Genomic DNA, 72,089 nt, shown 5'->3' on the forward strand with positions numbered 1-72,089 from the left:
TAGATGCATCCAGCAGATGGTCACATATGTGTTTATTATCAAGTCAAAATCTTGTATTTGCAAGATTACTTGCTCAAATAATCAAGTTAAGAGTATAATTTCCTTATTATACAATTAAGACCATTCTTCTTGATAATGTTGGTGAATTTACATCTCAAGCTTTTGATAATTATTGTATGTCAATTGGGATAATTGTTGAACATCCTGTAGCTCATGTTCATACACAAAATGGTTTAACATAATTATTCATGAAAAGTTTGTAAATTGCTAGTCCATTGCTTATGAGAGCTAAGCTTCCTACATCTGTGTGGAGACATATTATTTTGTATGCAGCATCACTTGTACACATTAGGTATCTTATCATAAGTACTCTTCATTACTATTAGCTTATGGTTATGAGCCAAATATTTTCAATCTGAGAATTTTTTAGAATTTTTGGATGTGCAGTATATGTTCCAATTGCTCCACCACAACGTACTAAGATGGGTCCTCAAAAGAGGTTAGGAATATATATTGGATATGATTCCTCATCAATGATTAAATATCATGAACCCCCGAAAGTGATGTATTTATTGCATGATTTGTTGATTGTTATTTTAATGAGATAAAATTTCCAACATTAGGGGGAGAAATCAAGAAGTTGGAAAAAAATCACATGGAATGCATCATTATTGTCTCACTTAGATCCCCATATAAATCAATGTGAATTTGAAGTTCATAAAATAATTAATTTGTAAAATATAGCAAATCAGTTGCCAGATGCTAAATCACATATACCACCTGCAAATATTCCATCGAAAATTGATATCCCGACACAACAAGTTTTCACTAAGGAGTCCAGAACATGCCAAAAGCGTGGTAGATCAGTGGGTTTCAAAGTTAAAAATCCTCGAAAAAGAAAATTAATTAATAGTAAAACAAACTTGGTTAAGGATGTAAATACCCATGAAGAAATCCTTGACATGACCAGTGAGGAAAGTGAAATACCTAAAGATAGTAATGAGATTTTAATAAACTATATCATGACAGAAAAAAAATGGAACCGAACTCATTTAATTATTGATAACATTTTTGCGTAAAACGTTACTCTTGATATTAAATAGATTTTGAACCAAAATCTGTTGAAGAATGTTGACATAGAAAAGATTGGCTTCAGTGAGAAGAAGTAATCGAGGCAGAATTAAACTCACTTTCAAAATGTCAGGTTTTGGACCATCGGTGTCAAACCTGTAGGATACAAATGGGTATTTATGAGAAAGAGAAATGAAAATAATGTGATCACAAGATATAAAGCAAGACTAGTTGCACAAGGTTTCTCACAAAGATCTGGTATTTATTATGAGGAGACGTATCCTTTGGTGGTGGATGCAATTACATTAAGATATTTAATTGGTCCGACTGTATATGAAAATTTGGACATGCATTTTATGGATATAGTCACAACATATTTATATAGATCTCTTGATGATAATATTTATACGAGAATCACAAAAGAAGTTAAGGTACCTGAAACATATAAATCAAATTTCTGAGAATTGTATTCAATAGAGTTACAAAGATTGCTATATGGATTGAAACAATCAGAACGAATGTGGTACAATCGCCTGAGTGGATATTTATTGAAAGAAGGATATCAAAACAATCTAATATGTCCATTTGTTTTTATAAAGAAATCACAGTCAGGATTTGTTATTATAACTGTAAATGTTGATGATTTAAATATAATTGGAACTACTGAAGAACTTTCAAAGAAAATAGAATATCTTAAGAAAGAATTTGAGATGAAAGATTTCGAAAAAACAAAATTTTGCCTTGGCTTAAAAATTGAGCATTTAGCAGATGAGATATTTGTTCATCAGTCAACTTATATAGAATTTTTTTTGAAAAGTTTCTATATGGATAAAACACATCTATTAAACATTCCAATGGAAATTCGTTCATTAGATGTGAAGAAAGATATATTTCGACCTCGAAACGATAATGAAGAACTTCTTGATCTTGAAGTGTAAACCTCGAACCCTACTTTTCCTACTTAGATATGTTAATGTATGAAGGATTGTATCAGCAACAGTGGAAGCACAAGGATCATCTAAGCATTCAAATTCACTAATTTTGGCAAAATATAAAGCATGCTTTTGCAGAAACAAGTGAGTTTCAAGATATACCTCTTGTAGAACTTCTTCAAAGCTCCTTCTCCAACTGCTATCTTCTCCAAATCTTATTGTAGACCACCTCAAGATCTTCCCCACTATTCTCTTGGTACTCTAGATTGAGTTGTGAGACTCAAAACAAGCTTGAATCAAGGGTAGAAGAAGAAATGCTCACTGCAGAAAATCAGTTGAAGAACTCTTTTTTCAAACCAATTTTTCTCTAAAAAATCTATACAAATTACATGCCCGATTTTCATTCCAATCTTTTCATTATATTGCAGATCAACATGCAAAGAAAACAGTTGCATGAGTTATAGCTCATGCTTAGAGAAGACAAGGCAAAGATATTGCTTCTTGTGTGAGCTACTTCAAAAGATGGATAATGGAAAATCTTCATTTTCCATTTAAGTGTTTTGTTTTCTTTTCATTTTTCAATTTTATCTCAAAAAATCAAAATTTAATTTTATTAAATCTATTTTGATTTTAAAATGAAAAATTTAATTAATTTCATAAATTAATTATTAAATAAAACTTAATTAATTTAATATCAAATATTAAATTAATTTTAACACATATCCATCTTTATATATTTAAATCATATTTAAATATATAAATTCTCCTATTCTGTTTATTCTAAAATTAAACATATAATTACTAATTCCCTTTATTCTAATTTGAATGTTTCAAATTAACTTATCACGCTATTCTAGAGCTAGTCCGTTACGAGCTAGTAGGGGGACCTCGCGGACCTACAGATCATAGGCTCCAACGATTTTAGATTAATTGGCTAAACTCATTAGATTAAATTAATCCCCATTCGTTAACTAATGGGTCACTCCACTTGTTGCACTCGTAGATATATTATGTCCACATGATTTAACCATAATCAACGAGTCGACCCTTCACAGGTTGTTCGTAATAAAGGCTGGGTCTAACATCTGTTTTACCCAAAGATTACGTCTTATTTCTCAAGTCCCTACTGATTCTCTAATGAATAATTGGTTTGTGATCCAATCACTAGACCAAACTATCTCAGCCCAGTGAGAGGATGGAGGCCCCTTATTCAAGACCTGGATTCAGTACTTAAGAGAACGACCTTTCTCTTATCCCTAAATCGGGTAGGTGTGAACTCCGTCTTGCACCCAATGACCCCAACTATCTATCCGGTCTTACCCCTGAAATGGGAGTCTTATTGAGCCGACGCTGTTGAACCAACCCTTAACTATGTAAATCTAAGGGTGATCCCGAATAAACTGGAGTTCATAGTTAGCTCAGGATTAAGATCGAGTTATCTAGGTCAAATAGTCAGTCTTAAATAGTAAACAACATTATAAAATAAGAGTGACAGGTTTCATGGTTCAATCTTGCACAAAACTCATTTGCACAGGACACTTCACTCCTCATGTCTCAATATGCATGAATTAGGATCACTACGTATGTAGCACTTTATAACTCTTTGTAATAACTACAGAGTAGACCGCATCCAATAGTGTTACCAGAATAAGGTACCCAACCTTATTCATATACTATAGATCATTTTAACTATTTACTCGAACCTGATCCACTTGTATGTCTCCACATAAAGTTCAAGTACTCATATAATAGTCAAGGGACTTAGATTTATTGAATTTCTAAAAAACAATATATTCAACAATAACTTTATCGAATTCTCAGAATAAGTTCTAATGTTTACAAACCATGAGTTTTAGGACATAAAACCCAACATGGTCATGACTAGGATTGGACTGAAATCTACTGACAATTCCTACCGCATAGCATATATCGGGACGAGTACACAACATTGCATACATCAAACTCCCAATTGCAGATGCATATGGAATTTGATTCATCTCCTCAACCTCTCGAGGTGTCTTAGGACTCTGTTCCTTAGACAAGTGAATTCCATGCCTGAAAGGTAAAGATCATTTCTTGGAATTTTGCATTTTATACCTAGACAACATCTTGTCTATATAAGATGCTTGAGATAATGCTAATGTTCTATTTTTGCGATTCCAAACTATTTGGATTCTAAGAACAAACTGTGCTTTTCCCAAATCTTTCATTTGGAATTGTGAAACTTGCCATCTCTTAACGTCAGCTAGATATTCTACCTCATTCCCAATGAGTAGAATGTCATCAACATACAACACCAGAAAAGCGACAGTTTTATTGACGATCTTCTTGTATACACAGGATTCGTCAATATTTGTTCAAAGTCATAAGATTTGATTGCAACATCAAATCTCATATTCCAGGATCTAGAAGCTTGTTTTAATCCATAAATGGATCAATTAAGCTTGCAAACATTTTGCTCTTAACCTTGCTGCATAAACCCTTCTGGTTAAGACATATAGATACTCTCTTCAAGATACTATTCAAAAAAGTTGTCTTCACATCCATTTTTCATATTTCATAATCATAAAATGTAGCTATGAACAAGAGTATTCTAATAGACTTTATCATGGCAACTAGAGAGAAGATTTTTTCAAAATCTAATCTCTCTCTTTGGGTAAACTCTTTTGCTACAAGTCTAGCTTTGTAGGTATGTACCTTACCAGTTTGGTCTCGTTTTCTCTTATAGATCCACTTACAACCGATGGATTTTACCCCTTTAGGTTGATCTACAAGATTCCAGATAGAATTGAAATACATAGATTTCATTTCAAGGTCCATGGCTTTAATCCATTAGTCTTTGTCCACATCGTTCATTACTTGATTAAAAGACAATGGATCCTCTAAGCCATCATCTAGCATGATGAGTTGAGTTTCAGTTAAACCTATGTACCGGTCAAGCAGTTGCACAACCCTCTCACTATGACGAGACATTCTCAACTCTTGAGAATGATGTGGAGTCTTAGTTTCATCAACAACTCTTGTTGACGGGCCTGTTCTATCAACAACTCTTGTTGAAGGACATGTTCTATCAACAACTCTTGTTGATACGTTTGTTGTTTCTCTGGATATTTTTTCTATTATTAGCTTACTGTGAAGTTGATAATTCTTTACATAGTCTTCCTCCAGGAAAATAGCATTTTTCGACACAAATACCTTATCTTCCTAAGGATCATAAGAGAAACCACATTTTGTTTCTTTTGGGTAGCCTACAAATAGGCATACTTTTGAGCGGTGTTCCAACTTTTTAGGATTTTACACCAACATATGTGCTGGACGATCCCAAATCTTGAAATGATGTAAATTTTCTTTATGTCCCATCTAGAGCTCGTAAGACGTTTCAAAAACGTTTTTCGAGGGAATTATGTTCAAAATATACGCTGTAGTCTCAACTGCATGTCCCAAAAAGAATTTGGTAACTGAGCGTAACTCATCATGGAATGCTCATGCTTAGTATTCATTGACCATGTATCCTGCCCTTATTTCCCAAAGTATTGTCTGTCTCAACAAAACATTATTAGTGTCCATGTAATTCACCTCTTACTTGCCAAATTGCCTATAAATAGTGGCATTTAATGGATTTTGGAAGACACACATTGGACAAATTCCATAGAGAAAGTTGAGAAATTTCTTGTTTTATATTTTGCTAATTTATTTTATTTTGTTTTATTTATATATTATGTTTAATTTATTTTATTATTATACTATATTATATTGATTTTATATTTTATTGATATCTGTATTTCTGTTGTGCTGCTCAAGTTTACAATAATTTTATTAATTAGTATTTTCTTTTTTATTCCTATTTACTTATTTATTATTATTATTATTTTAAAAAAACTTGTGGTTAGTTGTGATAGTGCGCTTAATTGTGGTCAGTTATTTTATTAGTATTGTGGGCAAAACGAAGCTCAGCACGTTAAGGCTGCAAGGCCAGTCCAAGACGAGCCATCCAAGGTAGGCCTAGGTGACCACCCCCATTGTGGCTTGTTTTGGGCCTAGTCTTAGCGAGTCGAACTTGACCAAAACATAAGAGAATGGTATTGTAGAGCAACGTGTAAGGTTTGTTTGAAAGAATAATAATTCAAAAAAAAAGAAAAAAAAAAGAAAAGGTGATAGTTTTCTCAAATTTACTATAAATACACTCTCATTAATTTGCAACACTTCGATATTTACAAATGCTAAGCATGCTTGCTAAAACAAATCCAAAAGAAATATGCATGTTCAAAGACATGTTAGAGTAGGCTATTCTTAAAGATAAACAAAATAGTCTTTTATCCAATCCTAAATAAAATAAGGTATTTATATGAAAAATATCATCCTTATAAGGAATGTCAAATAAAAGATTACAATCCTTTGATAAGATTAAATAGGGTTGATGAGTTAGTTCCAAGTAAAAACACTAGATAGTTCACAAATGTTATTAATTATTTATATACTTTTGACCATTAAATGAATGCTAATCAAACGAGATAAGCCTACATCATAATGGGAGAGTTATGAGATGACTCAACATTTATTTAATTAAAGTCAAAATTGTCATATTAGATAACAAATGAAAGTTGAAGACTTATTATCCTCAAAGTATGAATAAGGGTGTTGACAATGATTAATAGGTCAAAGTCATGAAACTCGAGATAAAATCTATGTACTTTATCTTAGTCTGAATTTTTAGATTTTCTTAATGGGGGTAAAATCCATATGATATGAATAGATCTACAAAAGAGCCATGCATGTGTAGATAAGAAGATACATCTTCAAAGTAACATTCATGGTAAATGGTGAAACTCGAGAGAAATTAAATTTGTGCATCAATCTTCTCACTTGTTGTCATAATAGTATTTAGGCAACAAAATTTAATTCAATCTTGCACATAAGATATGTAAAAATAAATGTTTTCTTTTATAAAAAGAATCTTAAAATGCATCTATAAAAATAAATCAAAAGAGTTTATTTTCAAAGATCAAATGCAGAAGGTTGCAAAATTGCATATATACTTCATTTGAGAAATAAATTAGACAATTAGAATATTTGAATATAAGGTTTGATAAAAGTATCATAACCTGTGACTTAACAAAAAAAAAAAAAAGAAAAATAATTCATTGCTAAGTGAATATTTCTCATACTTAATGTTGGTGGCATATTACTCATCGTGAATAATGTAAAATTTCAATCTACTATCTAGCATAAAAGACGTTTAACTATCTTATCAATTTCAAATGAGTGATTTGGAATGACTTGGTATATTTTTAATTAAAATTGAGATTTTAAAGATAATGTTAAGTTTGATTCAAACATCTTACATTTACAAAATTATTGTCAAATATTATATGTGCATCTTTACTAAGAATGATAATGTATCATTCGGAATTAATTAAGTCTAAAGAAAATTATCCTAAGACGTCTCAAATGTTGAGGGTGTATGATTAATTATCTTTATCTGACTATAAATGAGACTTAATTTAAATTAAGTATACAATTGATTAATCATATCGATTAAACTAATGATATGATCATTGAATATAAAATTAATAATTTTTTCAAAGTATCTATGTCTTTTATTTTAGAAAACCTACCCAAAGTGTTTTGTTTACATTAGTCTTTTTTTTTTTTTTTTTTTTAACATATTTAAGTTGCTAAATTTAAAATAACAAAAATATGTAGAAATTAAAATATGTATTTCATTTTTCACAGTCATTTTTAGAAAAGATACCAAAATACTCTGTTTACGTTAGGGTTTTTTTATTTTTTTATTTTTTTTATTTTTACATATAAGTTAGCCAATTTAAAATAACAAAAAGATGTACAAATTAAATATATATATTTCATTTTTCACAGTCATTTTGTAAAAGAATACCCAAAATAAGTATTTTTTTTTTCATATTTAAGTTAGCCAATCTAAATTAACAAAAATATGAGAAACACAATTGTAAATTTGAATTTAGCTAAAATTGAAAAATATGAAAATTAATTTATTTTAAACTTAGTTATATTAAAACAATCAAGATGATAAATTTAAAATAATAAAATCTAACTATTGATTAAATACAAAAAGTATTTCCTAAATTTAAGATTTATAAATTTACATTTCATTTTCAGACTCCCTAAGCATTAGGAATATTCAAATGATTTGAAAACTCGAACAACTCAGACTACCAACCCAAATTTTAAAGGTTGAGTTGGTTTGAATTTTTTATACTTTTTGGATTGGGATAGATCTGAATTACATTTTTAAAAATTCGGGTTGACCCAACCCAACCTGAATTTTTAATACTATATATATATATTCAATGAAGTTTGTAATAAATATTTTGTATTTGATATATATTTGAGTTTTATGAAATTTTAATTATTAATATGTATTGTACATAAATTTAAATATTTTAAATTAATAAAAAAAGAAAAAAAAAATAATAATCCGACAACTCAATCAAATCCAACCAACCCGAAATTTAAGGATTGGATTGGGTTAGGTTAGATTGGAGATCCTATTTGGATCATTCGGGTAGCCAACTTGAACAACTCAAATTTTTGGGTTGGTCCAAAAAATCCCCTAAATCCATGTCAAGCTATGTAAAAGCCTACTAAGCGTGCACCCCAAATACAAGGTTCTAAAACCGATACTTCCCAAATTTATCCTCCAAATACAATTTTCTTAAAACTAGGCTAAACCCCTAGACTTAGCTTTTTCAAGTTTAAAATTTCAAATTTGCACGTGAAATGTGTCCTTAATAGTTTTAAGTAAAACTAATGATAAAAATATTTTAGAATTTTTTTTTGAAAGTTTTAAGAATATGTTCCAAAGTTTTGGAAAGTTTAAGAATATTTTGTTTACACAAAATACAAAGATTAAGGATTTTTTTTTTTTTAATGTAACCGATTTTTTTAATCTTAAATTTAGCTATTTATCTAATCAATTCCAGAAATTAAAGAATAGGTCCGCGATGGAATTCCAATAGGCCACACTATATTGTACGACATCGTTTCAATTAACCGCAGTGATTTGAAAATAGCCAGCTAAGGCCACCCAATATAGTAAAGAAAAACAATAGAAAGTGAAATTAATGAATATTTACCAATTCAACGGCTCCCATCTCCTAAATATATTATTCTCAACCATTTTCCAAAACGAGAAGCAATGTCATAAGTATAAAAAGGCTTTGTATGGCTTCTAGACATTTGCCCAACCACACCAATTACAATCCCAAAATCTCTCATTTGTCTTCTTTCTCTTCTTTCTTCTGCTCTTCCATTCTTTCTCTCCTTAACAAGAGGGAAAGAACTTCATTTCACTTTCTTTTTCTTCCTCGGTTGTTTTTCATATATATCATGGGTGCCTGCGCTACCAAGCCTAAGGTCAAAGCCGATGACATGCTTGTCATCCCCGCACCCGAACCTGTTGATCATGACATGGTGAAGAACACCGAGGAAGTTCAGGTCGTGGAAGAGGAAAAGAAGATCGATCAAAACGATGAAAAGAAGAAGGAAGACAATGAGAAAGTTGTCGTCCAGGAGGAGAAGCCCCCGTCTCTCGCCTCCTTGCTCGTTGAGGTTTACTCTTAATCTCTTTAATAGCTTGAAAATTTCATGATGTAATTTTAATAGCAGGAGATCTTGTGTTTGAAATTTTATGATGTAATTTCCTTTTTGAGTTATATTAACTAATTGGGTCTGAGCCCGAGTAATAAAAATGATAGAATAGCTGGGATGTCATATCGAAATAACTCTAAATATTATGCCTCATTTTACAGAATGAAGCTGCTCCGGTGGTGGAAGTTTCGAGTGAGACGACGGCCGAGGAGAAGCCGAAAGCAGAGCCACCGAAGGAAGCGGTGGCGCCAACAACTGCAGCAGCAGAAGAGAAGAAAAGCGAAGAGAAACCAAAAGAAAAGGAGGAGAAAAGCGTATGATTTGAAGAAGAAAGAAATGACGAAACGCTCTTTCACTTAGAAATCTAATTTTCGCTTCTGAAAAGCTATTCATTATTCAATATGCTGCGTAAAGATTGGTAATCTTTTCTAAGGTGTGGGGGGGTCTGTGTTTCCTTTATCGATATTCAATGATTTATTTTTTTATTTTTTACTTTGCTCTTAACTAATGAAATATTTAAGCTTCGTTTAGTGTTTCATTCATGGGTTTGCATTTTGGAAACTCCTTTTCATCACTCTCGTCCAAGTTAAATTAATGCTAAATTATAGAAAATATTCATGAACTCTAGCGAAAGGAATGAATGAACTGATAAGGTGAAGTGCACGATCGAAACATTATATATATACATTTAAGTAAGATAGGGTTCCTAGTACGATTGTTAGCTCCAAACATGTTGGAGTTTGACTTAGCTGGTCACTCAGGGGGTGTTGGTTCAGTATTTTTTAAGAAAATATTTATCAACTAATTTCAAACTTTAAATAATCATCTTAAATTAAAAAAAATTAAAAACACTATTGATAAACTTCAAAAGTTTGAATAATAACTCTGGATAACTTTAAAAAAATGTTGCATTATTATCCTTAATTTAATCTCTAAAAAAGGTTAAAAAAAATTCATTTACCTAGTATATAGATGAAAATGGTTATCTATACCTTCATCATCTCCCTCTTCCATTTCTTCTTTCTCATATGCTTCAATCTATTATTTAACACATTCCATTCCTCATTTTCTTAAACTATTCCCTCCAATTAAGGTATAATAGCCTAGCAAGAAGAAAAGGGATAATGGATCAATCACCAAAGGACTTTAGGGCTTTCTTCTAAGGAAAAAAAAAAAGGTGAGTATGTGCTTATATGTCATAAAAAGAGACCAAATGAAATTTTGGGTCATAATTATTTCCGGGACAACTAATAGTTATTAGTAAATGTATTATCAAATTTGTTCCAATCACTTCGTCAACCAAGGTTCATTGAGATAGGAGATGATATTCTTTCATTTTGTATTTGACTATCCATCATTTTGTTAATTTTTGAGAGAACATTTTGATTCTAGAACTTTGTGAGATTTGTAGGATTTTTGTTAGGGTTTTGGATTTTGTTTAGTTGTTAAGAAAAGTTTGTAAGAAAAAAATAAATGGATATATGAAAACAAATGGCTATATTAACAATAACTAATTAATGAGAACTTGAACGATCAAGTCCTGTGTCATTTCTTAGATTGATGACAAAATTACTAATGATCAAATTTGAGGCATAACTTAGGCTAATTACAAGTGACATGCCCCAAATTAAAATTGAAGATAAGAAATTGGTAGATCCCAATGATGTCACGTGTCTTCATTATGATCATTGAAAATACTACAAAAAGTTATCCCAATGGCATTTTGACCATTGGCATGATCGTCGGGAATGGACTGTCAGCATAAGCTTGCTTATGCCAACACCAAAAAATGCAATCTTCGGGGTAAAAAGTAATGGTCACAATAGAGTTTTCAAGCCCTATCTTGATGCCACCCATTTCGGCGTTGACATAGATGACGTATCCTAACTCTCCGTTCTACTGTATTTGAGTGTCGACATATGTGTCCTACTATATTTGAGAATCGACATATTGTTGGATTTTATGTCCTAAGACTCGTGGTTTGTAAACATTAAACTTATTCTGAAAAATTCAATAAATTGTTATTAAATATATGAATTGCTTATTTGGTTTTAGAAATAAATCCAATAAACTAAAGATCTATGACTATTATATGAGTACTTGAACTTTGTGTAGAGACATAAAAGTGGATCATGTTCAAGTAGATAGCAAAATGATCTATAGTATATGAATAAGGTTAGGTACTTTATTTTGGTAACACTATCGGAAGCGGCCCACTCTGTAGTTGTTACAAGGAGTTGTAAAGTACTACAGACGAAGTGATCTTGATTCGTACATGTCATGACATGAGGAGTGGGGGCGTCCTGTGTAATGAGTTTGCACAAGATTGGATAAAAAAATTAGTCATACTTTATAATGTTGTTTACTATTTAAGACTGACTATTTCACAACGATGACCTAGATAACTTAACCTGAATCTTGAGCTAAATTATGAACTCCTGTTTATTTGGGATTATCCTTAGATTTGCATGAGTGAGGGTTGGCTCAACAGCATCGACTCAATAAGTCTCCCATTTCAGGGGTAAGATCAGGTAGATAGCTGGGGACATAGAGTACAAGATGAAATTCACTCCTACCCGTTTTCAGAGATAGTAGAGAGGTTGTTCCCTTAAGTACTGACTCTGGGTCTTGAACAAGGGGCCCCACCCTCTCATTGGCTTGAGAGGGACTCAGTTTGATGATCAGATCATAAATCAATTGTTCATTAAGGATCGATGGGATTTAAAAAATAAGAGGTAATCTCGAGGGTAAAACAACCTTTTGACCCATCTGTTATCACGAACAACTTGTGAATGGTTAACTTACTAATTATGGTTATATTGAGTGGACACAATATATCTACAGTGAGGGAAGTGAAACTACGGGCTTTAATGGAGTGACTCAGTGGTTGACAAATGTGGGTTAATTCGACGTAAAGAGTTTAACCAATTAATCTCAGATCGTTGGAGCCCATGATCTGTAAGTTCTACTAGCTCGTAAATAGATTAGTCTTAGAGTAGCGTGATAAGTTGATTTGAAATGTTCAAATAAGAATTAATGTTCAAATAATTCAAGCATGAGTTGTGATTCATGCAAAGTTGTTAATTGCATGAAAGTCATACAATATAAGGCTGGAATTTTGAGTGGAAAAGAGAGAGTGCAATCGTTGCTGAAGCTGAGAATTTGTGCTGAAGAAGTGTTTTTCACACTGTGATAAACTAGTCATCTCCTCCTTATTCCCTTAATCCAAGCTTATTTTGAGTCCAACTCAATTCAAGGTACCAAGAGGATATTAGGGAAGTCCTTGTGGTGGTTCACAAGCAGAAAGAGGTTGCAACTGAAGATCATGAATCAAAGGTATTTCAAAGGTTAGTGTTGAAACTTTGTTTCTAGTTTATGAACATGCTTAGTTTGAAGCCAAAATTAATGAATTAAAATGCTTAATGATTCTGATTTTACTTCCGCTGTCTACTTCCTAAATCCAATACATATGTGTCCTACCCTTATGCTAAACCGATGTTGTCGGGATAAGGCTCATTGGCCGACGCTATATACCGTAGAAATGTGTCGGCAAATGTATCCCATCCCAACACCACCCGTTCGGGCATCAAGATAAGGCCTGAAAAATTCAACACTTTTATTCCGACGATTTTTAGCTTAAACCCTCAAGAGAAGGACTCTTGTAACACAAAATTAGTTTGGGTTAGGAGATTTGTGCAAACTTTTTTAAATAGCCTACTTTTCCCGATTGCATTCAATTTAGATAGTTTTTTTTTTTTTTTTTACTTTTTACTTTTTTGAATCCAAAATCCAAAATCCAAAATCCAAAATCGAATCTATTTTTTACTTTTTTGACGCAATAGTTGAAATTGTTTTAAACTTGTGAATTTAGTCACATAAACTACAATCGACAACTACTATATCAATCTGCACTACATCTAAATAATTTCCTATATAATTATATTAATGTCAAACAAAATACAATCAATAACTTAAAAAGTTAAATTAAAATTACTTAATATCTACACATAACAGAACAATATACATCAACAACTTAAACATCTAGATTCATCTATAATCTTTATTCGACCATCTAGATTCATATCTACTACTTCTTTACTTGAAGCTAAATTTTGGAATACCTAAAAAAAAAAAAAAAATTTTCAATACTATTAAATAATTAACATGAATACTTCAAACTTAACATCAAAACTTAAAGCTTAACTTAATATAAAATTAAACATCACTATGCGTTTACCCATATACCAAAATCAAACTCAATATAAAACTTAAACTTAAAATTAGAAATATTAATAACTTTACATTAACTTTAGGCACTCGACCTCGTACCCCCACTATGCACACACTTTATTCTTAAATTTAAATTTAGAAACTATAATCTAGGAATAAACTCAAACATACACATGCATTTAAATTCAACCTATGAAAGTAAACACACATTTTTCCATATCTCCCCTCTCCCGAAAAAAAGATTAGGGAAGAGAATAATCATGAATATATAAGTAAAGACAATTATAATCTTTGGTATGAGACTTTTTGGGGTAACACCAAAAGTAAAACTGTGAGTGTATTGTAGAAATATGTGGAGGTCCTTTGTCCTTGTCAACTATTTTTTCACTCACCTTAATTAACTATTCCACATTTACTCCTCACCCCAACACACTTTACCATATCCCACCCAACCACCCACGTCCTTATCAACTATTTCTTCACTCACCTTAATTAACTATTCCGCACTTACTCCCCATCCCAACACACAATTCACCATATCCCACCCAACCACCCCACCCCACACATCAACTTGAAGCTCAAACTTAAATTTAGAAAATATACTCTACCACATATGTCAAAACTCGAAATTTAACTTAAAAGACAAAAGTAACCTTCAATTTGTAAAAATTTTAAATCACTACTATAACTCCAGGATAACAATATATAATATTTTATGAAAACATATAAATACATTTATGTTATCATAATTGCAAGATAACATCATACATAGTCTCCTAATTAGTTTACCATCAAAGTTGAAAAACTTCCGGATAACAATATATTTATAAAAACATATAAATACATTTATGTTGTTACATAACTGCATGATAACATCATACATAGTCTCCTAATTAGTTTACCATCAAAGTTGAAGAGTTTATACCTATTTCAAATCATCTTCATGTGATTTCATGAGTTATAAGACCATGACTTTCAAGTCATCCAACTCAGCTTTCGTTTCCTCTCTTACAACTTTCCTTTCTCTGTCTGATTTTTCTAATTTTTCCTTCAAGGATTGTATCTCAATTGCTTGCTCCTCTATGATTCGTGAGGATGAAGTCAATGATATGTTCTCTCTTCTTGATTTATTAGGCTTCAGCCCCAACTAAGACCTTAAATCTGGCCCACTCATGTGTCCAACACTTACTCACATATTATTCTGCAGATATTGGTTCAAACCCTTCCTGGATGGAGGCCTAACTTAGCTCTACTATTCGACCCTGCAATAATAGTTAAAACAAATAATTGTATAATAACTTTTATATATAAAGTTACGTTAAAGGAATAAAAACTTACGTATGCATCATTAGTGGCCCGATTAACCCAAGAGTCGTCTTTATAATGCATATGCTTAAACAAGTCTATTAGTTTGATTACTTGATTTTCAGGTCCTTCGAATAACAAAATCACCAAGAAGGTATTAGTAATATTTTTTACAAATCAAAACATTAGAAGATAAATATTTACCATAGATTCTTGTATATGTATGAACGTCTTAGGTCCAACTGTATGACTAAGCTTTAGAGTCGACCTATTCTTTTGATTAGTTTCTGCCACTTTCTGATAAAATGAAAAGTTAATATATATTTTGTAGTAAACTAAAAGAAAACTAAAGTAAACACACAACTCTTATTTTTCATTCCAGGATTCAAATTTAGTGCATAAGAAGTGTCAATCTTCAATGACATTTGTAAGTCGAGCATGTGGGTATATTCGTGCCTCTTCAAACTAGATATTGTTTATAGTATTTGTACAACTCCGACCTATACTCTTTAAACGGATTTTTCATTTGTTGATTAATGAAATCAATGACAACTCGCCGGAGGGTCAACACAAAGGTAGAATATCAATACATTATCAATACGGAACGTATGTGAATAATAAATAAAAGGGTAAGACCATGATCTTACTTTAACAAAATTTGTTCTATAGGTAGTATAACTATATCCTTGAGTTCTAAATAATAATAGAGTAAGACACAACCTTCCCACCTTACAAAATCATGTTGGACTTGTAGTTCTCTCTATAGAAATAACAATGGAAAAAAGCTATACGATTTTTTCAAGTAAAAACTACATTAATAACACCAATCACTGTAAATCAGGCTCAAATAAAATGAGCACCTCCAATCTACAATGGCAGAAACGTCTCGCTCAGGGTTAATCTTATAGACTTCAACTGTAGTTCACTTTTCATAACAAATCTACCACATCAATAGCACAAAAAAAATTCAGCACATGTTAAAGGAACAATAGTCAAGTCTGAAAGGAATTTGGAGCCCCATTACCTATCAATTCTTACCAAAAGGTAATCTCGTGTATCAATGCTTACTTTCTGCATTTTAATTTCCTGCCATTTAGTTTTTCTATCAAAAACTCAAAACCCCTAGTTTTTATTGTTGTCCAATGATCAATTTAGTTTAGAGAGATTTTATCTTAAGCTCCTTATGATTCGACCCGGTCTTGCTACTGATACTACTTGTTAGTTGGAGTTTGGGATCGAGAATATAAATTTTATTTGATCGATAGAAGGCCTCGACAACCTTCCATCCATCAAGTGATTTGCTTCCGTTTTCCATTTAATATGATTAAACCAAAATATTGCAGCATTCATTATGATTTGAGGAATGCAAAAGCAAACATAACCTTGCAATAAACTTGATCTTAAATCACCAATTGACCCAAAAGTTTAAGCTAATGGATGAAGGTAAATTTAATTATATAATCTAATACCATCCTCAGTTGTGGGTTTGAAATATGAAGAAGAGTCAAACAAGTGAAAATTGTTGTAAGCGTTGATGAGCCCACTTAATTATTGTTCTCTTGAAATTCAATTTTCTTCTATTGATTTGATTTCTTTCCTTCACTTAATTACAAATGATGGAAATGAACCCTTTATATAGTACTCAAGAGATGTTTCTTAAATGACACAAAATAAATGAAGTACAAGTATATATACCATTCATGTACTTGAACAATTATATGTACCAAGAAATTAGAAATTCAAGTATTTGAAAATGTATCTAGAAATATATTATTCATTATATATCTAGCTTAATTTCTAATATCCTCCCTTAAGCTAGACTTCATGACTCTAAGCTTCTCTTTCATTTTCTAGAACAAGTCTTTCTTTAATGCTTTGGTGAATATGTCTGCAACTTGATCTTGTGTCTTGCAATACTTGATGCACACTTCTCCATCTTTGATCAATTCTCTGATGAAATAATACTTGATCTTTATACGTTTACTTATTCCATGATAGACGATATTTTTTGAAAGTGAAATAGATAATTTATTGTCATACAACATGACGGTCTCTTTCTCTTGGGGACTCTTTAATTCATGTAGTACCTTATTTAGACAAAGTGCTTGACAACTGGCTATAGACAAAGAAATGTATTCAGCTTTTGTTGTTGATAATGCTACAACATCCTGCTTCTTTGATGCCTATGAATCTGCTCCAGAAAAATTATTAAATACATACCCATAAGTACTATTGTAATCATCAATATTTCCTCCCTAGTCACTATCAATGTAGCCAAGAAGCACATTATCCATATTCTTCTTATAGTGGATTCCATGATCAATAGTTCCAATAATATTTCTAAGAACTCTCCCAATTTTTCAATGACTTCTCTTTGGTGATGCCATAAATCTACTTAATAAACTGACTCATAATATAAGATCATGTCTAGTTGTAGTTAAATACATTAAACTCCCAACGACACTTCTATAGATGGTGTCATCAAAAGCTTTGCTATCATCAATGTTTTCTTAGTTTTAAGCCTAGTTCCATAGGAGTATTGGCAGGATGAGCTTTCTCTATTTTAAACTTTACCAACAAATCTCTTGCATACTTCTTTTGGGAAATTGCAATCCCATCATCACCCTGCTTAATATCTTTTTCTTCTTTCATGTAGAAAGCATGTTCGTACGGACAACTTTTTTTTTTATCTGAGCTATACTAACTAACTTTTTAACTCAGTGATGTAGCAGCAAAAGTACTTGAATGAAAATAAAAGAAGAAGAAAAGAAAGAACAAACAACACAAAAATTACAGTGTTTCAATCTCAAGGTGAGATTTACATCCACTGTGAAAGGTCTCTCAATCTTCTTTACTAATATTGATAATAGGAATATAGAGGAATTTCTTTTGAAGAGGAAATACAAAGCTCGTTAACACAGCAACAAGAAGAAAAACTTAAATAGCCAGTGCTTCAGAGTTTGCATACTCATACTCGATCCTCGATAGTATCTTACTCGATGCTCGATTGCTCGCTTACTCGATTACTCGTTGCTCACTGTTTACCTGAAAGCTTCACGCTTACAAGTAGGGTTGGCAAAATTCCCCGTGGGGCCCTTCCCGATCGGGGAATCCCCGGTTTGACCAGGATGGGGTCAAATCGGGGAATTTTTTCGGGACCCCATCTGGGGACGGAGCGGGGACGGAGATGGTATCCCCGACCCCGACTCCGACCCCAATTTTATATAGTTATATTTTTAATATTTTATAAATATATATTTATAGTATATAAAATAACTTATTTATATGTTTGTTTATAATGTATACTATAGACTTATAATGTTGTGAGCCCAATATTGAATATATAATTCTAAATTTAAGCCCAAAAGTAAAGTCCAAACTTAAAATATTAAAAGAAAAAAAATGGGAAATCCCAGCAGGGATCTAATAGGGGATTCCCCGAGGGAATTAATAGAGGAATCCCCACGGGGAAACGGGAAATGGGGCCCTACGGGGACCCGTTTCCTCGATGGGGAATCCCCGCTCCCTTCCCACGGGGCGGGGGATGGAAGACCCTCCCTCGCCCCGCCTTGGCCCCGTTGCCAACCCTACTTACCCCGTTGCCAACCCTACTTACAAGCTTACTCGATTACTCGATGCACATTTACTTGCTTCCTCGATGCATGTTTACATGCTTCCTCGATGCTCCCCTGAATACTCGCTCAACTGGCCATTTAATTACATCAGAGGAAGCACTTCATCTGGGACCACTTTATGCACGATAAAATCACTGGAAGGAGAAACGAATTCAGGTGACATACCTTAACCAATTAACCAATCCCGTGTTGCCTTCTGTAACAGATTTAGTGGAGGAATATTATTCTTTCAGCTCATTCACAAACAGCTTGAAGATGGGCCTAAAAAACAACAATAACAATACAGTTTCCTTGCAGACTACAAGAGTATACCAAGTCCAATAAGAAGCCAAATTAATGTGCTGGAATAAGACAAGTCCACTAAATATAATAAAGGGCCAAAATGTATTAGGCTAGCAAAAACCACAACTTTTGAAGCTATCCTTCAAGAAAAAATTGTTGATACAACTGTATCAGGCTTTTGGTGCATGTTTTAGTCCATATAATACTTTCTTCAATCAACACACCTTATTTTCTTATTGAATCTTGACATAACCAGGGGATTGCTCAACATATATTTCGTCCTTTAAATACCCATCTAGAAAAGATGACTTGACATCCATTTGATGTAATTTCCAATCATTTTGTGTTGCAAGAAGCAATCAAACAATCTCTAAGAGAGTCACAGATGCAAAAACTTCTGTTCTACACCATAATTTTGTTTGTACCCTTTCATGATGAGCCCTGCCTTGTATTTCTCGACATCTCCATTTTGCTTCAGCTTTGTAAATACATCCATTCGACTCCAAAATCTTTTCTATTTTCTGGTAGTTTGATTAACTCACGTCTCATTTCTTTTGATTGCATCAATCTCTTGATCCATTACATCTTTTCATTTTTCATCTTGAATTGCTTCCTCAAAGTCTATAGGATCAACATCTGTAAATAAAACAAAATCGTCATGTTCATTGTCCAACATTCTTCTTGAAGTATTATATATATCATGAATACTTCTTGTCTTCCTTAGAGTAGTTTCTTCATCACTTGTGGAGTGTGAAGATGAAGATGAAGCCACTGGCTGAGTCTCTTCAAGCTTCAAGTCTCGAGCATCTTCTTTGTCACCCATGTCAACTAGTAATGGATCGTGGTCTTCATTTATTACATCCCATTTCCAAAATTCTACTTCATTAAACATGACATCTCGACTAATAATAACTTTCTTACTCACAAGGTTGTATAATATGTAAGCCTTGGAATTCTCACTATACCCAACAAAAATGCACTTTTCTGATTTATCAATTAGCTTACCTCTTTTCTCATCTGAAATATGAGATTAAGCAATGCACCCAAATACTCTTAGGTGACTAACACTTGGCTTTAGTTCACTCTATGCTTCTTGAGGAGTAATATCTTGCACACTTTTAGTTGAAGCTCGATCTAAAAGATAAACTGTACAAGATCTTGCATCTCCCCAAAATTGATCTGGAAGTTTCTTGGCCTTCAACATACTTCTTGGAAGCTCTATTATTATTCTATTTTTTCTCTATGCAACTCTATTTTGTTGAGGAGTTCTTCGAACCATCTTCTAATGCTTGATTTCATTTCCCTTCAAGAAATCTGCAAAAACAATATATTCTCGTCCACGATCCGAACACGATGTTTTCAGTCTCAAGTTACTTTCACAACCATTGCTTTGAATGTCTTGAAACATTTGAAACTAGAGCCCTTTTCTTTTAGAAGATAAATCCATGTTTTCCAAGTATAATCATCGATTAATGTGAGAAAATAACTATTACCTCCATGTGTAGTAATTCTCATGGGTCCACATAAGTCTATATGGATGAGCTCTTAAGGCTTTGATGCTCTCTATGAATCTCTTGTCAGAAATGAATTTCGATGATGCTTTTCGAAAATACATACTTCACAAAGTTGATTTTCTTTTTAATATTTGGCATTCCTCTCACCATATGTTGTTGACACTATTGGAGTTAAAGTCCTAAATCGAGTGTATCTTGTAGTTTGTAAAGACAAATTATATATCTAATAAAATAGGAGGTATTTTATTAATGTTAGACTGTATTAAATCAATCCAATAAACTGAGATCCAAGATTATTTTATGAAACTTAAACAAGTATATGTAGACATACATGTAGATCACGTTTAAGTGATAACCTAAACGGTTTGTAGTAGATGGTTAAGGCTAGGTACCTTATCCTAGTGACACTACAAATATGGCCTGCTTTGTAGATGTTAATTATTGTAAAGTACTACAAATGATCTAATCCTGATCGTTCATGTGGAGACATGCGAGCGGGGGTATTCTATACAAAGAGTTTGTATAAGACCGGACCACGAAATGAATAATCTCTCTATATAACATTGTTGCTAGAAGAGACTTACATTTCACTTAGATAACCATAAGTGACTTGACCTTAATCTTGAGTGACTTGTGAACTTCTGTCTATGAAGGTAATCCTTTATGAGTGAGAGTGGTTTTGTTAGCTGACTCAACAAGCCTACCATTTTAGGGACTTATCCGAATAGGGAGCTGGGAACATAACTACACAAGATGGAATTCACTCGTTTTCCCAGCCTTAGGGAAAGTAGATAAATTGCTCCGTTAATAACTGATTTTGGGTCTTGAACATTGAGGCCTCAACCTCTCACTGGCTCGAGAGGTGTTAGTTTATAATTTGACTATAATTTGTTTGTTTATTAGAGGGATTAGTGGTATTTAAGGAGTTAGATGTAACTACAGCGGTAAAACAATATTTTGACCCAACTATAATTATGAGCAATTTGTAAAGGGTCGACTCACTGTTGATTTGTTATATCCGTGGACACAAAAATAAATCTACAGTGCGAAGAGTGCAACTATCGGTCTTTAGTGGAGTAACCGATAGTTAATGAAAATTGATTAATTTAATTAAAGTGTTTAATTAACTTATTTTATATTATTGGAGCTTCTAATCTGTCGGTTCATATGACCCCCTCGTTAGCTCACTAAAGGATATATAAGAGGAATGATTTCAATTGTTCAAATCAATTGCATATTAATGAAATTAATATAATATGGTTAATTATAGATGTGATCTATAATTAAGAGAAAATATTTGAATAAGATTTAAATATTAAAGACATGTATATATTGAAATATGTGATAATTATATGTTTATTAATTCTATATTAAATACGATTTAACATAGTCGTTTAATTGAATTGATGGTTAATTAATTAATTAATTTTTAAGAAGTAAAGATAAATAAACATGTGATGTTTATTTATTTATTAATTAATTATATAAATTAAATTAGATTTAATATATGGTTATTTAATTATTGGACTAATTAATTAAACAAAAATTATTTAATTAAATTAGAACTAGAGTAGGAATAGGAAAGACTACGAGAAGGGGGTCACCCCTCCTCTCTATATAAATAGGTTTTCATGGCCCATGTTTGTGATACAGTTAAATTGGGAATTCTGAATCCTACTTCTCTCAAAATCTCTCTTCTTTTCTCTACTACTTCTTCTTCCTCTTCCAAGTTTTGGAGACCACACATCCAATTCTTGGGATCCTAGAGAATAACAAGGTTTCACTTACAGTGGTGTTCTTTGATCATTGAAGAGACGTTCTGGAGAAGACGCGAAGGGAATCGTGAAGAATTTGGGAATCTACAAAGGTAACTTTTAGCTCTTCCCTCTTTTCTTCTCTTAAATACATGCTAATCTTGATTGTTTATCCATCATGTTATTATTTTTATTCCGTATTTTGTTTATATAAAATCGAAAACAAAATTTCAAAACAATCACACGCTTCTGATTGGGATTTGATCATTTCAATTGATATCATAGCCCAATTTGTGCAATTTTGATTTTCAGTTTTTTAGAAACAAAATCAGAATAGAATGGTGAGTTGCTTTTAAAATATATGCATGAGATGTATGTGATTTTAATTGTGGTTTGCGGGTTGACTGTTTAGACTTTTGGCATTTAGATTTACAGTTTTACTTGATGGGATCAATGTAAAAGCCAGTGTTTATGAGTTTTTTTAGTTTGTTTTTTTTTTTTTTTTTTACTGTGAATCGAGTTTGTAAGTCCATGTCTTTTGTAGTAAAAATTTACTGTGAAAAGAACCCAGACAAAACAAGAAAAAACGAAGAGAAACAATGCAGTGCAATTCAGTTTTTCAAAGACAACTTTTACAAATTTTTCAATAATTGGAGTTCTAACCGTTGGATCGTGTTGAAATTTGATCAGTATGTTCAAGACAACTAAGGTCTCCTTTTGAACGGTTGGATTGCCATTTTGAGACTTGGTTTATCCGCCATCGCTGCTGAACAGAAGCAATTTTGTTTTTTTTGTCTTTTTCTGTTTTCTTTTAGGATTTTCTAAAATCTAGGATTTTAGATTTTATTGTATTTTCTAGGAATGCAGTAGCTAACTTTTCTATTTTGTTGATTTAATTATGAATGAGATGTATAATTTAAATTGTTTTTGAGTGGTGCATAAATTATGTCATTTTGATTCAAAATCTCACCTTAGGATAAACATGTTGATGCATCATGTCAAAATGCAAGTGTTGTATTTTTTGGATGCATGATTAAATTAGCATGCTCATGCATCTTAATATAAGTGTAATATTATTTTAGATGTATGGTACATTAAGCATGTCCATGTATCATACTAGGTTATAATTGTTATAATGTATGATGACATGATGGATATGTGTGCTTAATAATTGTTAGATATAAGTGTTATATTTTCTAATTAAAATAAATTTTGCATTGATCATGATATTACTTAGATAAATATAAATGTTATATTTAATCAATATTTTTAAATGCAATTATAGATTTTATTTTTCATTATTTTATAATTGTTATAAGTATAATGAAATTAGAACTAAATCTATAATAAAGACTGCATACAAACATAGGCCAGATTTAAATTTTAAATGGTTTAAAATTAATTCATCTAAACTTATGTTAAATACGCTTCTAATGAGACTAGAAATAGGTTAATCTTTTAATTCGTTTTAATAGGATTAAAATGAATTTCAATAAAAGATTAAATTTATAAAATAATTATTCATAAGGAACCTTTGTCTAAGGAAAGTTTTGTCTAGGTTGAGGTATTTAAGCCAACAGAAATGGAATACCTCTACCTGGGAACCGACCTGGAAGGTGAATTGGAAAAATATTTTATAAGCATATAATAAGTGATTGACTTCATTAAAAAGTTTAACAAACGAAGTCATATATTACCAAAATATTCAATACAAGCATTATATTGAGAAAATTAACAAAGACTTAGCTGAAATTGATTAGCCTGTTTTTACTAAGTTAATAAATCCATTTTTGTAAAATAGTCAGTGGGAGGAAAAAGATATATACACAATTTTTTTCCACTCACGTTCTCCTTAAAAGTTCACCTAGTGAGATTCATGCTTGGTTTCGAGGTGCTCTGGAAGCGTCCCCCTTCGGATGGTATTTGCATGGTCAATATCAAGGTGAATTGAGATAGTGTGTATAATAATTGGAAAAAGGATATGTGTCAATATGTCCTACGGCTTCCTTTATTGGTTTGCATCGTGAGACCTTCTTACACGGCCTTGAGGTGCCCTAGGAGCATCCCCCTTCGAATGGTTTGTGCATTAGGTCAATATTAGGGGCAAACTTCAGAAATGGTTTCTGGATAGGATCGATTTAGTATTTGCCCCAATCGATTTTTCCCTTCGGTTGGCTCATTGGGACGGAATTCTAGGGTCTAAAATGACAGGTCACACTTATAAGAAATTGTTAAGCAAGTTAATGATCTCTTGATGAAATCAATGGTGACTAATTGTTATAGGAATAAGAGTTATTTTAGTGTAATGAATGGTTGAGAAGTGTCTCAATTCAAGGAAGGGGTGACTGACCACCCTTGAGTGGTTTTTGTCCTAAATCATTGAAGCATCATTACAAAATGGAATAATGTTGGGTTTATTATTATTTTTTCTAAAATGGTTGGATTAAAATGAATTTTTACATAAGTGTTTAAAATAAGTAATTTTTTTTGTATCAGCAAAAATGATTAGTGCTTTAATGAACCTTCTTAATGCTGAAATATTAACCGAATTAAATTACACAACTTGGAAAGAATCGATTAAAACTATGTTCGTGGTTAACGATCTTACTTCGTCTTGATTGAGGAATGCCCTCCAATTTCAATCCTTAATGCAACATGAAATGTTCGTGATGCATACAAAGGTGGACAAAGGCCAATCTTGATGCTTGAGTTCACATTTTGGTGAGCATACTTGATGTCTTGGCCAAAAGATTTGAGAGCATGGCCACTGCACTTCAGATAATGCAATAAATGCAGGAGTTGTTTGAGCGAGTGTCCTCACAATTCAAGTAGGATGGGGTTGATATAGACGAAACCAGTAATGTCAGCTCCCTATTTGAACTCCACTTCGTATTGAATGTCAAGAGACAAATAGAAGAGACAAAAGTTTCTAACTTTTACAAAGTTTATTAAAGAGGTTTGACCTCGGAAGAAAAACTTAGAGTTCATAATAAGAATGTTCAAGTTGATCCCACCGCTCTCTAGGATAGGAAGAGATCCAATGACAATAAATCTGATTTACTTATCCTAGAGTCATGCTTAGTAGAGAATAATGATTCTGACTGAATAGTTGATTCAGGGGCTACTAATCACGTATGTTCTTCCTGTCATAGATTTAATTCCTGGAGACAATTGGAAGTTGGGCAGATGACTCTTCGAGTTGGTACTGGTGAGGTCATTTCAACTGTTGCCGTAGGCAGACTTATGTTACTTTTGGACAAGAAACGATATACGTTATTAGATCACGTATATATAGTTCCTAATATGAAGAGGAATTTAATCTCTATTTCTTGTTTGATTGAGCAAAATTATTCTCTTTTCTTCCCCAGAAGTAAAGTGTTCATTTTTGAAAACGAAATGGAGATCAGATTTGCTTCAAAAGAAAGTAACTTATATGTACTAAGATCGTTAGTTACAAAGGTTGTCATAAATACAGAAATGTTTAGAACGACAATAACTGCTAAGAGACCAAGGATTTCTCCTAAAGAAAATGTCCACCTTTGGCATCTAAAGTTAGGTCACATCAATCTCAATAGGATTGAGAGATTGGTGAAAAATCAACTTCTAAATAGTTTTGAAGAAAATTATTTACCTATATGTGAGTCATACCTTGAAGGCAAGATGACAAAATGAGCTTTTACTGGAAAAAGTTATAGAGCCAAAGAAGCCTTGGAACTTATACATTCAGACCTCTGTGATCTGATGAATGTAAAAGCAAGAGGAAGGTATGAATATTTTGTTAGTTCAAAGAAACACACAGCGAAAGAAAACAGGATCATTAAGCATTCTAATTCCTTGATTTTGGCTACAAATTAAACATGTTCATTAACTAAGAAGAAAGTTTCATTACATACCTTTGAAGATCATTTTCTTCAATGAGATTCAGCTGCAATCTTCTCCAATTCTTATTGTGGGCCACCATTAGAGCTTCTCTACTATTCTCTAGGAGCCTTTGATTGAGCTGTAGGACTCCAAACAAGCTTGAATTTTAGGGAAATTGGAGGATAGGTTTATTGGTTTTTTTAGCTAAAGACCTTCTTCAACCTAGAGAGATTCTCAGAAAATTCTCAATCTTTTGTATGGGATTTTCCACTCAAACCAACTGTGTTTTATTGCATGAAATTTATGCAACTGATCACATTAAGTGATTCCGGCTCCACTTTCAATTTTGAGCTAGATTGAGAGTGAAAAATGACTAAGTTGGGTGCTTTCAAAAGTGGCAAAATCCTACTTTTGAAAAAAACCAATTTTCCAAATTTCTTTTATTTTAATTTTGAATTTCAAAATTAAAATACTTTTCAATTTTAATTCTTTTAATTAAAATTGAAATTTTATTAATTTTACAAAATTAGTTCAACAATTAATTTTTCTAATATAATTAATAATTAATAATTGATTAAACAATTCAATTAATCTTATTAATTTATATAAATTCTTAAAATATTTAACACAAATTCCACCACTATGAATCTCTATTCATTTAATATCTAAATCATATTTAAATATTTAATTGATTCTCTGATTTCGTTTAATTCCAAAATAAAAGTGTAATTATATCACATATAATTACTAATTCCATTAATTCGAATTTGAACATTTCAAATTAACTTATCAAGCTATTCTAAGGCTTATTCTATTTGTGAACTAGTAGAGGGGCCTAATGGACCTATCGATCATGGGGATTCGAGATTAATTGGCTAAACTCTTTACATTGAATTAACCCCCATTCGTAAACTACCGGGTTAGATCACTAAAGCCCAGTAGTTGCACTCCCCTCACTGTAGATATATTGTGTCCATTCAATATAACTATAATTAGTAAGTTAACCCTTCACAGGTTGTTCGTATTAACGACTGGGTCAATAGTTGTTATTGTTTTACCCCTGAAATTACCTCTTGTTCCTTAAGTTCCACTGATCCTCTAATGAACAATTAGTTTGTGATCCGATCATCAAACCAAGTCCCTCTCGGGTCAATGAGAGGGTGGGGTCCTTTGTTCAAGACCCGTAGTAAGTACTTAAGGGAACAACCTCTCTACTACTTCTAAAAGAGGGTAGGAGTGAGTTCCATCTTGCACCCTATGTCCCCAGCTATCTACCCGATCTTACCCTTGAAATGGGAGGCTTATTGAGTCGGTGTTCTTGAGTCAACCCACACCTATGCAAATCTAAGGATAATCTCGAATAAACAGGAGTTCATAATTAACTCAGTATTAAGGTTAAGTTACCTAGGTCATCGTTATAAAATAGTCAGTCTTGAACAGTAAACATTGTTTTTAAGTAAGAGTGACTTTATTTCTTGGTCTGATCTTATGCAAACTTTTTGCATAGGACGCCCCCACTCCTCATGTTACCACATGAACGAATCAGGATCTTATTCAAACTCATATTATGATACCAATTGTTAGTTTAAGAAAACGTGTAGTGGATGAATAACAGATCATTAAGCATTTTAATTAATCAATTTTAGCTAAAAAATAAACATGTTCATCAAATAAAAATAAGCGGTTTCAAACATACATTTGAAGATCTACTTCAAACTCAAAATTCAGTTGTAATTCTCCCTTCTTATGGTCGTGAACCACCACTGGAGCTTTCCTACTATCCTCTAGGAGCCTTAAAATGAGTTGTGGGACTCAAAATAAGCTAGAATTTATGGAATTAAGGAGAAAAGTTCATGGTTTTTACACGGTTGAAGACCTCCTCTTCAACCTAAGAATTTCAGCAAATTCAATAGTTTTGCATGTCCAATTTCACTCAAAACTGAGTGTTCATATTCAGGAGCTTTATGCAATCTCAAAGCCTGAAGAAGACCCAACTCCTCCTTGAATTTGAGTTGTCAATTAGGAGAGGATGGGTGACTAAGAAGCTTGGTCTTCAAAGTGGGAAAATCCCATATTTGGGATTTTTCCATTTTTCAAATTCTCTCTCTCTTTTTACATTTTGAAACTACTTTTCAAAAATAAAATTGATTTTCAATTTTAATTCTTTAATTAAAACTGATTTTTTTTATTAGTTTTACAAAAATTAATTTAATAGTTAATTTTTCTAATAAAATTAATAATTTTTTTTTTTTTAGAATAAGTGATGTTATTATACAACAACAAGGAGGATCCCACTGTTCGGGATCAAGACATCAAAGCAACCAAGTACAAGTAAAGACAAAGCCGCAAAACCAAAACAAAGGTAGTAGGATAAGACCAGAACAAAACCAACACGTAGACGCAAACTCGCAAACCACCAGGAAGAAAGGTAGAGAAAAGAACCTAGAACCCCACAAATTAGGGGCTACAACAAAATATAGAACAACGTGAAGTTCAAAAGCAAACAACATCCGTAACACACTAGATAAGACCAAAAAGGTCAACCCGCTAGGAAGTCGCACGAGCACGAACCGTAGAGACCATAAGGTGAAACAGAGCAGACACTGACCTCGGTCGACCTCCATGTAGCCGCCGATTACGCTCCTGCCAGATGTAGTATATGGACGCACACTAGAAAGCACGGAACAAATTATTACGTACCCCCTTACCCGACCCCACTTGACACAACCAACTCAACTCTACATCCCAACCAGCCACTTGATGCGTTGAACCCAACTGACGCAACCCACTAGACCACACCTCTTTCCCAAACCTACACTCAAAAAATAAATGATCCCGCAATTCCACACCTCCCCCACACAGAAGGCACCTCCCCTCTGACAACACACCCTAACTCCTCAACCAATCCCACGTACCCAACCTTACCCTTACTGCTAACCACACACAGAAGGAGTGACGCGAAATACCATCCCCCGCCCACAAAATATCAGCCCAAAACACCCTAGGACGACGAGGACGTATACTCTCCCAAGCATTAGCGATAGAAAATCGACCACTAACATCTAGCACACAAACCCAATAATCCTTTCCCCTCACCCTAGGCCCCACTGCATGGATAAGACCCCAGATCTCAAGTAGCTCTCAAGACACTGTAGGCCACCTCCAACCTCCCTCACCATCCAAGAACTCCGAAAACAGCACTTCCAAACTACTCCTTGCATCATGAACCACCGTAGACCCGTATGAATCCAAAATCGCGCCCCTCAGCAGGCAAGGATCCCACCAAACAAAACAAGACCGTCCATCGCCAATCATCAAATGAACTAGATGCTTGAATCTATCTCTACTTCGCAAGATAGCCCTCAAGCACCAAGATCTCCTAATCTTATTCCAAACAGCTCACAACGACCACCCATGCAAAACATACTCCTCCACCCACGCCACCCATAGTGACCCTGATTTAATTAAGATAAGCCAGAGCAGCTTCATAATAGCAGCCTGGTTCCAAGATGTCACATGCTTCACACCCAACCCCCCCAGCCAACGGCAAACACATCTCATCCCACGCCACCCGTGCACCACCCTGACTCATCACACTACCCTTCCATAAATAACTATGTAACAAACGATCAACCTCATGAGTCACAGGCAACATGAAAATGCTACACCAAAAAACCTAAAAAGACTGTAAAACAGACCTAACAAGCTACAACCTCCCAGCAAAAGAGAAGGACCTTGTTGCCCAGCTTCTAATACGAGCTGTAATCCTCTGTATCAAAGGCACACAATCCACAGCCCTCAACCGACCCGCCAATAAAGGTAACCCCAGATACCTAACAGGCAACGAACCAAGAGAGACACCCATAAACGCAGCTAGTTCCTCCGCCTCCCCGACTCCACACTCACAACAAACATGGAACTCTTCCCAACATTTGCAACTAACCCAGACAGCTCTGCAAACTCTGTCAATACCTGCCTCACAAACTCCAAAGAATCTCTCTAAGCTGCACAGAAAATCATCAAATTGTCTGCAAAAACCAAAGGAGTTGGGCCCAAGCGCTCACACCGATCATGGAACCTAAACCACACAAGAGGTTTATTCAACAACCTAGACAAGACCTCCATCACCATCACAAACAAAAAAGGAGTCAACGGATCCCCCATGCCTCAACCTCTTCTTACTAGGAAAAAACCCTTCAAGGGAACCATTAATCATCACAGAGAACTTAGGCAAAGTAACAAAAGCACTCACCCAACTAACAAATTGAAGGGGCGTTCTTATAGCCAGCAACACCCCAAACAGAAAATCCCAATTCATCGAATTGTCAGCCTTCTGAAGGTCTACCTTTAACACACAACGCGGTTTTCCTCTGCCCTTCTTATAGCTCCCCATGAGCTCCTGACACAATAAAATGCTATCGAAAATCGACCTACCTGGAACAAATGCAGACTGATTACCACTGATGAAATCAGGCAACCACAACCGTAATCTCTCAGCTAAGATTCTTGAGATACACTTATACACAACATTGCAACATGAAATAGGATGAAATTCCTCCATACGTTCAGCTCCCCGCCTCTTAGGATGAGAGTAATAGCAGTAGAATTAACTCCACCAGGCAGGTAACTTGACTCAAAAAAATTCAGCACAGCGTCACAAAAATAGTCCCCAACCACACCCCAAGTAGCTTTGTAAAAATCCACCAAAAACCCATTGGGCCCAGGGGCCTTCTTAGACTTCATCGAGAATAAGGCCTTCTGAATCTCCTCCTGACTCACTGATCGACCAAGTTCCTCCACCCCCTCCTCGAGCCAACTAAACTACACAATATCTCCAATTCAGGCAGTAAGATCCCTATACTCACATGTTGAGCACCTAAGAAACCCCGAAAGAATTCTACTGCCAGCCTGCCACCCTGTCATGCACCGTCTGGCGAGTCCCCCCAGCATCCACGGCCATAAATAAACCACTGCAGCTATGGCGAGAACGAACACAACGATGAAAAAAAGCTGTGATCATATCACCTAACTCCATCCACCTGACCCTGGCCTTCTGCCGGAGTGACACCTCTTCCAATCTTGCCACTAACCAAAACATCTCAGTGGCCGAGCCGCCTCTGCACACACCGACTTTGAATCAGGATTCCTTTCTGCTCCAACCTGAGCAACCTTCATATCCTGCTTAGCCGGCCACACCTCATCAGCTAGCATAGAGATACGCCTACCAAATGATGCATGAAAAACCCGTTTCACTGCCTTTAAATTTCACACAAAACTAACCATAGGAGATACATCCTCAAACCTTCTCCACACTGACCTGATAGCATCAAGAAAACCCTCTACCTCCGCTCAATGAGAAAAATAACGAAATGTAAGAGGCGGCCTACTTCTCGTCTCCCTTGTAGAAACCAGAAAAGGGCTATGATAAGAAATCCCCCACTGACCAACCCGAACCTCCGAATATGGAAAAGCTACCTTCCATGCCTCATTAGACAAGCATCGATCCAAGCGTCGCAAGATACCATTCCCCTGAAGTTTACTAGTCCAGGTAAACCAGTTACCTGTCACACCCAACTCAACCAAATCCGCCTCCAATAACACCTCATCAAATTCCTCCATCTCCCTCAATCTAGGGCAACCCCCAAAATCCTCTGAGCTACTACGAATAGCATTAAAATCCCCTAAAACAACTCCAGGAAGCTGCCACGAGGCACACACATCAATCAACTAAGACCACAAGTTCCTCCTCTCGCTCACATGATTAGAGTCATGCACAACACCAATATGTACCCTAGTACTGGATATAATATCCATTAAGGTTCCAGAAATGAATTGATCCCCATTGACATCAATGGAAAAATCATAGACACTCTTCCGCCACATCACCCAAATCCTCCCAACTCCCTGCACACTATAGCTACACACACAACTCTAGGCATCACCAAACCTACCCATCACCATACCAAAATTCTCACGACGAACCCTCGTCTCAAACAAACAACAGAAAGTAACAGAGAAAGAAGCCAGAAAGTCTGCCAACCCTACACTTGATTGGGTCATTCAACCCCCTAACATTCCAAGAACACCAAATCATGAATCCTGCAAGAGATCACACCTACCACTTCCCACTGGGCCTTTGCCTGAACTCCTAAACATCCCGTTCATAACAAGCAACGGATCAGGATCTGCCTGCACTAGTGCCAATGCCAAAGAGTCTCCCCCCTTATCACATAAAACATTAAACTGATTACGATCATCAACATGCTTTACAAACCCCATAATTCCAGGGGACCCATAAACTACTCTACTCTTCAAGGGCGCCGTGCCCGGTGACCTACTACCACCCCTATGCCCTACACCTCCTCTATCATGCCTACGTCGACTAACCACAGTAAACTCTTCAACCCTTTCCGCGCCCTTAATCTCATCCACTAGGTTAGCTCCCCTCGCACCCATACCCAATTCCTGCTCCTTCCTCACACTCTCAACTCCCTCATTCTTCTCCAAACACCCCTCATTGACTGCCACAATACACAACTCCTGGCCCTTCTCCACACCTTGCCGCTCACACACCGCCCCAGTCTGCCCAAACGAACCACAGCAAGAATACCTACGAGGTTTCCACTCATACACTACTGGAATAATAAACTCCTGTCCCCACATTCTAACAGTGACTGAAGGGGGCATTAACGAATCACCATCCACCTGAACACAAACCCTTACATACGATACCGTTGCCGCTCTCTTGTTGCAACATCAAAAGAGATAGGTTTACCCACGACACTAGCTAACACTGCTAAACCTCTATCCATCCACAACTCCAGGGGAACCCGCTCCAGTTTAATCCAGATAGGAACAGAGTCAAAAACAAAGGTTTCAGGAACAATACCTAGAGACCACTATCGTAATAAGATGGGCTTGCCACCCAAGTGCCACGGACCATTCTCCAGCACCCAATCTCGTGACTCTACCTTCTGAAAATTAAAGATAATCAAACCGTTATCCATCAAGGTAATAATTGACATCTCTATACGTCCCCAAATTCTCTGAATAAGACGACAAATAACAGAATACGGGAGTTTGGCATCCACAAACTGACCAACCAGAGATTTCTCCCACACACAGACACCCTCCTCAATAATCTCCTCACAAGGTTGATAACTTGTAGAAATACAAGTTATTTATGCTGCCTTGTCTAGATATTGCGGCCAAAAGAGAGTAAATATGCATCGATTGTATGGAAATTAGCTCAGAAATACAATAATTATAAATTATCGCAATTTCACCCACTAACACCCTCAAAATGGTAGAAGAGGATATTTTTACTCTGTTTTGCAGGGAACCAAGTCACCGCTTGCGATCAAGGCTCAACGAGAAACTGAACAACGCATTTTCATCACATTGCACCCGTCAATCAACAATGACAAGACGATTAATACAATGATGACGCAATGTGACAGTCGATCCAGAGCTGAACTTCAACCGCATGCGGTGATAAAAACAACACTGCATGCGAGCACACAATCGAAAGATACATCTAAGCAACGCAAACACGGAGGATTGTGACACGTGTACAACTAACTGTTGTGCATATTTGACGGTCTGACTGCATAACAAAAGGAATATTTATTCCTCCATTCTCGGCATTTTCATAACAATAAGTGGGGTCAACAAGGAAAGAGTCAAAGTTTTTCACCTATAAATACCCCCATAGAATTCATAGAAGATATACTTGATACGAGGGTTAATTGATATAGACTATTGAGAGAGTGGTTAAGCTGAGTGCTGATTGAAAGAAATCCGGGAAGAGAAGAGACAAGGTCAAGAGGTGAGTCTTAGTGTTATTCTGCCAAATCCCCGCCATGTAGCTCTATACTTAGATCCCTACTACCGGTTGAACAAGCCTGAGAGGGAAGCTCATCCTTCCATTCACTCCATCCACACCGACAAGCAATTCTCCATTCAGATCGGTGCCAAGACGTTGGCACTTATTTGTATTTCTTTCTAACTCTATTCATCAATTGTATTTCATATTCTTTTCATTCACAAATCATGTATCAGACGCTAAATAGTATTATTGAATGTCTTGATCATTTCCATTTCCACTTTTTTGTCTATTTCCGTTCCTCAATTAATCGTTTTCTTCATGAAGTTTTCGTAATCCTTTGGTAATTAATATGGATTAAACGAGTAACTTAGTCTATGCTAAAGAGATAAATGCGTTTAGCTAAGGCATGCTAGACGACATCTTTACCTGTGAGAGCAGAAGTGAAGATGCCATTCTGATCTATCGAGAGAAGGTTAGAAGAATGCATTAACTAAAGCGAGTAGTACTTCCAGAGATGGAAGCAACCTTGCGTTCATTACGTTTGTCCCTGTTTCACCACAGAGATATGAGAACGTGGCCGATCACTGAGAGGTCCGCCAAGGGAAGAGCGGAAGCATACTTATAGCTTTAACGCAATTAAGAACTTGCGATGTTTATATTAGTTATCTTTTCTCTTTCTGCTTTGCACATGAGACTTGCCACCACATTACACGATCTTTGTATAATTTTCACAGTTAGCCTTGACCTCGGTATCTTGTATCATCTTAGCTTAGGTTTACTTTATCGCAATTTATTTTATTATCGCATTTTATTGCTTCCCTTTACTCTATCGCCTGTTTAAATACTTGTACACAAACTTTTTTATAAATTGAAAAACCCCTGGTCGCATGTATCACAAATGTAATGCAATAACCTCAAACAGTCCCTGTGTTCGACCTCGGATCACACCGAGAAATTTGCGGTGGAATTATACTTAGTTCCAATGCAAGAAAACTTGTGACAACGCACAACACACTACAAAAACATCCATTAATAACGCATATTTAGAAGTAGTATCGCATAAATCATCATTCATCCATGCGTTGTATGACATAAGATTAGATGGCATTGTTGCGTCATTACAAATTTATGGCAATTGTATATCTATGTCTTTATGTCACAACAGGTTTATGGCGCCGTTGCTGGGGATTAGTTAATGGTTTATTGTTTGAGTATGTTTGTGGTATTTTGTAGGAAAGATATCGTTGTATTGGTTGTTCAACGCGGAGAGCAGCCTGACAGTTTATGAGTACACGTGCTGAACCAGAATTCGAAGCTGACCCTGAGATCGAGCATACCTTTCACGCACGGGCACGTTAGAATCGGATAAGGCAAAAGAAAGCAGCGAGTATACCAGATCCTTACCTTCCTTAGAGCGACCGTCAAACAACCCAAAATCCTTCACCTCCGAAGACCGAGCACCCAATCCCCAATTGATCTCCGGTCTAAGCTGACGAAGTGGTTGACGAACAACTCATCCTCCATTCTTCTCCTTCAGTCTTTGAGGCGATCACTTACGCACCATCATCACCAAAAAACCCATACCTATATAAGATGTCTGCCACTAAACAGAACCCAGCCTCACCAGTCAACAAGCCGCAAACAAAACCCGCGAGCACCTCTACCAGTCAACAGAACTGCGAGCACCTCTACCAACAAGCCGCGAACGAAACCTTTGGCGGCTGCAGCTTTGAATCCACCCGAACAGGAACCTCAGTCGACGCCAAATAGACCAGACACGAACAAACGCAAATAGGCTAGACGCGAAACAACACCGTCCGTAGGGAACCCTAGGAAGCGGACCTATTTTCGGCAACCCTAGGCGGTGGAAACCCTATGCGGCGAAAACCCAAAGAGAACTCTATTAATTTAATAAAATTAATAATTAATAATTAATTAAACAATTCAATTAACTCTATTAATTTAATATCAAATATTAAATTAATTTATCACCAATTCCACTACCATGAATCTCCATTAATTAAATTAATATTTAAATCATATTTAAATATTAATTTATTCTCCAATTTTGTTTAATTCCATAATTAAAAGTGTAAATATATCACATATAATTACTAATTCCCTTAAATCAAATTTGAACGATTCAAATTAACTTATCACGTTATTCTAAGGCTAATTCCATTTGTAAGCTTGAGGGGGAACCTAATGGACCTACAGATCATGGGCTCCAACAATCCGAGATTAATTGGCTAAACTCTTTACACTGAATTAACCCCCATTCATTAACTACTGGGTCATTCCATTAAAGCCCAGTAGTTGCACTCCCCTAACTATAGATATATTGTCTCCACTCGATATAACCATGATTAGTAAGTTAACCCTTCACAGGTTGTTGTAATAATGTAGGGTCAAATGACTGTTTTACCCTCGAGATTACCTCTTGTTTCTAAAGTTCCACTTATCCTCTAATGAATAATTTGTTTGTAATTTAATCAACAAACAAAATCCCTCTTGGGTCAATAAGGGGGTGGGGCCCTTTGTTCAAGACTCGGAATCAGCACTTAAGGGAATAATCTCTCTACTATCCCTGAAAGCGGGTAGGAGTGAATTCCTTCTTACGTCTTATGTTCCCAGCTAACTACGTAGTCTTACCCCTGCAATGGAAGCTTATTGAGTCAGCTCTGTTGGGTCAACCATTACTTATGCAAATCTAAGGATAATCCCGAATAAATAGGAATTCATAGTTAGCTCAGGATTAAGGTCAAATTACTTAGGTCATCATTATGAAATAGTTAGTCTTAAACAGTAAACAACGTTATAAAGTAAGAGTGACTTATTTCTTGGTCCAATCTTATGCAAACTCATTGCACAGGATGCCCCTACTCCTTATGTCACCACATGAACGGATCAGGATCACTTCTTTTGTAGCACTTTACGACTCCTTGTAACAATTACAGAGTGGGTGACATCCGATAGTGTTACCAGAATAAGGCACCCAACCTTATCTTATACTATAGATCATTTTGACTATTTACTCGAACCTAATCCACTCTTACGTCTCTACATGTAGTTCAGGTACTCATGTAATAGTCATGGATTTTTTTAGTTTATTGGATATATGAATTAGCAATTCATATATTCAATAACAACTTTATTGAATTTTAGAATAAATTTATGGTTTTACAAACCACGAGTTTTAGGACATAAAACCCAACAAGCTCCCACTTGGACTAAAACTCCAGTGGTAACATACATATGAGTATATAATGTTGAGTGTTTGAGTTTTACAAAGAAATACAATAAACTAGGCCATCACATATCCATGGTTTGCATATAGGTATCACATACTCGTGGGTTTTTCTCCCACTTGCCCTAGATTATAAAACCCGTAGTCCTAGTCTTACTAGGTGATCCTTAAACACTTTAGCCGAGAAGATTGTTGTAAACATATTATAATACAGTGGACTTCTATTCAAACAACATAGGGAATGCATCTTATTTCCACAACTTCTTGTTTCTCAATATCGTCACCTAGACTTGATGATGTGAGTTTCCAATAAACTCGAATTATTGACTAGGGTGTCATACATTCCTCCCACTACATCGAGGTACCCTTAACTCTTTGAGTAAGATGCATCTGACCTGTCCAAACAACTTTTGTAACAGAGTCAGCTTTTAATCAACAACTCTTGTTGATACACACTTGGTTTTTATGGAAACTAAATAATATATGGTGATCTCATATATTTTTCCAGAAAATTTAGCATTTGTCAATACAAACTCTTGATTTTCTTTTACTTGAAAAATATACTACTTTTTGGATTGCCTACAGATAGGTACGCCTTTTGAACAATATTTCAACATTTAAGGGTTTGACACTAATACATGTGCCAATCTATTCCGAATTTTATGAATTACATAAATATCTTTTACATATCATAAACAACTTTTTATGAATTCTCTATATCTTATATGGAGTTTCAGAAACAACTTAGAATTGGAACGATGTTAAAAAATGACCAAGGCAACTTAGGTGTAGAGAGTTGTTAATGGACTTCATGTTCTATAGTAATAGCCCTACAAATCTCAGATCCTTTGTACTCTCTACCTCGATTGGATCGAAGCATTTATATTATTTTACCTAATATTTTTTATAAATCTTGAACCTTTCAAGTGTTTTATACTTATCACTTAGGTAAACATAACCATTTGACTTTTTTCAGCCGTTAAATATCTAAATATTTGAAATGTCTTTGAACTTTGGTTTCTTTTAACAGAAGTTGCTTATAGTAGAACAAATATAAAATATAACTTTGCTAATGGTTCAATTATAACAAAAGATTATATACAACATGTCGTTTACAAAAGATAAAACAACTTTTATTACATTAACAAAAGTAATCAAATTCATTTTTTGTCAGCAACTCTAATATCTCCCACTGGTCTTTCTAAGATATTGTCCCATGTTAATAACTTGGAGCATTATCCCATTGTAAGTAATCCTCAGGAACTAGTTTCCTTGTTTTTCTTTCTCTGCAATTTTCTCTACAAGGTACTATAGGCAATTTCTCTTCCAATGCCCATCCTCACTACAGTAGAAACATTGTCTCTTCCAATGCTTGGTCAATAGAAGTTTTTTTCCCATTCCCTTTGTTCTTTTTCACTGGAATAATTTGTAAGAGTGTATCAACATGCAGTGAAAGCAACAAGGATCATTAAGCATTCAAAATCATTAATTTTTGCATAAACTAGAGCACATTCATATAATACAAGAGGGTTTGAAGTCATACCTTTGTAGAACTATTCAAGATCTTTTTCCTCAGCGGTTGTCTTCTCCAAAACTCACTGAACCACTTCAAGATCTTCCCCACTATCCTTTTGGTGCTTTAGAACGAGTTGTTGGACTCAAGAACAGCTTTAAGCAATGGATAACTAGGGAGAAGCTCACTACACTATCAGTTTTGAAGAACTCTTTCTTCAACTCGAAATTTTAAGTAAAATCTCTTTGAATGCATACCTCAATTCCACTCCTATCTTCTTCATTTATTGCAGTTGAACATGCAAAAAAGATCACTGTATGAGATGCAGCTCATGCTTGGAGGAATTGAAGCCAAGGTGAGTGATGTTTGTGTGAGCAAGTTAAAGATGGTAATGGAAAAAACCACTTTTCCATTTTGTACACTTTCCAACTTTTCTATTTCCATCAAATAAGATTTCAAAATCAATTTTTATTTTAAAACTGAAAAAATTATTAATTTTATAAAATTAATTTCATAAATTAATTTTCTAATAAAATTAATAAATAATTATTTAAATAATCATTTAAATAATTCTAATTAATTTAATATCAAATATTCAATTAATTTTTACACAAATCCATCTCCATATATTTAAATCATATTTAAATATAGATTCTTCTATTCTATTTAATTCTAATTTGAACGTTTCAAATTAACTTATCAAGCTTCTCTAAAGCTTATCTATTTATGAGCTAGTAGGGACCTCGCGGACCTACAGATCATGGGCTCAAACGATCCGAGATTAATCGGCTAAACTTATTACACCGAATAAACCCCCATTCGCTAACTAATGGGTCACTCAACTACAACTCATAGTTGAACTCCCCTCACTGTAGATATATTATATCCACTTTATGTAACCATAATCAGTAAGTCGATCCTTCACAAGTTGTTCGCAATCACAGTTGGGTCAAGATAACCGTTTTACCCCTATGAATACATCTTGTTCCTTAAGTTCCCATTGATCCTTTAATGAACAATTTTGATTCATAATACCTATGAATCAAGTCCTTTCTCTATCAAGAGAAGGCGGGGACCCAATTATTCAAGACCTAGAATCAGTACTTAAGAGAACAACCTATCTACTAACCCTAAATCGGGTAGGAGTAAATTTTATCTTGCAGGGCTATATCCCCAGCTATTCATCTGGTCTTATCCCCAAAATGGGAGGCTTATTGAGTAGTGCTGTTGGACTACTCTCACTGTTTGCAGATCAAAGGATAATCTCGAACAAACAGGAGTTCATATCTAGCTTAGGATTAAGATCGAGTTATCCTAGATTACTTAATAAATGAAATAGTCAGTTTTAATAGTAAACGGTCGTTATAAAGAAAAGTGACTATTTTCGTGGTCTGGTCTATATGCATACTCATTGCATAGTATGCCCTCACTCACATGTCTCAACTTGAAAGATATGTGGATCACATCATTTGTAGCACTTTACAACTTTTTGTAACAACTACAAAGTGGGTCGCATCCAATAGTATTACTAGGATGAGATACCCAATTTCATCCATATACTTATTAAACCATTTAGGCTATATACTGTTAACTTGATTTTGTTTATGTCACCACATAAAGTTAAAGTATTCAGACTATAGCCACGGATATGTTTATTGAATTTTCATAATAAAATGCAAAATCAACAACTTATTATTATTGATAAATAGAATGTTTAACATGAACTGCGGGTTCTAGGACATTCCCAACTCCCACTTGGACTAAAACTCCAGTGTGGACAAATATATATACAATATAATGTTGAGAAACATAAAGGGAAAATACAATAAACTAAGGCATCTCTAATGCTATAGATATTCTCCCACTTGCTCTAGATTACACTACTCCGAGTCCTAGTCCAACTAGGTGGCCCTCAAACACTTTAGCTGAGAGGGCCTTTGTAAATGGAACAACAAGATTGTCTTCAGAGGTAATTTTTGTGATGATCACATCTCCTCGATGTATTATCTCTCTAATGAGATGGTACTTTCTTTCAATATGTTTTCCACATTTGTGACTCCTTGGTTCTTTCGAGTTGGCAACAACACTACTATTGTTACAATATAATGTGATAGGCAGATGCATATCTGGACCTACTTCCAAATCAGCCAAGAATTTGCGTAGCCCTACTACCTTTTTAGCAGCTTCACAATCAGCCACATATTCCGCTTCCATTGTGGAGTAAATGACACAACTTTGCTCAATGCTTCTCTAAACTATAGCTCCTCTGCTGAGAGTGAAAACTGATATTAAAGTAGATTTCTTGGAATCTAAACAGTTTGGAAATCAGAATCAGTGTATCCTGTAAGGATCAAATCCTTAGGTCCATACATAAGCATATAGTCCCTCGTTCTCCTTAGATACTTGAGGATGTTTTTGACAGCAGTCCAATGACTGTGTCCTGGATTGGATTGGAACCTATTGACGATTTCAATTGCAAAGCATATGTCAGGGCGTGTACACAACATTGCGTATATCAAACTTCCAACTACAGATGCGTATGGAATTCTTGTCATTTCCTCAACATCTTGAGGCGTCTTAGGACACTATTCCTTTGACAAATGAATTCCATGTCTAAAAGGTAACATACCTTTTTTGGAATTTTGCATATTATATCTTGACAACATCTTGTCAATATAAGATGCTTGAGATAGTGCTAATATTCTATTCTTTCGATTTCAAAAGATCTGTATTCCTAGAACATATTGAGCATCACCCAAATCTTTCATTTGGAACTGTGTTGCTAACCATCTCTTTAAGTTAGAAAGGAAACTTGCCTCATTCCCAATGAGCAAGATATCATCAACATAAAGAACTAAGAATGCCACAGTCTTGTTGACTATCTACTTGTACACACAAGGTTCGCCAACATTCTGTTCAAAGGCATAAGATTTGATCACATCAAACATTATATTCCAGGATCTAGATGTTTGTTTCAATCCATAAATGGATCGATTAAGCTTACAGACTTTCTGTTCGTGTCCTTTTTCGATGATTGTTTCAATCAATAAATGGATCGATTAAGCCTACAGGCTTTCTGTTCGTGTCCTTTTTCAATGAACCCTTCTTGTTGAGAAATAAAAATGCTTTCATCAAGATAGCCGTTCAGAAAAGTTGTCTTGACATCCATTTGCCATATTTCATAGTCATAATATGTGGCAATGGAAAGAAGTATTCTTATTGACTTTATCATGAAAACAGGAGAAAAAGTTTCTTCATAATCAACTTCTTTTCTTTGGGTTTATAGGTTTGCACATTGCCAGTTTGGTCTCGTTTCCTCTTGTAGATCCATTTGCAACCTATAGGTATAACCCCATGTGGTTGATCTACAAGTTCCTAGACAGAGGTGCAGTACATAGACTCCATTTCATCGTCCTTGGCTTTTATCCATTGTTCCCTGTCAACATCCTCTATTGCGTTCTTAAAGGTTAATAGATCCTCTAAACCATCATCCTGTATGATATTTTGAGTTTCTATTAAACCCATATAGCGTTCAGGTTGTTCAATAACCCTCCTACTACGTCGAGGCATCCTCAACTCTTGGGATGGATGTGATGGGACAACAATAGTTGTTGATGGACCAGCTTGATCAACAACTTTTGTTGATGTTTATGTAACATCTTTGGTCATTCCTAGCAATATTAGTTTACTACGAGGTAGATGATTTTTTTATATGATCTTCTTCCAAGAACGTAGCATTTGTCGATACAAATACTTTATCTTCTTAGGGATCATAAAACAATCCTCCTTTTGTTTCTTTGGGGTACCCTACAAAAAGGCAGAATTTCAAACGTGTTTCCAATTTCTTAGGTTTTTGTACCGACACATGTGCTGGACAACGCCAGATATGGAAATGACGTAAACTTGTTTTACATCCTTTCCATAATTGATACAATGTTTCTGAAACATTTTTTGTAGGAACAACATTTAGAATAAACACTACAGTCTTTCTGCATACCCCCAAAAGGATTGAGGTAACTGAGCATAATTCATCATATATCGAACCATGTCTAACAAGCTTCCATTTCTCCTTTGTGCACTACCGTTTTGTTGTGGTGTTCCAGGTGCTGTGAGCTAGGATTGAATTCCATGATCTACTAGTTAGTTTTGGAATTGTAAATCCATATACTCACCACCTTGATCAGATCGAAGTGTTTTGATTCTTCTACTTAAACAAATTTTTTATCTCAACCTTAAATTCGTTGAACTTTTCAAGAGTTTCAGAGTTATGACTGATTAAGTAAATATAGCCATATTTAGAGTAATCATCAATAAAACTGATGAAATACTAATAGCCTCCTTGAGCTTTAACATTCATTAGACCACATATGTTTAAATGTATAAGTGCAAGAGGTTCTTCGGCACGAAGACTTTGTCAGAAAAAGATCTTTTAGTCATTTTTCCCTCAAGACATGATTCATACAGAGGTAAAGAACTATCTTCTAACTAATTTAGATGACCACTTTTTACCAATCTCTTAGTCTTGTTGAGATTAATGTGACCAAGGCTGAGGTGCCAAAGATAGGCGTTAGGAGAAATTTTTCGCTTCTTATTTTGAGTCTCAGTCGTTTGAAACATCTCTATATTTAAAATGGCTCTTGCTTCAGTTGATTTTAATATGTACAAGTTATTTTCAAGTCTAGCAGAACAAATATAAACACATCTTGAATAAACAAACACTTCATTACATTCAAAAGATACTCTGTACATATTTTCTAGTAGACAGGAAATGGAGATCAAGTTTCTTTTCATCTTAGGTACATAATATACATTCCTAAGTAGGATAAGAGAATCTCCAAAAAAAAAAAAAAACTTGACATCTCCCACTGCTTTAGCTAAAATGACTTCACCCATTCCCACCTTGAAAGTCATTTCTTGTTCAGAAAGTCCTCTCCAAGAACTAGTTTCCTGTAGAAAAGTGCAAACATGATTAGAGGTTCCTGAATCCAATATCCAGGTAAGGTGAGAATTCTCCACTAGACATGTTTCAACAACTAGTAAATCAGATTTACCTTGTTTTGCTTTTTTGCTTTCTTCTCTACCAATTACTTTGGGCAGTTACATTTCTAGTGCCCAACTTCTCCACAATGGAAACATTTTCCTTTGGGAGTTTTGTTTTTGTTTTTCTTAGCGGTGACTTTCCTTTTCCCTTTTCCTTTCTTCTTCATTTGTACGGTTTTGTCTTTTGAAGAAGAAGGAACAGACTTCTTATTATCAGTGAGTTTCTTTCCTGACGTAGACCCTTTATAAATCTTCTTAGGTTTCAAAATAACATTTATTTCTTTTTCCTTCAGTTTCATCATTGATTGATATGTCTATAACTCATTCAACAACATGGTCAAATTATAAGTGATTTTGTTCATAACAGTGTTTGTTTTGAACAGTAGATAATAGGGCCGTTCAAAAAACCTGATGACCCGAAAAAATGGATCAACCCAACCCAATCCGTACAGTTTGGGTTGGGTTATCAACTCATTTGAGTTGGGTTGGGTTCAAATAAATTAAAACTTTATGGGTTGGGTTGGTTCATGGGTTCACCTAATATAACCCAAACCAACTTGAACCAACCTGAATTTATTATTAACTTTAAAATATTTTTTTATTACTTATAACAAAATTATTTATGCATATATTGATTTTAATTTTATTCAATTTCAATATTTTTTTGAATAATTTATTCTTCAACAACTATTAAAAGTAGTTTCTTTGCACTTTAGAAAGAAAATTTTCACTATATAAATTGAAATTGAGTGTTAATCTTAATTCAATATATGAAAATAATTAAATTAGATTTTTACATATTTACGTTTTGCTTTTTTTAGAACAAAATTTTAAATAAATGATCCTATTAACCCTAATATGATGGAACACGAGACATACGCAGCGAAATAAGGATCTAATTACACTCTAATTGCTTTTAATAAAAGGAAAAAACATGCAAAAATAGGAAAAACAATAAATTAAAAAGGAGTAGAGTACAACCTTTGTAACTCCCGAAAAATCCTTTTCCTCGCTGAATCTCGACCCGAACTCTTCCGGAACACCACTAGTGTTTACCCGTTATTCTCTGGACTCAAAACCAGGTTGTGGGGCCCGGTGAATGAAGGAATGAAAAGGGGAAGAAATGGTGGTTCAAGGTTAATGTGAGAAAGATAGGAGAATTTTTGGCAAGAATTTTTGGAAACCAAAAATAGAAAAATTTTTCCAAGAAGGAGAGAATAAAATTTCAAAAAACCTCTTTTTATTAAATAATTACATGCATCTAATGCATGTAAAAACTCACCAAAATTCAACACCTCACAAAGTACTAAAGCAAAGTGGACTATGTGTCATTCTATAATGTTTACACATAGTCCACTTAAGTTAGTGGGATTATCCAACAAAAATGTTGGATAATTCCATTAACTCTTAGTCAAGGGCAAAATGGTCTTTTTCTATTTGGTCAAAGTCAAATTTTGACTTTTAGCGAAAAAGTTAACCCTTTGACTTTTTATAGTTTTGACCCTCTTGACTAATTTTGACCTGCCGAACATGAATCCGCATTCATATTTTTGAAATTCAAATCACATTTGAATATAGAGCGCCATACAAAACACTGATAACGATATCACATATACTTGTCGGTTTTAATCCCTCTTCCTAATTCGAACAATTCGAATTAATCCAACATACTGTTCTAAGTTTAATCCATATGAGCTAGTAGGGGGACCTAATGGACTTATAGATCATGGGCTCCAACAATCCGAGATTAACCGATAAAACTCTTTAACCTAATTAATCAACATTTGTTAACTAACGGGTCATTCCACTAAAGTCTTGTAGTTGCACTCCCCTCACTGTAGATATATTTCTGTCCATCTAATATAACCATAATAAGTAAGTCAATCTTTCACATGTTGTTCGTGGTCTTGTTGGGTCAAAATACCGTTTTACCCCCGAGAACACTTCTTGTTCCTTCAGTACCACTGAACCTCTAAAGAACAATTGATTTGTGGTCTAACCAACAAATCCAGTTCCTCCCAGCTTAGTGAGAGGGTGGGACCCCTTGTTCTTATTTCGAAGTCAGCACTTAAGGGAACAACCTATCTACTACCCTTAGAGATGGGTGGAGTGAAGTCCATCTTGCACCCTCTATCCCCAGCTATTTACCCGATCTTAGCTGTTGAGCTGCTCTTACCCATGCAGATCTAAGGATAATCTCGAATAAACAAGAGTTCATAGTTAGCTCAGGATTTAGATCGAGTTACCTAGGTCATCAAAGTTGAATTAGTCAGTTTTAGTATTATAAAGTAAAAGTGACTAAGTGATGGTCCAGTCTTATACAAACTCATTGCATAGGATGCCCCCACTCACATTCCTCTATATGAACGATTCAGGATCACATCGTTTGTACTAACTACAAAGTGGGCTACATCCATAGTGTCCCCAGAACAAGGCACCCAACATTATCCCTATACTATAGACCATTTTAGGCTATATACTCGAACTTGATCCATGTTTTATGACATCAAATAAAGTTCAACTCTACATTAAATAGACTCAGGACCTTAGTTTATTGGATTCAAGATTACAATTTCAATAACAATTTTATTGAAAAATAAAACAGAATAGAATATGTTTATCAATTTACAAACTACGAGTTTTAGGACATAAAATCCAACATAACCAACCCAACCCAAATATTTCATGGTTGGGTTGGGTTGGGTTCATTTTTTAATAAGGGTTATTTGGGTTGAAAAAATTTACAGAACAATTGGGTTGGATCTAAAAAGTCTTTCAACCCAACCCAACCAAACCCATGAACACCCCTAGTAGATAACTCTCTGGGAGAGATTGTAATATCATGCTTACTTGACTCGTCTCATCTATCATTGCCCCATGAGCCTCCACAACATTAAAATGGACCATCATATCGAGAACATGTTCCCTTATGTTGGTTCCATCTTTCATGTGCATAACATAGACATACTTAATGGTTTGATGTCGAACAGAGGATGGTGGTTGTCCAAACATCTCCTAAAGCGACACCATTATCTCATGAGCGGTGGGCATGACATCATGCTTCTTATTAAATACCTGAGATATACTCGTTAAGATATAGGCCTGAGCTTTCTCTTTAGCCCTTACCCACCTATCATAGATGTCCCGAACATTTTGGTTGACTGTTGAACTGGGAACCGGAGGACATTCCTCTGTCAACACAAACCTCAGATCATCCACAACTAATATCGTATTGATGTTCGATTTCCAATTTGAATATCCCTCACCATTAAATTTATCGGAAGCAAGAAATTGTATGATTGAATTCGACATTACTGAAACATTTTAAACAAACTCTATCAAATATGCATCTAAATCCATTTTAGCAAGATAATAAAGTACTCAATAAATCTTTATTTATTTGCAACGATACTTTAGTGATTTAGAACAATTGCTACCGAGGGGCAGCCAAGAATTTCTTTATAGAAGCAAGACTATTCTTGACCAAATACTATATCAGAATAACTTTTTACTCCTATAGTTCTTTTGGTTATCATTTTCAGTCAAGATCTTTACTAACAATTAGTAATTCTTGTAAGTGTGACCCGTCATTTTCAGATCTTATAGAACAGTATGAATATGCCCCCGAAATAGAAGTATATACCCAAGACGGAACTATATGACCCTATTCATTTTACTGAAGCTTGGGTTGTTCTGAATCCTATTTTACAACCCTCCGAGGGGATTGTCGCAGTTAATGACTAGCTAGTGTCACCTAAAAGCAACAACAGGCGCAACATAGGAATCTCACGGTTCAAACTAATGGAGGAGACCATAGGACAATGTTGACACATTTCCTTCACCCAATTACTATGAACTACCTCCCTCATTCACCTTGTTATTGACCCATGCAAACACTTTTCGAATGGAGCAGTCGTGGTAAAAAGCGACAAGAAGCCGAGTATCGATCTCACGGTGTGAACTCTCGAGGACGTAAGAGCTAATAACTATATATCGAATATATTGTTAATCTCCCACTGAAGTGTTCTATGTGATTGGGTATTTACTTAGGTATAACGACTAAATTTAAACAACCTAAGTCTAAGTGGTTTGTCCAAGTATAACACTTATAATTGGATTTTGACCTATAATGTCTAGGTGATAAACCGTTTTATTACCTCACAACATTCATTCAAGCTCATTAAATCAGATAACAACACTAAATATTTCAGTCATAATCCCTAGGTAGGAGGTGTTTTGTAAACCGTCAACTTAAGTACCCCCAGCCTTAGATAGGTTTATGAACCGATTTGAGTTCGTAACCAAATTTTATAAGGTAACAATCTATTTTAACGATTACAACTAGTTGTTAACCTAAGTGAGCATGCAGTTGTTTTTTGTTATGGATTTTAAACGTCTAACACAATTTTATAACAACTTACAAAATGTTAGACATGCTAAACATCCACAACATTCAACAAAGGCATTCAATATCTAATATAACCATTATATTAAATATAACCCTAACATGCATACTATATATTATAACATTTATAACATACTTTCAATGCATGTAACATGCTTCCTACGACGGGGTTTTAAATCTACATGGCATACTGTATACATATACATGAATTATTTAATTATTACATACATCAAATGCATAAACAATTAATTACTAACTGATATGATTTTAGTTTTGGCATAAACAAGCAAACAAAAGCCTAATTATTACAAACAGCTTCAAAACCATCTTTGAACCACTCGAACCGCTCGAAACCGAACCCGAGCAACTTGAACTGGATTGGATAAGTCTGAACTAGACCAACAAAGTCTGAACCGAACCAGCCAAAAACCTTTGAGGCTTAACCGGATTGGACCTCGAGAAAAAACTGGTCGAACCAGCTGCTCTCGGACCAAGCTCAAAATCTCGTTAAGGCTGATCGTGTAACACTAAAGGCTATCGTCTAACACAATCGCTTAGTTTCTTCTGTCTATTGCATAGTGCCATCGTTTAGTGCTTAGGTAGAGCTACACGATCACTTAACACCATCACATAGCGCTTCTTGTCATCGTTTAGTGTCCACAGCAGCTACACGATTGCTTAGTGCCATCACATAGGACTTCAACGCATCGGTCAGTGCCGCAGCTACACGATCGCTTAGTTTCATCATGTAGAACTTCAACACTTCGTTTAGCTTGCAACGCAGCTACACGATCATGTAATGCCATCGTATAGCATTTCCAACGCATCGTTTAGTTCCCATGAAAAGCTACACGATCGCATAGTGCTATCGTATAACATTTCAATGCATCGTTTAGCTCCTACAGGTACACGATTGCTTAGTGTCTTCTATCACAACGACCAACACCCATAGCTATACGATCGTCTAGCTTTTCTTCACATCGTGTAACACCTGGAGCTTGATGATCGTTAGCATTTAAACCTCAACGACGATTTTTTAGCAGAAGCTACAAAAACTGGAACTGTAGCTCGGCCTTCTTCACTTGTTTCTTCAATTGCATCTTAATTTCAACTCTAATGACTCGAAATAAATTACAGACTCTTGATAACACATATAAGCTCATGAATCAAGTGCTAATTACAAATTTAATTAAGAAATTAAAGAGGAACCATATCAGTGTATCAGTTTCATATATCTCATGAAAAACACCCACCACACCGAAGTTAAACTGAATTGAATGCTTAAATTATGCTCTGATACCAATTGTAAGAGTGTATCAACATGTAGTGGAAGCAACAAGGATCATTAAGCATTCAAATTCATTAATTTTGGCATAAACTAGAGCATGCTCATCTAATATAAGAGGGTTTGAAGTCATATCTTTGTAGAACTCTTCAAAATCATTTTCCTCATCAATTGTCTTCTCCAAAACTCACCGTGAACCACCTCAAGATCTTCTCCACTATCCTCTTGATGCTTTAGAACGAGTTATGGGACTCAAGAACAGCTTGAAGCAACAGATAACTGGGGAGAAGCTTACTGCACTGTCTATTTTGAAGAACTCTTTCTTCAACCCGAAATTTTTCAGTAAAATCTCTTTAAATGCATGCCTCAATTCCACTCCCATCTTCTTTATTTATTGCAGGTGAACATGAAAGAAGATTACTACATGATATGCAGCTCATGCTTGGAGTAATTGAAGCCAAGGTAAGTGATGTTTGTGTGAGCAAGTTGAAGATGGTAATGGAAAAAGCCATTTTCCCATTTTGTGCATTTTCCAACTTTTCTATTTTCATCAAATAAGATTTCAAAATCAATTTTGATTTAAAAACTGAAAAATTATTAATTTTATAAAATCAATAAATAATTATTTAAATAATCATTTAAATAAATATTAAATATTAAATTAATTTTTACACAAATCCATCTTTATATATTTCAATATAGATTCTCCTATTCCTTTTAATCCTAATTTGAACCTTTCAAATTAACTTATCAAGCTTCTCTAAAGCTTATCCATTTACGAGCTAGTAGGAGGACCTCGCGGACCTATAGATCATGGGCTCCAACGATCCGAAATTAATCGGCTAAACTCATTACACCAAATTAACCCCCAATTCGTTAACTAATGGGTCACTCCACTATAACCCATAGTTGAACTCTTCTCACTATAGATATATTATGTCCACTTGATGTAACCATAATCAGTAAGTCGATCATTCACAGGTTGTTCGTAATCACAGCTGGGTCAAGATAACCGTTTTACCCCTATGAATACATCTTGTTCCTTAAGCTTCTATTAACCCTCTAATGAACAATTTTAATTCATAATACATATGAATCAAGTCCTTTCTCTATCATGAGAAGGTGGGGCCCCGATTGTTCAAGACCTGGAATAAGTACTTAAGAGAACAACCTATCTACTAACCCTAAATCGGGTAGAAGTGAATTTTATCTTGCAGGGCTATGTCCTCAGCTATCATCCGGTCTTATCCCCAAAATGGGAGGCTTATTGAGCAGTGCTATTGGACTACTCTCACTGTTTGCAAATCAAAGGATAATCCCGACCAAACAGAAGTTCATAGCTAGCTCAGGATTAAGATCGAGTTAACCTAGGTTTCTTAATAAATGAAATAGTCAAGTTTTAATAGTAAATTGTCGTTATAAAGAAAAGTGACTATTTTCGTGGTCTGGTCTATATGAAAACTCATTGCAAAGGGTGCCCTCACTCACATGTCTCAACATGAGTGATCTGTAGATCACATCATTTGTAGCACTTTACAACTCTTTGTAACAACTACAAATTGGGTCGTATCCAATAGTGTTACGAGGATGAGATACCCAATTTCATCCATATACTTATTAGACCATTTAGGCTATATACTATTAACTTGATCATGTTTATGTCACCACATAAAGTTAAAGGAGGATCCTCTTTTCTCAGCAGCGACAACATTTACCTCTGCTTCTTTTCCTTTTGTTTTCAAAATGGACTGAAAAGCCTGTAGCTTGTTGAGAAGTGTAGTCAGATTGTATTCTATGTTGTTCATTAATGCATTGGTGCAAAATTGCAAGAAGCTCTTCGGAAGAGATTCTAGAATAAAATCAACTTGGCTCCTCTCATCTACGACAACTCCATTTACCTCTGCCACATTGAAATGGACCATGATGTCTAGGACATGTTCTCTAGTAGAGGCCCCTTCTTTCATTTGGCAATTGTAAACATATTTGATTGCATCATTCCTTAGCGAGAAGATGTTGGGATTGGTGTCCTAATTCTCCCAGAGTCTCGTAGTTTGTAAACTTTGTACACATTGTTATGAATAAAATAAAAGTGATTTTATTTTTGCATTTACTCATATCCAATAAACAATACTCCATGGTTATTGTATGTAAACTTAAGCATGTGTATGAGATATACAAGTAGATCATGCCTTAAGTAATAACATAAAAAGGTCTGTAGTATAAGGATAAAGGAGGGATACCTTATCCTGGTGACACTACGGATACGACCCGCTTTATAGAGGTTTACAAGTGTTGTGAACGACTACAGATGGTTGATCCTGACCATTTATATGGAGATATGCAAGCGGGGGGTGTCCTATACAAAGAGTTTGTATGAGACCATACCACAAGATGATTCGTCTCTTTATATAATGTCGTTGATACTTGAGACTTACGTCTCACCTAAATGACCATAGGTGACATGACCTTAATCCTGAGTGTTTTGGGAACTCCTGCCTTTGAGGGCGGTCCTTTGATTAGTATGGGTGAAAAGCCACATTGCCAACTCAACAAGCCTACCTTTTTGGGGATTTGTCTGATTTCAGAGCTGGGAACTCAGTTACACAAGACGGAATTCACTCCTTCCTCGAAGCAGGGGTAAGTAGATAGATTGCTCCCTTAATGGCTGATTCCGGATCTTGAATATAGTGGCCACAGCCTCTTTTTGGAAGAGAGGACTAAGTCATAGTAGTATGTTCATTAGACGAATCAGTGGTACTTAAGGAGTTAGATGTAACTACAGGGGCATAACAGTAAATTGGCCCAACTGTACTTATGAGCGATCTGTGAAGGGTTATCGCACCGTTGATAGTTGATATGGACACAAAAATATATCTATAATAAGAAGAGTGTAACTATCGGTCTTTAGTGGAGTGCCCGACAGTTAACGGATGGTGGTTCCCGTAACTAAAGAATTTAGTCAGTTATTCACATACCGTTAGAGCTTCAAGCTACAGGTCTATAAGGTGCCCTTGGTAGCTCAATGGATTCAAGTTGAGAATCAGTTCTTGGTGTAGTTTGAAATGTTCAAATTGACAAGAGAAAATTCGATTATATATGACGTAATTGGTGTGATGTATGAGATACATCAAGTGGAGGATTAATATAAACATGATTTACATTAAATACCATAAAATGGAAAAAGAACTATGGTTTAGATTGTTTCATAAGATGAAATATTAAAACTATAGGTTATAAATATAATATTGTAAGTTGGTTATGATATATATTTATAATATTATTAATTATTTGACAATGATATATATATTTATAATATTATTAATTATTTGATAATGATCTCTTTTTCTCTAATAACCAATTGAGTGGGAGGTTATTAGTGGTTTTCTAATAACTTTGAGGTAAAAGAAAAAATGTTTTCCTAAAATTAGTAGCTTTTACTTTCGGAAAGAAACTCACAAAAAAGCCATCAAGTGAAAGTGTTTTACTAAGTGATAGCTAGTAGAGAGACTAAGCGATCATGGAGTATAACTATATAATAGTTCACTCAGCCGGTCGTAGCTAAACGATCGCGTGGCATTATCTATATGTCCGATTTCCTTCAGAAGGACGGTTGTCCAAACATCCCACGTAGAGATTCCATAATCTCTTTGGCAGTAAACATGCTTTCGTGTTTCTTAGCTAGAACATTAGATATGTTGGCAAGAATATAGGCACGGGCTTTCTCATTTGCCTTTGTCCATTTGTCGTATGCTTCCCAAACAGTTCGATTTGTACTTGAGCTAGGAATGGGAGGTGATAAGCAAATAAGTGGCAATCATAAGGAGTTGGCCAAGTAGGAAATATTGAGGTTCTACAAGATGAAAGTGAAGCTCAACAATCTCAAACCAGCTCAATTGAAGCTCGTGGTGAAAATCATTGTAAGAACTTTTGAAGTCAACCTAATCATGATCAATCATTATGCCACAAGGACCAATGGAATTGATGCTGAATGACTTCAAGAGAGATTAAATGCTTGTTTCCAAGCTAAATTTTCATGCCATCATGAATAGTTGCAACCCTTCAAGCTCCAAGTGTCATTTGATCATCCAAAAGTCATAACGAATCTGAAAATTCATATTCATTTTAATGTCCTATGTATCTACTTAATTAATGTATTTTCTATGTGTCTACTTAATTAATGTATTTGCATTTATTAAATATTCATATATTTAGTTGATAGATGAAAGGTTGCATCCTTTCATAATGTCTTTTCATTTAGTATATATAGTGTTGTATTCTTTTATATTTGAGATATAGAAGAAGATTTGAGAAATGTAATCTTAGGTTTTAAACCTTGAAAGCCTTTTAAGCTTTGTTTCTTGTGTGTTCTTAAGATAGAATGCATGAATATTTGGAGCATTAAAGTGAGGATTGATCTATCTTGTTTGTGGAGTGCTGTGAAGATCAAGGGTTGATGGGAGTTGAAGCTTTGTCCGATCCTTGGTTTATTAGATCATCTAAGTAATCTATCATCTAACCTATTTTAGGGGTTGAGATCAAATTGGTTATGGGGTCTGTTGGGATTGATTTTTTGGGTCTTGTTTTTTGACTTGTGGATGAACTCCATCATTTGAATTGGTTGATCAATTTCTGGCAATTGACTATCTTCTTGATTTTCAATGGCCCGTGCGGCATGATTCTTTCTTACTAGCTTTTGCAACTTCAATGTTTCATTCAATTGGCCTATGTAATCAATGGAATGGTGCAACTCAGCCAAACTTTCTCTAAGATTCTTCCAAAAATTATCATCATTGTTGTAAGTCACATGACAATTTCTTCTTCAATGAGACATATCATAAGACTTCTAGTGTCTCAAACTTCAGCAAATCTTATATTATTCTTATGAGAACCATGCAAGAAATTCCAATATAGCCTAGAATGCGAAAAGTCACAAAATCTCCAAATTTTAAAAAAAAGATATGGAAAGATGCAAAATAATTTTTTTTTAAAATTTTTTCTAGCAAGTACACTTAAAGGATAAATAAAAGAAAATGAAAGGTCACAAGAAAACAATAAGACTTTTTTTTTTTCCAGAACTTTTTTTTTCACTTCTTTGTTTTTTTTAAAAAAAATTCCCAACAAGTGCACAAAAAAAATGAAAGAAATTGAAAAAGATGGAAAGTCACAAGAAAGATGGATAGAATAGAGTTAGATGAAGAAAACAGAGATAGAATGAAATTTTTTAAAATGGATATAAAATGAACCTTCCTCTGTCAAAACGGACCTTAAATTATGTATCACCATTATTGTATTTAGATTTCATTTCCATGTAGCATAATTGCCCCAAGTTAATTTATCCAAAGGCAATAGTTGTGTCACTGAACTAATCATTCTAAAAATATAAACAAATTCTGTATTAGTGAATTGCTTTTAAACCGAATCATATTTTAGCAAAGTAATAATGTACCCAAAAATCATTATTTTTGTAATGACACTATAGTGAGTCAGAATAAGTGCTACCGAGGGATAGTCAAATACTCCTTCACTAAAGAAAGACATTCTTGACTAAATACTATCTCCAGAATAACTCTTATTCCAATAGTCATTTAGTTATCATTTTTTGTCAGAAACTACTAACACTTAGTAATTCTATAAGTGTAACCCTCCATTTCATACCTCAGAGGTCGAAACGATGCTATCGAATTGGAGAGTCAAGGTTGGGAATGGACCTAAGAAATCCTGTCCATTTCTAGAGTTTGAGTTTTTTTGAATCCTATGTTACAACCCTTTGAGGGGATAGCCGTTGTTAAATGACTAGCAATGACTGCTTAAAGCTAACCAGTAGGTGCAACGTAGGAATCTCACGGCCTAAACAATTGGAAGAGACCGCAGGATGTGTTGACACATATACTTCACCCACTTACTATGAACTACTTCCCCCATTCACCTTGATCTTGACCACATACAAACACTTTCCGAATGGAGCAGTCGAGCTATAATTGACACGATGTGTTGCACGGATCTCTCGGTGTGAATTTTATAGGGATGTGAGAGTTGAAATAAATATATCACATATTTGATTTTACAATGAACAACTTCCTTTTATTCACCTTGATATTGACTCATGCAAACGCTTTCCAAAATGGAGGTCACTCCTAGGTTGACACGAAGTGTCGGATGAACCTCACATTGTGAATTCTTTGGAACGTGAGAATTAAAATCAAAACATTGTGTATTTGATTTTACTATGAACAACTTCCCCTATTCACCTAGATCTTGATTCATACAAACACTTTCTGAATGGAGCAATCGAGGTATAATCAACACAAAGCGAAGCATAAATCTCGGTGTGAACTCCTAGGGACTTGAGAGCTAAAAATAACATATCGTATATGTAATTAATCTCTCACTGAAGTGTTCCACCAACATATCATATACGTCATTAAATTCCCACTGAAGTGTTCTAACAACATATCATATATGCAATTTAACTCCCACTGAAGTGTTCTAACATTTGTTTGGGTATATGTTTACTTAGGTTTGTTCCAGCTAATTAAACAATCTAAGTCTAGGTGTTTATCCAAGTATAACGATTATATTTTGATTTAACTTATGATGTCTAGATGATAAACCAGTTTTAAAACCTTACACCACTCACGTGTGCTTATAAAATCGGTTAACAACGCTCAATCATTCGGCCATAATCCCTAGATAGGAGGTGTTTCATAGACGATCAACTTAAATACCCCCAGCCTTAGATAGGATTATATATAGATTGAGTTTGTAACCCAAGTTTTATAAGATTACAACTTATTTTAACTATTAAAACAAGTAGTTAGCCTACATGAGCATGCAACTTATCTTTGTTATAGATTTTAATGTCTAATCCAATTTTATAACAACTTATAAAACTTTAGACATGCTTTGCATCCATAACATATATCAGATATCTCATGATTTTGTTGGATTTTATGCGCTAAAACTCGTAGTTTGTAAATTAATAAACATATTTTTTTTTTGTTTTTCTATAAAATTGTTATTGAAATTGTAATCTTGAATCCAATAAACTAAGGTCCTGAGGTTATTTAATGTAGTTTGAACTTTATGTAGTGACATAAATGTGGATTAAGTTCAAATACATAGCCAAAATGGTCTATAGTATATGAATAAGGTTGGGCGTCTTATTCTGGGGACACTATGGATGCGACCCATTTTGTAGTTGTTGGATCAATATGGCAACCCGGGGGGGAGGGGGGGGGGGAATGAATAGGGTTTAATTAAACTTTTTTTTTTTAAATTAAACTAATTAATACACTTTTTATAAATAATAAGAAAAATTCAATTTGTGCAACAAATAAGATGACAAAAAGTGTGATAATTTAATTCTATCAAATTTTAGCAAATAAATAAGAACAAACTAAAACATACAATAAATTGCTTAAATTAATTGCAAAAATAAAAAGGAAAGAGTTAGAGAAGAAGATACCGTAATTTTTATAGTGTTTCGGTCAAACTCGACCTACTCCACTCCCCAAGCTCCTCTTGGGAATTTGAATAAAATCTTTCCGACTCTTTCCATGGATTAGAGCCCAACCATTACACCACCGCTCCTTTTATGGCTTCAAAAGTAAACCCGATCCTTTCCACAGTTTAGGATCAAAACGTTACAAATGTTGGAATTTTTGAAGAACACAATACAACTCTGACTAGAGTAGATTTACAAGTTTAAGCACTCAACACATTTATCCTCACAATACAATAACACTCTCTCAAGAATAAGATGAAAAGAAAAAAATTGGGAGCTTAGAGAGAGCAACAATGGAAACTTTTGAATTTTGGAGGATTATGAAATGTAAAATTTGTTCGTCAAAATTTGGAGAGGAAGATGGTTTATATAGAGATGGAAAGGAAAAAAAAATTGAATTGAAAATTTTTAGAAATCACAATTGATTTGGACCATTGGATTTTGAAAAAGAAAAATTAATGGTGGAGATTTTAAACTAAACTAATCATTAGATACAAACAAAATATAATATTAAATTTCTTTTCTTTTGAAATTCATTTTCTTTTTAAATTTCATTCTTTTAAATAAAAAACTAGCCGTTAGACACAAACATAAAATAATAGCCATTAGTCCATCATATGTTAATCTCTTAATGATTTACCATTCAACCAATATGCTGTCACATGTCTACATGCAAATGGTGTAGTTATGCCACGTCATCCATCACGGTATTTTCTTTATAGTCTTGTTTCGGTCATATTGTCTTCGTTTTAGCTCCGATTTGAGTGATTCAAGAGGTGTTGGAATTGTTGTTCCGAGTTCTACGCTATGGACATATTAAAACACTAAAATTTTCAGTAATTAAAAACTGAGTTTGTTATCATCAAAACATTGATTAATTAATTAATTTGTGATTAAGGGCCAAAAAGCCAACAATCTCCCCTTTTTTATGATGACAAACCTTCAAGAAAAAATAGCTTGAAATACATGTAAACCATATGTAGCACAAAATAAAATTCAACATATCACCATAAAGATCATTCTTGAAATTCACTCAAAAAAATAAATTCTCCCCCTAATTAATACAATCAAAATCATAACAAATTGATAGCATATTTTTCTTAAACTTCCCCCCTTTAGAATCATAAAAAAGAATAATTAAGAAAAATTTAGAACTACATAAATTTTTCCCTTAAAAACATGAATATAAATTTAGCACAACTCCCCCTAAGAATATTAACACATACTTTCCATATCTCCCCCTATCAAAATACCTTCTAAAAGATTTAACAAGTAAAATTATAAAATCAAGAGGCATCACAACGAATAATACTGAGCTCAAGCTTATTTTTGCAAAAGTTTTTTCATTCAAAGGCTTGGTAAAAATATCCACTAATTGATTATTAGAACCTACAAATTCAAGAGAAATATTATCATTTTGCACATGCTCTCTAATAAATTGATGCCTAATATCAATATGCTTAGTCCTAGAATGATGTATAGGATTTTTAGTCAAATTAATAACACTAGTATTATCACAAAATATAGGCACATTATCAAACTTTAATCCAAAATCACAAAGAGTTTGTTTCATCCAAAGAATTTGAGTACAACAACTAGCAACTGCAATATATTCCGCTTCAGTAGTGGATAAGGCAACCAAAATTTTCTTTTAATTAAACCAAGAAACTAAAGAATTACCAAGAAATTGACAAGTCCCACTAGTATTCTTACGGTCAAGTAAACTACCCACAAAATCTACATCGAAATATCCTACCAAATTGAATTCAACATTTCTAGGATACCATAAGCCTAAATCAATAGTACCAAGAAAATATTTAAAAATTCTTTTAACGGCATGTAAATGTGATTCCTTAGGATAAGATTGAAATTTAGCACAAAGACATACACTAAACATAATATCGGTCTACTAGTGGTTAAATAAAGTAAAGATCCAATCATACCTCTATAAGTTTTTATATCCACACACTTACCTTTTTCATCCTTATCAAGCTTAGTGGATGTGCTCATAGGAGTTTTTGCAATTTTACCTTCATTGAATTTGAACCTTTTGAGCAAATCTCTTGTGTATTTTTCTTGACTTATGAAAATACCATCCTTGAGTTGTTTGATTTGAAGTTCAAGGAAGAAGCTAAGTTCTCCCATCATACTCATCTCAAATTCACTATGCATATACTTAGAAAATTCTTCACATAAAGATGGATTAGTAGAACAAAAAATAATATCAACCACATATATTTGTACTAAAAGCATATCATTTTCTTTAGTCTTAATAAAAAGAGTAGTATCAATTTTACCCATTTTAAATCCATTCTCAAGCAAGAAATTACTAAGTCTATTATTCCAAGCTCTTGGAGCTTGTTTTAGGCCATAAAGAGCCTTTTTCAACTTATAAACATGATTAGGAAAATCAAAACTTTCAAACCCCGGAGGTTGTTCTACATAAACTTCCTCCATGATATAACCATTTAAAAAATGCACTTTTCACATCCATTTGATACAAAATGAAATTCTTATAAGAAGCGAAAGCAAGCAACATTCTAATAGCTTCTAATCTAGCAATGGGTGCAAAAGTTTCTTCATAATCTATTCCTTCCTCTTGACAATAACCTTGAGCTACAAGTCTAGCTTTATTTCTAATGATATTTCCATTTTCATCCATTTTATTTCTAAAGACCCATTTAGTTCCAATTATAGAAGCATGAGAGGGCCTAGGGACTAATTCCCAAACTTTATTCCTTTCAAATTGATTTAATTCTTCTTGCATAGCTAAAATCCAAAATTCATCATTTTCGGCATCTTTAAAACTTTTTGGTTCAATTTGAGAAACAAAAGCAAGATTATATTAAGAGAGGAACGAGTTTTCACACCTTGTTCGGGATCACCAAGAATTAATTCTTTGGGATGGGAAGGAGCATACCTCCACTCTTTAGGTATGGATGAAGAACCAACTTCGTTCTTTTCGATTAAGCTCACCTCTTTCTTATTTGAAACAATTTCCTTGCCTTTGTCACTAAAAAGTAAATCTCTAAAATTTTCTTCTAAAACATCACTATAAATAGGCTAATTAGAAATAACATTGCAAGATTCATCAAATACTACATGCATAGATTCCTCAATTACTAAAGTTCTTTTTATTGAAAACTCTATAAGCTTTACTAGTAGAGGAATAGCCAAGGAAAATACCAACATCCGTCTTAGAATCAAATTTTCCAAGTTTTTCTTTGTTATTCAAAATAAAACATTTTCAACCAAAAACTTTAAATACCCAATATTTGGAATTTTGTTATGCCAAAGTTCATAAGGAGTTTTATCCAAAGAAGGTCTAATTAAAACTCTATTTAAAACATAAGCAGCGGTGTTAACGACTTCAACCCAAAAGTATGTAGGTAAACTGTAAAACCCGAATCCTAATTACATTAAGTAAGAGTAAGTAATGAGATGTTTCCTAATGAGCTAAATGAAGCCATGTCTTAGGAAGGGTGGAAGATGGAAGCAAGAAGAAATAGGCTTTTGGATAGCTAAGTGTAAAATAGGACAAAACCCGACTAGGATAAGGAAGGTCACGCTTAATGATGGAATGCATAATAAGCATATGAATGAGACCATGCCATCTAATGAGGTATAATGCTGAAGTAATAATGTGAGTGAAGTTAGCAAACGAAAATTTGCTAAATCCTAGCCCTTATCACCAATAGTGGGCCAGGTGGCACAAGGAAGGTTCATGCTGGATTTTGGGCGGTAATATAAGCAAAAAGGTCGAATTCATTGGGACGGTTTGGACAAACTACTTAGGCTATTTGTGTAATTCCAGTGGCATTCGAAAGCTCTGTGTGTCTTTTTTCTATGGCTGGGCTGTTGGAAGGAAATCTCGCTGGAATAAGGTCGGAGGGGCAAAATAAAAATGAAGGATTCATTTCTCGGGTGAATCTAGGCCATTAGTGAAGAATTGAAGCTTCAGGATGACGAAGTGTTTTGAGCTAAACATTTGAGGTAATATTGTTAACTCAGTTATAAACAACTTTGTAGAATGAAACTTTTTTAGATAAGGCCTGAAAATTGAGTTATATAATGATGAATTTTTGAATCTCCAGATTAAGCGACAGGGAATTTTGAGTTGAAATTTTAAGGTAATGTTGCTAACTCAATTCTAAACATATTTGTAGAAGGAAGTTTCTTCCAAAGACGGCTGGATTTTGAGTTATGAATTTTTGAAATTGTAACAGAGGATTTATGCATAAGTCGACAACTGCTTGGGAAGAACAAGCAAACAGCTCATATGGAAAAGGAGGATCTCGCTTATGAAGGCAATCTCGCTAATTTTGTGCTGAGGATCTCGCTCTAGAAGAGAATCTCACTAGAAATTGGGCTGAATCTTGCTAGAAATTGGGCTGAGTATCGCTGGTATCGCTAGTAAGGTGAGTATCGCTGGTAAGGGAGTATCACTAGGAAAAGCTTGATCTCGCTCATGAGGAGAATCTCGCTCATGAAGATCTTGCTCATGAGGAGAATCTCGTCTTTGATGATGAAATTTCCATTAGTAAATGAACTATTTGAGGTATTTTGCTAAGAATTCTAAGTAGTTTAACCGGGAATTACGTCCTTTCAGGCCAAGAAGAGCTAGGAAAGGCGTATAATCCATTAAGAGGCCAATGAGCTGTGAGTAACTATGTGATAACTACTGTTTTAATGATTTAGGAACTAAGATTTCTTGAAGATATTCCTCATGCTAAGTGTTTAAATGAAGTGCCAAGCAACGTATTTGTGAAACTATTTCTCATGCTAAGTAAAGCATATTTTCCATGGAATTGATATGATTTAAATAAGTTATCTTGTTCAAATATCTTTAGCATGTTTACGTAACTCCATTTTTATGATGAACTAGTATGATGGATGAATTAGTATGAAGATTTGAGCACTAAGCCTTAGTGTTCAACTAAATGTTTATGACTAGTTTTACTTAAAATGCGATACCGAAGGACATTTGAGAAGGTATCTGCCCAACCAGATACCGAAGGACATTTGAGAAGGTATCTGATCAACTTGGTACCGAAGGACATTTGAAAAGGTACCAGACTAACTTGATACCGAAGGACATTTGAAAAGGTATCTTAGCAGCTCGATACTGAAGGATGTTTGAGAAGGTATCTGAGCATAAGTACCTAAGTATACTGAATGAAAATGAGAAGGTATCCTAGTCAAGTACTTAAGGATACTGAAGGACAATGAGAAGGTATCCTAGTCAGGTACATAAGGTATGATGGTACTCAGTTAAAACCACGTGCACATAGGTAATACAATGTCGAGGGACTGAGAAAAAGGGATTCTCCCCGACTAAGGTTGACGTTGAAGGTTAGAACTAGTAGTTCACTCTCAACTAAGGATAAAAGCTATCATATATTCTCCTAGGCTAGAAGGATAGTTTGAAATTTCTAATGTTTATGAATGTTTATGAACACATGAGGTTTACTAATGTATGAGTTTTCCAAGTATGTTTTCCATGTATAATGCATGCTAGTGGTTTAACAAGCTAGTTCAATATGTTTTAAGCCAACTTATTTCACAAAGTATGAAGCATGCATTAGGGTTAAAGCTAAGATTGAATGAAGCTTAACATACTATGTTTTAAATACCTAAGGTTGCCAAAGTACATACATTGGTATTTCTAAACATAATGAATATGGATACTGAAGGTAGGGAAGATATCCGAATAAATGTATCTAAGGTGTTGACGATACATAGTAAACTCCATGTGTATGTAAGTAGGTCTCAGTGAGAGGCCGAGGTATGGGTCTCTTGGCCGAGAGTAGACGTTGGGAGCTAAAGCAGTGTATGCTCATTCCCAACTAGGGAATAATGATGATTATTGATGTTTAAGAGTTATTATCAGCGTTTACGTTTTAAGAATGTTACTGGAGATGCCATCGATATATTTAAAGAGATCGACGTAGGGATCTCTTCTAGCCACAGTTTAATGTGAACAGGATAGGTAGAGGTCTCATCTGGCCTTGGCTTGACATTGGGAATTAGAGCAGTGAATATTCATTCTCAGCTAAGATTCAGGTTTCAGATACATTGGTTTAAATGATTTTATGTACATGTTTGCTTGGTATATTTTAAGTTCCAAAATTATGTTTTCAAGCTTTCAGTTTAAACATGAGATTTACGTTTTATTAAGTCACTCACTGGGCTTCTAGCTCACGTTTTCAAATGTTTCCTTTTTAGGTATCGGTCAGTTCCCAAAAGACTTTTCTGCTACTACTCTGCCAATCAAGACACAGATTGAAGGAAGCGTAATTGAAGACCTGTATTAGTTAGTACACATGTGTCTGTCTAGTGACTAGTATTCTTGATGGGGCTCACTAGGTCGTGTTATCTACGTAAAAAATGCTGCGTAACCCTGTAATGTAAATGTGTTAAGTTCTGAGTTATTATGTATGTATTCAGGGTTTGAGCAAGATTTAACAGGTAAGATAGGTAGTAAGTGCCAGCAAAAGGGTTGGTAACTGATGCAGTCACCATTCCATCCAGGTTAGGAGGGTAATCTGGTTCGGGGTGTGACATAAACCATACGCATGCAACATTGATCTAGTAAATTCTTGCAAAGTACGATTTTTCCTTTCAACTACACCATTTTTTTTAGGAGTTCTTGGAGTGGAGAAATTATGAGAAAAACCATTTTCTTCACAAAAAGTTTCAAAAGCATTGCTATCAAATTCTCCTCCATGATCACTCATAATTTTAGAAATCAAAAAACCTTTTTCATTTTGAACTCTTTTTGCAAAACTAGAAAAGCTTTTCAAAGCATCATCCTCATGTTTTAGCATCAAAACCCAAGTAAATCTTGAAAAATCATTAACTATCACAAAGGCATAATAGTTCCCTCCAAAACTAGCAATTCTAGAAGGGTTAAATAAGTCCATGTGTAATAGTTGAAGGGGTCTAGTTGTAGAGATCACATTTTTAGATTTGAAAGAGGACTTAGTTTGCTTACCCATTTGACAAGCATCACAAACTTTGTCTTTTTCAAATTTAAATTTGGGAAGACCTTTAACCAAAGAATTCTTGGAAATATTTAAAATTAAGTGCATGCTAGCATGTCCTCGTCTTCTATTCCATAACCAAGAATCATTATGCAAAGCCGATATACATTTGTCATTAATAGGGCAATCATTCAAATCAATAGTATAAACATTTTCATCTCTATTTCCAACAAATATAACTTTTCTATCACTAGCATTTTCAATGATGCAATTCTTTTTATCAAACACAACTCTAAAGCCTTTATCACACCATTGACTAATACTAAGTAAATCATACTTCAAACCATCAACCAAAAGTACATTTTCAATTAAAATAGAAGATTCATTACCTATACTACCTTTACTAATTATTTTACCTTTCTTGTTGTCACTAAAGGTTACAAGACCTCCATCCTTTTTGGAGAGAGAGACAAACTTGGATGGGTCTCCCGTCATGTGCCTCGAGCAATCACTATCCAAGTACCACTTGTTTTTTTTAGAGGCTTTCAGATAAACCTACAAACACAAATGTTCAAGTTTGATTCTTTGGTACCCACACTTGTTTGGGTCCTAGATGGTTAGCATTGACAAACTTGGGAATCCATTTCATTTTTGCATAGACATTTAAGGCATTGGATTTAGACAAGTAACAAGAATAAGTTGTATATCCAAACTTGCCACATGAGAAACAAACAACATTATGCAAAGATTTATCTCTTACAACAAATTTATGCACTCTATTTTTCTTGGAGAAATTATTCCTTGGAACATTGTGAAACTTTGCCCTTTGAGAAAATTTTCTTTTTGGAGAAGTATGAGCATATTTCAATTTAAAACACTTATGTCTAATATGGCCTTCAACACCACAATAATGACATATAGGCACAAAGTTAGATTTAACATGCTTAGACACAACCTTAGGCATATTAAGCTTAGGCATATTATGAGATGCTTTAACAAAGATAGTTTTAGAATTTGAAGGAGTAGAACATTCATCAATATAGCCTAAACCTCTTTTATCACCAAAAGGCTTGCGTACTTCAATTATCTTGTCTAATCTTTGAGCACCTACTGTCAACTTTTTAATAGATTCTTTAGCCTTATCAAGTTCTTACAAAGCACTAAATTCCTTTTCTTTGAGTAATTTAATTTAATTATATTTTTCACGACTATTATGCTCAAGAAATTTAACTTTGCCATGCAAGGGAATTTTTCTCATCACAATCAAAAGCATGCTTGTCACAAGAGATATTCATTTCATCAATATGCATAGCATCATGCTCATTCTCTTTTAAGCAAGCAATTTCTTCAAGTAAAGACTTATTTTTACTAGATAAAATATTTATTTCTTTTTAAGCACAACATACTTAGAACTAAGTTTTTCTAAATCATTTTTCATATTTTCAAAAGCTTCAAACAATTCATTATAAGAAAGAGGTTCTAGAGTTACCTCATCATTTTGTTCATCCTCTTTCTCCATTGATGAAGTTTTCATTGCTTTCTTCTTGGATTTCTTGGATGATTTGAGAAAAGGACTTACCCGTTCTTGCATTCATAGCATAGCTCTTTTCACAACATCATCTTCATGAAAGATAAGGTCATCTTCATCTTGGGAGTCAACTTCTAAAGAGATGGTCTTTAAAGCTATACTCTTTTCTTTCTTTTTCTTCTCATCCTCCATGTTTTTTTCTTGATCTTTATCTCATGCGTCAACAATGAGCCCATGAGTTCATCAATGGAGAGAGATTTGAGATCCTTTGCAGAATGGCGGTGACTTTAGGCTCCCATTGTTTAGGAAAAGACCACAATAGCTTATTTATCTTCTCAAGATTTGAGTACTTTTTCCCAAGTCCTTCTAAAGCATTGACAATGTTAGTAAATCTAATAAACATATCGGAAATAGCTTCATTTTCATCAATTTTAAATATTTCATATTGATGAACTAACATGTCAATCTTTGTTTCTTTTACTTGACTAGTTCCTTCATGAGTAATTTCTAATTTATCCCATATCTCTTTAGCGGTTTTGCAAATAGACACTCTATTATACTCAACTTCATTCAAAGTACAAAATAAGCAATTAATAGCTTTGGCATTTAAAGAGCATGCTTTTTCATTTATTAACCATTCTTCCTTAGGTTTTATAGTGCTAACACCATCAACATCTTTTGTTGGAATTTTAAAACCTTCCTCAACAATATCCCATAAATCATAATCAATAGAAAGCAAGAAAAATCTCATTCTATATTTCCAATAACTATAATTAGTACTATTAAAGAAAGGAGACTTTGTAATAGATTGACTATCGGTAAAAGGGATAAAACCTAAAGTTTCCATAGCTCAAAAACAATTAAGTTTATCAATAAAAGAATATTTCAAGAAGAGCAACCCACTCTGATACCAATTGCTGGATTGATATGGCAATCCTAGAGGGGGGGTGCATAGGGTTTAATTAAACTTTTTTTCTAAATTAACCCAATTAAACTAATTAATACACTTTTTATAAATAATAAGAAAAATTCAATTTATGCAACAAATAAGATGACAAAAAGTGTGATAATTTAATTCTATCAAATTTTAGCAAATAAATAAGAACAAACTAAATCATACAATAAATTGTTTAAATTAATTGCAAAAATAAAAAGGAAAGAGTTAGAGAAGAAGACACCGTAATTTTTATAGTGGTTCAGTCAAACTCGACCTACTTCACTCCCCAAGAGCCTCTTGGGAATTTGAATAAAATCTTTCCAACTCTTTTCACGGATTAGAGCCCAACCATTACACCATCGCTCCTTTTACGGGTTTAAGAGCAAACCTGATCCTTTCCATGGTTTAGGATCAAACCGTTACAAATGTTGGAATTTTTGAAGAACACAATACAACTATCACTAGAGTGGATTTATATATTTAAGCACTCAACAAATTTATCCTCACAATACAATAACACTCTTAAGAATAAGATTTAATGAAAAAAAAATTGGGAGCTTAGAGAGAGCAACAATGGAAACTTTTGAGTTTTGGAGGATTATGAAATGTAAAATTTGTTCGTCAAAATTTGGAGAGGAAGATGGTTTATATAGAGATGGAAAGGAAAAAAATTTGAATTTAAATTTTTTAGAAACCACAATTAATTTGGACCATTAGATTTTGGAAAAGAAAAATCAATGGTGGAGATTTTAAACTAAACTAGTCGTTAGATACAAACAAAATGTAATATTAAATTCCTTTTCTTTTGAAATTCATTTTCTTTTTAAAATTAATTCAAAAAATAAAAAACATACCATGTGTCAAAAACTAGCCGTTAGACACAAACATAAAATAATATTAAATTCATTTTCCTTTTAATTCATTTTATTTTTAAATTCATTCTTTTTAAAGTCAATCCAAAAAAAAAAAAAAAACATACAATATGTAAAAAACTAGCCATTAGACAAAAACATAAAATAATGTTAAATTTATTTTTCTTTTAAATTTCTTTTAAGTTTCATTTTTTTAAATCAATCCAAAAATCAAAAGTCCATCATATGTTAATCTCTTAATGATCCACCATTCAACTAATATGTTGGCACATGTCTACATGCAAATGGTCTGGTTATGCCACGTCATCCACCACGATATTTTCTCTATAGACTTGTTTCGGTCATATCGTCTTCGTTTTAGCTCTAATTTGAGTGATTCAAGAGGTGTTGGAATCGTTGTTTCGAGCTCTACACTGTGGACATATTAAAACACTAAAATTTTTAGTAATTAAAAATTGAGTTTTTTATCATCAAAATATTGATTGATTAACTAAAATTAATTAATTTGAGATTAAGGGCCAAAAAGCCAACAGTAGTTAGTACAAACGATGTGATCCTAAATCGTTCATGTGGAGACATGAAAGTGGAGGCATCCTATGTAAAGAGTTTACATAAGACTGAACTATGAAATAGTCACTTTTTACGTTCTAAACGTCGTTTTATATACAAAACTGACTATTTCGTTCATTGATGACCTAGGTAACTTAATCTTAATCCTGAGCTAACTATGAACTCTTGTTCACTCGTAATTGTGCTTAGATCTACATAGGTGAGGGCAGCTCATTATCTCTAGCCCAATAAGCCTCCCATTTCAGGGGTAAGATCAGGTGGATAGCTGGGAATATAGGGTGCAAGATGAAATTCACTCCTACCCGTTATAGGGATAGTAGATAGGTTGTTCCCTTTAGTACTGAATCCAGGTCTTGAACAAGGGGCCCCACCCTCTCCTTAGCCGAGAGGGGTTTGGTTTATAAGTAGGACCCTAAACCAATTGTTCATTAGAGGATCAATGGAACTTAAGGATTAAGATGTAGTCTTGTGGGTAAAACGATTTTTATGACCCAACCGAGATTACGAACAACCTGTGAAGGATTAGCATATATCAAATGGACACAAATATATCTATAGTGAGAGGAGTGCAACTACGGGACTATAGTGGAATGACCCGTTAGTTAACAAATGTTGATTAGCTCCATCTAAAAGAGTTTTAGCCAGCTAATCTCGAATCATTGGAGCTCATGAGTTATAGGTCCATTAGGTTTCTCTATTAGCTCATATGGAATAAACTTAGAACAATATGATAGAATGATTCGAATTGTTCGAATTAGGTGAAGAGAGAGAAACCAACAAGTATATGTGATATAGTGGTCGGTTTTTCAATTTAGAGACACAACTTTAATATTTAAATATGATTTAAATATCAAGAATATGAATACGTTCATATTCGAAAGCTCGGAAATAATGGAAATGATCAAAGATGTAAAAAGTCAAAGAGTTGACTTTTGACTTTGAAAAGTCAAACTTTGACCAACCTTATATTCAAATGTGATTTGATTTTTGAGAAAATGAATGTGGATTCATGCTTGGGAGGTCAAAATTAGTCAACATGAGAAAAATCATAAATAGTCAAAATGTTGACCTTTAGGTCAAAGTTTGACTTTGACAAAATGACTATTTTGCCCTTTGACTAAAGTTAGTGAGAAAATCCAAATTTTTGTTTGATAGTTTCACTAACAAAATAGTGGGTCAGGTGTTGGCTTATAGTTAGTAGATTCTAGGTGTTGGGTTTTTATGAATTTATTTCATACAATTGTTGCATGACTTTTTTCTATAAATTTTGGCTTTCAAATTGGATGAAAAAATTTTGCCATTTTTGCCAAAATAGTTTTCTAAATTTGGATTGGAAAAATCTCTTGTCTTTGAGTGAAGTTCAAAACCTAAACCCAACCCAAAATTCCATTTTTTTTCCATCTCTCTCTCTCTCTCAGGTTCTTCATCCATCGGGTCCTACAACCCGATTCTAAGTCCAGAGGATAGTAGATCAGCTCTAGTGGTGGTTCGGAAGAATTTGGGTTGAGATTCAGTGAGGAAAAGCGTTTTTCGGGAGCTACAAAGGTTGTATTCTATCCATATTAATTTACTGTTTTTTCCTTCATTTGCATGCTAATTTCCTTTTAATTAAGAGCAATTAGAGTGTAATAAGATCCTTATTCTGCTGCGTATGTCTCGTGTTCTATCATGTGGTATCAGAGAATGCTTTAATTATGCTCAATTGCTTTTGGTGGGTGTTTTTTTCCTTTCTATTCGAAGGTTGAATGAAATATGGACTAAAGTGGATTTATTATGATTTTGGCATTGTTTTTCTTTAAATTTCTTGTGGAAATTTTGTAATTGCTCACATGTTTATGAGCATTAATGTGTGAAAAGGGTTTGTAAATTTGTTGGAGTCATTAGAGTTGAAATTAGGCTGTAATTGCTTGATTCCAAGAGAGAGGATAGTAACAAAATTGAAGAAATTTTGGTCACAGACTCGAATTAGCTCCCAGACCCGAGAGAAGGCTCCCAGACTCGACCTGACCCAGTTCGTCGCCCGGTTTCTTGCACGCGTGCCTGCTTTGCATGCCTGCCACCGCCGGATCCGACTAGCGCTCTCCAGCTCCGCTTCGCGTGACCCACGCCCCGTGCGCCCGTCCGTTCTGCCTCCGTCAATCCGCCCCGCGCATCCGTTGACTACGCCAGCGCACATTGACCAGTCGGTTCAGATGATCTGGACCGGTCCGTTTGACCTAGTTGAGCCGGTTTGACTGGTTCAACTCGATTTTTGGTATGTTTGGGCCGGTTCGAGTGGTTTCTGAGCGGTTTCAGATGGTTCAAAGTGCTTCAAGCCGGTTCCGAGAAGCTGGTTGCTGTTTTTTATAATAAATTAGTTATTTGTTTGTTTTTAATGCCAAAATCAGTCCACTTTAGTGTTGTTTACCTATTAAGCATGTGATGTATAATGTTGTTTGATTATGTGTGCATATAGTATGCCATATAGTTTTAAAACCCCACCATAGGAAAAGCATGTGACATGCATTTGTTATATGTTATAAGTGTTATAAAATATATACTATGCATGCTTAATTTTAATATAAGTGTTATATTAAAGCATCTTTGTTTGAATGAAGGATGTCATAGATGAATGCTCTAGGGTTATAATTGTTATAATTTAGTTTATAATTGTTATAAAATAACCTAGACTTCTAAAATCTATAATACAGATAAGATGCATGCTGACTTAGGGTTAATCGTCGAGCAATCCCTATTTTCATAGAAAATAGGTCGATATCTTATAAAACCGAAGTTAAAAGAAAACTCACCCAACAAGATCTTAGCAAAAAGTCAGATAAGGTGACTAAGGTTGAAGGTTTTGAAGTTGACGGTTCACGGACCCCTACGACCTGGAGATCAAGCCGGCGTCTGAGTTAGGTTAAACCGGTTTTATGATCATGCGTGAGCGGTGTGAGGTAATAAAATTTGTTTATCACCTAGACATCGTAGGTTAAAAATCCAGTATAAAAGTTATACTCGGATGAATCATCTAGACATAGGATATGTTTAGTTAGCCGAAATGTATCGCCAAGTATTTTATACCCTAACCATCTAGAACACTTCAGTTGGAGAGAAGTAATGTATCTTTAGCTCTAGCGCCCCTAGAGTTCACACCGTGAAATTCATGCTTAGCGTTGGGCTGTTGTGAGAGCTGACTTCATTCGGAGATTGTTTGCATGAGTCAATACAAAGGTGAATAGGGGAAGTTGTTCATAGTAAGTGGGAGAAGGAAGTGTGTCAACACATCCTATGGTCTCTTCCATTAGGTCGCACCGTAAGATTCCTATAATGCTCCTGCATATCTGCCTTGGAGCGACCTTACCAATCGGAGGGCTGTATTATAGGATTCGAAACTTCGCAAACTCTAGAAATTGATATGGTCTCTCAGGTCCCTTTTTATTCTTTTCTTTCCAACTTCGGGAGCATAATGATTCCAATCTTTGAAGTCTGAAAATGAGGGTCACACTTACGAGAATTACTAAGTGTTAGTAAATTCTTGACCAAAGTAGCGATAACTGATCTGCTATAGGAATAAGAGTTATTCTGGTGATAGTATCTAGCTAAGATAGTCTTAGTTCAACGGAGGAATAGTCGATCACCCCTTGGTGGAGGTTATTCTAAACCACTGAAATATCGTTGCAAAATATAATAATGAAGGGTACATTATTAGTTTTTTTTTGCTAAACTTGATTGGATTTAAAAGATTAATGTTTTTACTAAAAAGGATATGTTTTTCTTTTCAGCATGACTAGCTCTTTAGTTCAACTATTAGCTTCTGAAAAACTTAACGGTGACAACTACTCAACGTGGAAAACAAATCTTAATTCAACACTAGTAATAGATCACCTGAGATTTGTCTTAACTGAGGAATGTCCTCAGGCCCCTGCCTCGAAAGAAGCACAAGGTAAATATGATTTACTAGTTGCTGAAACATGTTTAGTGGAGTATGATACCTCAACCTGGATATTAGATTCAGGAGCCACTAATCATATTTGCTTCTCTTTTCAGGAAACTAGTTCCTGGAAAAAGAAGAAGGCGAGATCACCCTCAAAGTTAGAACATGGGAGGTTGTCTCGGCCGAAGCAGTGGGAGACTTGAAGTTTTTTTTCAATGATAGATATATCTTACTTAAAGATGTTTTGT

The 72,089-nt window shown here is 34.4% G+C and overlaps 2 protein-coding genes across 2 annotated transcripts; one reads left to right on the forward strand and one right to left on the reverse strand.

Annotated features, from left to right (window-relative positions):
* Window positions 1-9,221: 9,221 nt before the first annotated feature.
* Window positions 9,222-10,170, forward strand: LOC120077074 (uncharacterized). Its single transcript, XM_039030926.2, has 2 exons — window positions 9,222-9,593; window positions 9,794-10,170. The coding sequence occupies exons 1-2, from the start codon at window positions 9,372-9,374 to the stop codon at window positions 9,950-9,952; spliced, it is 381 nt and encodes a 126-aa protein (XP_038886854.2). The 5' UTR covers window positions 9,222-9,371; the 3' UTR covers window positions 9,953-10,170.
* Window positions 10,171-29,673: 19,503 nt separating this feature from the next.
* On the reverse strand, window positions 29,674-32,096 carry LOC150035990 (uncharacterized). The gene is made up of 8 exons (XM_090313536.1): window positions 32,004-32,096; window positions 31,662-31,913; window positions 31,304-31,469; window positions 31,090-31,189; window positions 30,777-31,029; window positions 30,386-30,729; window positions 29,927-30,217; window positions 29,674-29,875 (listed from the first exon to the last, which is right to left on the reverse strand). The coding sequence occupies exons 1-8, from the start codon at window positions 32,094-32,096 to the stop codon at window positions 29,674-29,676; spliced, it is 1,701 nt and encodes a 566-aa protein (XP_090169662.1).
* Between the last annotated feature and the right edge of the window lie 39,993 nt (window positions 32,097-72,089).

The sequence above is a fragment of the Benincasa hispida genome, chromosome 5 (assembly GCF_027475165.1).
Source record: "Benincasa hispida cultivar pf3 chromosome 5, pf3_genome.v1.1, whole genome shotgun sequence".
Taxonomy (NCBI): domain Eukaryota; kingdom Viridiplantae; phylum Streptophyta; class Magnoliopsida; order Cucurbitales; family Cucurbitaceae; genus Benincasa; species Benincasa hispida.

What these genes read in the sequence shown, in the direction of transcription:
- LOC120077074 (XM_039030926.2), top strand. Translation starts at nt 9,372, where the DNA reads ATGGGTGCCTGCGCTACCAAGCCTAAGGTCAAAGCCGATGACATGCTT. An exon ending in TCGCCTCCTTGCTCGTTGAG is followed by an intron (nt 9,594 to 9,793) that starts GTTTACTCTTAA and finishes CTCATTTTACAG; the next exon opens with AATGAAGCTGCTCCGGTGGT.
- LOC150035990 (XM_090313536.1), bottom strand. Translation starts at nt 32,096, where the DNA reads ATGTGGCGGAAGAGTGTCTATGATTTTTCCATTGATGTCAATGGGGAT. An exon ending in ATATTATATCCAGTACTAGG is followed by an intron (nt 31,914 to 32,003) that starts GTACATATTGGT and finishes GCCTCGTGGCAG; the next exon opens with CTTCCTGGAGTTGTTTTAGG. An exon ending in ATTCTTTCGGGGTTTCTTAG is followed by an intron (nt 31,030 to 31,089) that starts GTGCTCAACATG and finishes TGTGTAGTTTAG; the next exon opens with TTGGCTCGAGGAGGGGGTGG.